Source organism: Ochotona princeps, chromosome 4 (genome assembly GCF_030435755.1).
Source record: "Ochotona princeps isolate mOchPri1 chromosome 4, mOchPri1.hap1, whole genome shotgun sequence".
NCBI classification, from domain to species: domain Eukaryota; kingdom Metazoa; phylum Chordata; class Mammalia; order Lagomorpha; family Ochotonidae; genus Ochotona; species Ochotona princeps.
In genome coordinates, this window is record NC_080835.1 from 55,707,278 (window position 1) to 55,765,314 (window position 58,037).

At 53.2% G+C, this 58,037-nt stretch overlaps 1 protein-coding gene and 1 long non-coding RNA gene across 3 annotated transcripts; both read left to right on the forward strand.

Annotated features, from left to right (window-relative positions):
- Window positions 1-519: 519 nt before the first annotated feature.
- Window positions 520-29,477, forward strand: LOC131480213 (uncharacterized). Its single transcript, XR_009245338.1, has 2 exons — window positions 520-560; window positions 29,117-29,477. It is a non-coding gene; the product is annotated as an uncharacterized LOC131480213 (long non-coding RNA).
- TSKU (tsukushi, small leucine rich proteoglycan) lies at window positions 17,498-28,517 on the forward strand. 2 transcript variants are annotated; one of them, XM_004589866.2, is made up of 2 exons: window positions 17,498-17,552; window positions 27,203-28,517. In XM_004589866.2, the coding sequence occupies exon 2, from the start codon at window positions 27,211-27,213 to the stop codon at window positions 28,267-28,269; it is 1,059 nt and encodes a 352-aa protein (XP_004589923.2). In that variant the 5' UTR covers window positions 17,498-17,552; window positions 27,203-27,210; the 3' UTR covers window positions 28,270-28,517. The 2 variants fall into 2 exon arrangements, with proteins under 2 accessions (XP_004589923.2, XP_058519602.1); XM_058663619.1 differs by lacking the exon at window positions 17,498-17,552 and adding an exon at window positions 18,637-18,778.
- Window positions 29,478-58,037: the final 28,560 nt, after the last annotated feature.

The following is a 58,037-nucleotide window of genomic DNA, read 5'->3' on the forward strand; positions in this document are numbered from 1 at the left end:
TCTATCTGAATTTTCTATTTGGAATCTCAGACTGAGCTTTGCTGAAACTGTGGCACTGTCAGGGTAAAGTGAAAATGAGCAGAGGAGCGAACAGTGGGCTGCATAGGGCCAGGGCCGGAACGAGCTGCACATTCATCCAAGCCAGCCTGCTTGCCATCCACTGGTGAGGTCACTGCTACCCCAGAACTCTTCCATCATGTCTGGGCTTCAAACTCAGGGCTGGGGAATCCCCAGGCCTGAAAGTTCCCGCCAGGCTTATCCCACCCAACTCCACCCCTGCAGGGCTGGTCTTTCCCAGCACAGCTTCTTGGAAGGAGGTGCTGGCTCCTGATCAGAGAGGCTTTGGAATTCACCAGAGGAAGTGACTGAGGAGTGAGGGGAAGGAATTCTGATTAGACAGATAAGAATTCTGGATTCTGAGGTTCCCAGGCAGAGCTGGGTGGCCCTGGCTTAACCCCAGCTCTGCTGTTTAGGAGCTGTCTGGTTTCTTACCTGAAAAGCAGAGCAATAGCTAACACACACACACACACACACACACACACACACACACACACACACACGTGTTTCTCATCTGCTATTTCACTTCTCCAGTGCGCAACAGTCAGGGCTAGGTCAGACTAAAGCCAGAAATCAGGAACTGCATCGGGGTCTCCCTTGTGGGTGCCGGGGACCTAGGCGCTCCAGCCCTCCCCCGCTGCCTTCAGGTGCATATGCAGGGAGCTGGATAGAAAGGTGAAGGCAGGACTCTGGGCACTCTGTTATGGGCAGCCCTTCTGCTGTGATGCAGGGAGCTGTGTGGGTCCTGCCAACTTGCTGTTACCTTACAGAGCCCTGATTTCCTCTTTTCCAGAGGGCATCATAGTATCTGCCCAACAGGGTCTTGGGATTCCTGAGGAGGCAGCAGCACATCATGATTTGAACTCATCACTTGGGGAGCAGCTGCTACTCAAAACCCCTTGTGTGCCACTCCCACCGCGGGACCAGGAATCAAGGAGTTAACATCTCACCCAGCAAGGATCTGCAGGACACTGAACCCTTCTGATGAGTGGTAACTGTGCCCTGTACCAGATAGAGATGAGTAAATGCCCTGTAGGGTACAAGATGCCAGTTAACCCAGACACACAGCTCCCGGTCAGCCCCACTCCAGGACACGAATGTCCACTCTTGCCTCCTGGACCTCTACCTGAAATGGCTCCTGGCCTGGATACCTTCAGCACACCCTTCAAGTGCATCCCTTTGTGCAGCTGCCGCAGGGAGGCACCTGAGCGGCAACCAAGATCCCTCCTAGACCCAGTCGCTCCGCTAGGCGATCATTGTGTCCTTGCTAAGTTCCCAAGCAAGCCCTCCCTTCCCACTACCTCCAGCCTTACACCCCTGGCTTGTCTTTCTCAGTGGCAATGATGGCCCCTCCCACTTCCTTCTCATTAGTGAAGAGAGCTGCCTGCAGCAGGGACACCACCCTGTCCTCACTGGCACCTGTCACAGACAACTGTTATAGCTTGGGTTCAGGCAGAGAATGAAGATAGCAAGGTTGATTGTGGAACAATCCTGAGTACAGCATGGGCTGCACAGTGGCATGCATGGGTCCGTGACCCCAGAAGGCCTCAGCCAGCACCCAGGGGGGCTCGGGACGTGCAGGAACTAGCTTCACACTTTGGACCTTTACAGCCCCCTGGGAACCCATCTCTGGTTATGGGCTGGCCATAGATGGGGAGGTCGTGAGATCTGGGCAGCATACCAGTGCTCCCGACAGCAGGGCTGGGTTCTGGAAGCCCCTCAGGGATGTCAGCTGTGCACTGGGAGGCTCGACTCTCTGCTGCCTCATGTCCTCCCTGGCCTCATGTCTTCCCTGATCCCTGGAGATTCGACTCCAGGCTCCTCATCACCTGCCCCCAAGATCCTCTCTGCAGTGGGGTACTACTGCTAAGACCAGGACCTGAGTGTAGAAACTCATGTGTAGGAAGGCTAGGAGCCCCTGCCAAGGTCACACATAGGAGAAAGAATTTCTCCTCCCCACACCAGAAGACAACTGACCACACTGCCCCGTCCCTGGCTGCTGGAAACTCCTTTCCTAATTGCTACAAATGTACGGTGGGTCTGGCTGGAGCAACCCAGACATCCCAGGAGGGACCTTGGGTGGAGTTAGGGGAGAGCATCAGGAGCCATTTAGGTCTGATCCAGCCAGGCCTTGACTCAGCCATGGTGACTGCATCTGGCTTACAGATCTTGTCTCGCCGCCACTGCCATCTCAAATCAAGCATCCCAAGTCCCAAAGGGAAAAGCCCTACCCAAGGTCATGGTGCCTGTTGGGGCTCCCAGAAGGCCCTGTCCACTGCCAGTCCAGCCACAGCTTAATGTGAGGAAGGCTAGGAGCAGCCCCATCTCCACCCTCACGCTGCATAGCTCCTCCGGCTGCTGTGAGGCCTGCACAGAGGTCTTGGATGACACGCGACACTGGTGACCCCAGGCTCAAGTCCCTACCTGGAGCCCTAGTTTTCCTCGTACATGCGGCCAGAACCGTTTCTGGAGGGGCTCTGGGAAGGGCTGCCAGCAACCCTGGCCATTTCCTCATCACGTGGGTAGCAGGTGAGAGGCTCTGAGCCAGAGGAACCTTCTCTAGGCCCCAAGCAGGCGAAGAGTAGGAGCTGTCTGAAGATCATTCTGCATCCGTGTTTTTGCCACCACTCAGTGGGGGGTAGGGGCTACAGTTGCCCACCCGGCAGGAGTGTTACAGGGACTCAAGAAGACAGAAGAAGCTGGCAGACAGCCACTCAGAGGCCCATCCTGGGTCCAGGAGGCCCCATGTCCTACCTGTCCTGTCCAGTCACAGGTGGGAGACCCTGCAAGGCACCAGGGACTGACCACCGAGAGCCAGAAGCACACGGCTGACTACCCCACAGTTTTCAGCCTTAGGCTTTGTGCAATTGGGACTCATATTCTGGGAGCAATTTTACAATGGAGTGCCACTGTAGACCATAACCAGCCGCCGGGGTCAGTGAACTACCTGGGGCAGCATAGGCTCTCTGAAATGGCCAGCTGTGACCTCAAGCCCTGAATGTCCCAGGAGAGTACCAAGACAGAGAGAGACAAATACAGGGACACTGGCTTGGAAGGGAGAGCGTGCCTACGTGGGAACCCCTGCAGCCCCCTGGCCAACAGCTGAAGCTCCAGGTAGCCCCTGCTCCTGGTGGGTGGGAGGCCTTTGGGAAGTGGTGGCACATTGCTGCCAGCTGAGTTCCTGTCCACCCCAGTGTTCCCTGTTGGGCCCCATTCCATATCCATTTCTCAATCATGCATTCACTGACATCTCAAACAGACTCTGGTGAGCGACGCCCCTGTGTCTTTGCACTGCTGGCCTCTCTCCTGATGGGCTTCCCCTCCCTGGTCTCTCCAGCTTTCTCCCACCTTTCACCTCTCAGCTGTGTCCTCTCAGAAAAGTTTGCCTGGTCCTCTGAAGCAGATGCTACCTGCCCTAGCTTCCCCAGCCCAAGTGCCTCCCCACTCCATGACAGTACAGAAGGTACTATCATGGTGTCTGTCTAGCTCCTGCACAGGGTAGAAGCTTCTGGAAGGCAAAATTGTCCCTGGCTGAGGGCAACATCTCCAAAGGGATGACCACAAAGGATCCTCAGGTTCCCGCCCACCCTTCCAGAAAGACTCCCTGAGCCACCTGTGTGCCAGGTGTGGCTGGGCTGCAGGAGGTAGAGCAGATGACAACACACCACACCTGCTACATGATTGACATACTGCAGGATAAGTGTAATAGAGAGACCATGCTGGAAAATACCATGGCCTGCGTATGTGTGGGTGGCAACAGGTAGTTGCCAAAAACAAGTTCAACCATGTTTGCTGAGCTGGGAGCTGCAGGCAGGAGGGGTCAGACAAGTCCAGGGGACAGGGCCAGGGCTAAGTTCCAGGACCCCTGGTCTGCTACCTTTCCTGTCTGAGAGCTGCCAGGTGCTGGAAGAGGGAGGTAGTTGCAGGCAGCCTTGGGCCCCCTGCAAGTGCCAGACATCTCTCCCACCCACAAGCGCTTCCAAGCTCTCCAGGAATTGGATTCAGCAACCATTACTGAGCTATGAAGCTCTCACAGTAGGTGCCATGTATGGAGGGTCTGAGGCAGCTGTCAGGGTGGAGAGGGCCTCCCCTTCTCCCCAGCCTCTCACTACCTGGTCTCGGTGGCTCACACAGTCCCTGCCTGACCCAGCTGCGACTTGCAGGTTAGGTTTGAGGATGCCCAGCATTCCTGGAAGGAGTGGGAAGCACCTAGGCCTGTGTCTGGAGAGGGCTGAGAAGGGGTCCTTTCACCCCACCAAGCCTCAGTTTACCTGTGTGAAGAGGGTTGTTAAGAGCATCAGATAAGACACATGCTGAGAAAGCACCACCACCCACAAGGCCCAGGCCCTCCAGCCCCAAAACACCCCCAGCCACTCCTCTGCATTTTTCTCTGCGATCCCTGAAACTATGCCAGGATGTTCAACTGCTCATGACAGGCAGAGGCCAAGGTTCCTGTGGACCAGGTTTGCTTGTTGAAGGCTAGGGCAGGGTGGCAATCTGTGGAAAGAGGAGGGAGGGACTGAGGGCCAGGTGTTTCGGGTTCATGCTGAGACAGGATGACTCAGGAATATCAGCTTCCCTGCCTGCCGTTGCCCTGTCCAGGCTGGGACAGGAGGCAAAGGTCATATTTCTTAAGGGCCTACTGTGTGCCTGGTGTTCTCTCGGGCATAATGTCGTTAAACCTGCTGCACAGAAGGCAGAGTGGAAAGCCATTTCTGTGCATCACATGTGTGTATTCGTTAGCCAGAGCTGACATAGCCAAGCCCTGTACACCGAGTATCTTAAATCACAGATACTCTCATTTCTGGAGGCTGGGCATTTGAGCAAAACCACTGTTGGCAATGCTGGCACCCCACATCCGAGCGTCTGGGTTCCAGTTCTCTGCTCCCTTCCTGATCCAGCTTCCTTTTGTGCAAGAACATGGGAGGTCTCTCTCTAGTCCTCCCTGTAAATCCCACTCTGCCTGTAATAACTACTTTTTTTTTTTTAAGACACCAGGATTGGTTTCTTGAAACTTCTCCCTGGCATGTGGACAGTTGTCCTCGTGTTCTCACGTCACCCGGCCTCTGTGTGCCCCTGTGTCCAGATTTCTCAGAAGAGCAACAGACATACTGGATTAGGACCATCCTAACAACATCATTGTAGCCTAGTGACCTCTAGGGAGACCCTGTCTGCAAATACAGTCATATGCTGAGCTACTGGTGTTAGCACTCGAACAGATTAATGGCTGGGAAGGGTGGGTAACTCAACTATAACATACATTGAATTTGGCTTTCTAGCCCAGAAGATCGCATCTCTCTTGCCCTTGAACCCAAGTATTCTCATGGTTTCCATCCCCCTCCCAAGGGACTCTGACATGATCTGAATGTCTCTCCTAGGCCTGGGGCTTCACACTTTAATCTCACTTTGACTGCAACACTGTAGCGTAGGCACCATGAGAAACAGAAGTTTAGAGAGGGGACACAATCCCTGTCCACATGGGAGCCAGGGCTGTGGTCGGGTCATGGCTGGCCATCTGGCTCACCCTGGTAACCCTCTCCTGGAGAAGTCCATGTTAAGCTGGTCAGGCTATGGCAGCATGGCAGTACACCATGGCCAGGTGCATGGTGGCTTTGCCAGGTAGGCACAAGGCTTTCAGGCACTCACACTGAACTGCCAGGGTGCTCAAGCAGAAGGCAGTCAGGAGGTTAAGAACAGCCAGGTAGGGGCCCGGCACGATAGCATAGTGGTTAAGATCCTCGCCTTGAACATGCCAGGATCCCATATGGGCACCGGTTCTAATCCCAGCAGCTCCACTTCCCATCCAGCTCTCTGCTTGTGGCCTGGGAAAGCAGTTGAGGACGTCCCAAAGCCTTGGGACCCTGTACCCGCGTGGGAGACCCGGAGAGAAGTTCCTGACTCCTGGCATCAGATCGGTGCATCACCGACCATTGTGGCCACTTGGAGAGTGAATCATTGGATGGAATGATTCCTCTCTGTCTCTCCTCCTCTCTGTACACCTGCCTTTTCAATAAAATAAATAAATCTTAAAAAAAAAAAAAAAAAAAAAGAACAGCCAGGTAAGAGTGAGACAAAGAGTGAGACAGTACTTGCACAGCCACTAGTGCAGCTCACATGTGTCCTGGCTGGCCCCCACAGCCATCACCAGGTGCCCAGGTAGGCCGTCCAGAAAGCCAGCCGTGAGAACTGCCACAGTCTTCCCCTGGCTTGGAAGGAGGTGCCCACCTTCCTCCACAAACAGAAGCCATGTCTCAGGGTAATAACTTAGAGCAGAGAGTGCTGCGATGGGAAAACTGCACCTTCACACTGTTACACTTACTAAGGCTTAAACGGGGCGGGGGGGGTTCAAGGATTTGCCTGGTTTGTACTGTGAGCCAGCTCAGCCTCTGTGACTCGGCTCACCTGCCCGAGTGCCTTGACCTCTTGCCCTGCACATTGCCTCACCCCATGAGCAGGGGACGTGAGCTCCCAGCCTCTCAGCTCACCAAAATTCTCCCGAGTGCCCCTGGCATGACCTGGGCTGAGCAGAGTGAGGCTGGACACTGTCCTGGAGAGCAAAGGAGGCTTCACCCACCTGCCTGTCCAGGGCCAGGTCAGCTGCCTATGCTGTGCTCCTGACCACAGGTGCCTGCTGCTGAGCCCCAGAGAGTGGAGCACAGGTGCAGATCCCAGTCCTAGCTCCGCCATTCCCCGGCTCTGTGAATCGAACAAGGCCTCTGTGCCTCAGTCCTCCTCTCTGTGAAATGGGATGGCCATAGTAGAACCTTCCACATGGAATTGGGAAGATGAGCTGAGACAAGACCTGTAACTCGCCTGTTGAGAGCCACAGCTATTAACTAAGCCTAGTGACTGGCCCTGGGGACCTACAGCACAGAAGCTAGGCCACACGCCCAGACCTCTTTCTCCCTGTGTAGTCAGGCTGCTCCCTGCCCAACTCTGTGCTTCCAGTTTGTAAGACGGAGCAGAAGCCCTACTTCCCCCGCAGCAAGAATGTGAGGCAGCTCTGAAGGCCTGCTTTCCTCCTGGCCTGCACAGCTGAAACGGCAAGAGGCTGGCATTTCAGGGTCTGGCCTGTGCTGCCCGAGGGAGCTCACTGACCCAGTGGCTGGCCATGGGCGGCAGCAACAATCCATTGTGAAATTGCCCCCAGGATGTGGGTTCTGATGGCACAAAGCCTGCAGCTGATAATTATTTGCCACCTGGCAGGGCCCCTGGGTACATGTCCTTATGTAAGCGAGCCCTGGCCTTGCACCGCTCACCTTCTACTCCCTCCCTCTGCCTTCAGCACCCAGTCTCCCTGCTGCTCTCACAGGCTTGGACCATCTTCCTTCCTCCCCTTCAGACTCTGGGGACAAACTGCAACCTCCAGCTCCTAGACCTCAACTGGAGACATACAGGATCCCACCCTGAGCTCAGATATGTCCCTTGGGGCAGGGCCCACTGTAGGGGATGGTAGAGAATGGTGTCCAGAGTGACCGACCCAACCCTGGGACCCGGCACAGCTGGCCTCTCAGCAGAGGGTGTGAGTGTTCAGGGGTGCACAGGTCTCACAGGCATGCACAAGCCACACAACCTCAGCCAGAGCATTGCCCCTCTCTGAGCATCCACTCACCGTGAGCACTCATGGGGTTGGGGCCGTCCAGGGCCTGGCTCGCGGCAGGAGCTTCCCTGGCCTCCTACTTCAGTCCCAGCTCTGCAAGCAGCTGTGTGAAATGAGCCATTTCCACTATGCTGCATGGTCTGCCGAGTACCTGTCTCCATCATTGTTAAAAAAAATTTTTTTAAATTTATTTTTATTTAAAAGAGTTTTACAGAGAGAAGGAGAGCTAGAGAAGGAAAGATCTTCCATCTGCTGGTTCACTTCCCAAATGTCTTCAATGATTGGAGCTGAGCCAATCAGCAACCAGGAGTTTCTTCTGGGTCTCCCACACAGGTACAGGGTTCCCAGGCTTTGATCCATCCTCTACTGCTTTCCCAGGCCATAAGGGAGCCAAATTAGAAGTGGAGCAGCCAAGACACAAAATAGTGCCCAAATGAGATGCCTGTGCTTGAAGATGAAGAATTAGGCTGTTGAGCCAGGGTCCCGCCCCTATCTCTATCATTTTTACTGTGAGAGATGGTGGTTTCTGAGCATAGTGAGCTCTGAACAGCTAATGTGTGTGGGTGAGAGAAACCACTTTACATTTTAAAGCACAGGCAGTGCCAGGGAGTGTCAGAGCCAGGAATCTAACCCTGGTTTGTGTGGTATGAGAGTTGAGTACCTCCCCATGTTTTCTTCCCATCAGCCTCCCTGAAGCACCTGAGGCCAAGGAGATGCTAGGGCTGGTGGGGTACAACAGGAAGAGTAGGGGCCCCAGGAAGAGGAGGGTGGGGTTCAAGTCCTCACCTCCTTTCCTATGAGCTGAGGGACCTTTAGCGAGCTACCTCCCCATGCCTCAACCCAGGGTCTGATGTGTCTGCCCTTCAGCAAACACAGGGATGCAGGAATTGTTTGATGGACCCAACCTTGCCGTGGTCATGTGAGAAATCATTAGCTAGGACTCTGTGCGGCTGATGGACTTGGAGCGGAACCGACTGGAACCATCTTTTGGACGGATCTTCTCCTCCTTCAATGTTCTCAGGAATCCCAAGCAGTGTGCCTGCTCCAGACCAAAGCACATGTCTCCAGGGAATCCAGGATGAGGGCAGGAGGCATGCAAGGCAGAGCCAGGCTGGGAGCTCAGAGGAGGAGAGTCCAGCTGTGGCTTCATACCAGCAGGCTGTGGAACTCTCTGAGTCCCTCTCAGTTTCTCCCATCTGCCCAGTGCAGGCTTATTTTGGCCTGTCCTGATGGTGGAGAACGCCATTCCCACTCCCCACCCTCCGCTCCAAGGGTTCTTGCCCCTAGTATTGGTTCTAAGACAGGTTGTACACCACACCCCTATCCCTATGGCAGATAGAGCGATGTTTGTGTGCACACAGTCAGCTGCCTCCATTTCATTGCTCGTGACTCCCAGGCTGGGCAGGGAGGGGCCTCTTATCAGCACTTCATAAAAAATAAAACTGGAAAGCAGGGAGTTCCCAGCTGGGACCTCTCTGCCCCCAGACCACTCCACACTGTGAGTGCCCCTGCTGTGTTTCCACATGCCATATACACGGCAATGCTGTCACAGTCAACTTGCTGGACACCCAGTCCCCATGCTATCCCATGCTGCAGTTCCCTCTGCGGTTCTAGCATTCTTTAGGTCCACTCAGCAAGGATCTGCTATGTGCCAGGTCCTGAGCTTCAGGCACGGGTCATGGCAACAGGGTGGGGCGTAGGCACAACTGCCTCCAGGTTCAGAGGGAGCGGCGTATCTGGAGGAAGAGAAGGGGAAGGGAGCCAGTTGGGAGCCAGGGTAAAGAAAAGCACCATGCTCTTTCTGATCATGTTACTGACATTTACAACTAGTGTTCTTCACACACGCCTGATATGGACTTTTGTGATTTTCCCACTTCCAGAGTTTGTATGGTGTGGGGTCAGAGGTAAGCATGCAAGTATTCTTTTGTTTTCTCAGTGTGTGACCAAGTTTGTAAATAGCAAGTTTACAATAGTCAGTGTTTCCCCATTACAATTTTGTTTTATTTAATACAAACTTTTGTTGCATATAAAACTTCTTCCACGTAAAATTTTGATTGCATAAAGTTTTCTTGCTTAATACATTTTTTCTCATTAAATTCCTTTTGTCAAAAAAAAAGAAAAAAAGAAAAGCACCATGAGGGTGCAGGGCATTCCAGCGCCCATGCTCAGTGGGAGGCAGGGCAGGGAGGGGAGGGCTCCTGGATAGCCACCTGCTTAGCCAGAGCTGGAGGAGGCAGTGGACTTTAGCCAGAGTTCTGGTGAGCCAGAACAGTGAAAAGGCCTGGGGGAGGGTCCCTCCTCCAAGGACCTTAGAGCTACTGTGTGTGTCCTGAATGTGCAGGCTCAGGGTGATGTGATGCGGGGAGGTGGGTGCAGACCACTCTGATAATAAAGTGCAGTCTCAAACCAAAAGTCAAAGATTATTGGGGAGATTCTAAACTAGAGACAGGAGCAGAAATGCACTTTATGGCTTTTTTTTTAATGTATATAATTGAGAGGCAAAGAGAAAGGGAGAGACAGAGCCAGTCTGCCAGCCAGATCTTGCGTCTGCTGGTTCACTCACCAGATGCTGTCAACAGTCAGGCTGAGCCAGCCAGGTCCCAGGAGCTAGCAACTTGATCCAGGTCTCACACATGAGTGGCAAGAACCCAAGGACTCCCAGGGTCTGTGCTAGCAGGAAGCTGGGGTCAGGAGCCACAGCTGGGAAGCAAGCCTAGTACTCTGAAGTAACTGCTAGGCCAGAACTCTGTCCCCACCCCACCTGCATTTTAGAAGAAACCCTCTTCTTACTGCACTGAGTTGGATCCAGAAGCAAGGAGACACAGGCAGGGAAGATGCATGGAGTTCCTATCTGTAATGCAGAGGAGGGCGTGCTGGCACCTGAGCTAGGAGGGGTAGGGACTCAGGAAGGAGGACTCAGGAAACTTGGGGATGGATGAACTGACCCTGGTCATGAGGAGTCTTGGGTGAGCCTTGGACTCCTGGTTAATACATAGTGGCGGGTGGTAGCACCTTTCACCGCCAAGAGGACTTGGGAAGGACAGAAGAACCATTTGGGGTGGGAGCGGACTCCAAGTGGAGTGCGAGGTCTGTGGGATGCCCAGGTGGAGATGCTGAGTGGCAGGTGGCCATCCAGGCCACAGCTGGAGATAGTGAGGGTGTGGGGGAAGGGCGGCAGAGAAGACCAGAATAGGCCAGGGACCAAGGAGACCAAGCAGGAGCAGCAGGAGGGTAAGGGTCCCCTGGCACTGGCTGGTGGGGCCATGACTTGGCAGTGGCACAGGCCCAGATATGGTTCCCCGGAGGGATGGATGTGAGGTGAGAACATGGAAACCCCAGCATTGGAACCCAGGAAACACTCAGTTAAATAATTCCTGGTGGAGGTAGGGGGCGGGTGAAGCTGGAGGAGTATTCTTCAGTCCTTTTGCTTTAACCTGAGAGATTAGAACAGAAGCTTTCCAATTCCCATCATAATGTGCTAGTGAGATGTGAGATCAATCTGCAGGGCCCATGACTGCCATCGCTGCTCCTAACAGGGAAGAACAAAGCAGGATGCAATACATGTGACAGAAGCAAGCACAAACTTTGTTTCTGATACTTGGCGATCTTCTGTCCCAGCTGGTGGCATCGCATGCATCTCTCACTATTGGGCTGTCTCAAAAAAAAAAAAAAAATCTGCAAACATTGTGGTAGAACTTGTTTGTGCAAATTTCCTGATGTTTTCTGAGAGTGACCTCCCATCGGGGAAAATTCTGGAGCTCTGTTTGTGCTGGGACAGAAGGTAATAAAGCACACAGCCCTTTGCACACAATAATGCAATAACGCTATAACCTGCTCCAGGACCGATAAAAAGGTTCCCTGAGTTCACTGACCTTCAAAGACATGTGAGACCGGTTAGGAAGCTTTGGGATGATGGTGCACCCATAAGGAAGGTGCTGGAGAGAGAGGCCAGTGACACAGGAGTCAGACTTCCTTAGCTCACAATGGCCGTGTACACTTGTGGTTACACAGGGTGCTCTTGCTGGGGCAGAGAGTCAGGCAGTTGGTAATGAAAGGCATGCCATGTCCAGGGCTCTGGGCATGATGGTTGGGCACAGTCTGATGACTGGCAGGAAGATGGGCTGCAGGTAGAGTAGGGAAGGATCTGGGTGACTGGCGAGGACAGAAAGGCTGAGAGAGAGACATGGGATAGAGAAGGAAATAAGGACATATGGGTATGCGTATTGGAGAGGGCGTAAGACCTTCAGGAAGATACTGTTGGGCTAGCATTGGGGCACAAGCCTCCCTGTGATCCTGCCCTCCTTCACTAGCTGTTCTTCAAGGAGGCTGTCTCAAATAAGACAGCAGGGAGACCATCAGCGGCTACCCAGCACTGGCCTGAACCCTCAGCCTACACACAGAACTTCGTGTGACTGAATTCTCAGACCTTGCACCCCAGACACACTACACTGTCTGCTACTTCACACACTGTCCTCTGGTCTTGGTCATGCCACTCCCTCTGCTTGCAATGCCCTTCTCTGTTTCCCTAAGCCCAGCCCCTACCCCTCCATCTCTGCCCTATACCTGACAAATAGCCCTTGGCTGCAGCCTGCCTCCTCTTTGTCCTCAGGGCTCTGCATGGATTTCTAGCAGGCATCAAAAAACACCTTGGGACTTAAGAGGGGCCCGGGGCTTTGTGCAGTGAGCAGCCAGCAGTGAGCTCTTGCGGCCTAGCATTCGACACACCATGTGTCAGAGGCATGGGTAGATGGATGGGCTGACAGAGTACAGATGGGTGGACAGGCTGGGCAGGGGTGATACAGAGAGAGGTAATACACAGGGGTCAAAAGAGTTCTTGCTTAGGAGATTAGGAGCCTCCTGGCTCACGGGTCTGGGATCTTGGACCACCAACTCCTCTTCTCTGACTTTAGTCTGCCTCCAGGAGAGACTGGCTCAGACAGCTACTCAGAGACTCTCTGCTCTTGGCCTGCTAGCACCACCCCTGACTCAGGACATTTGGAGGCTGAGTCTTAGCAGACCCTTGAGAAGCCAGGACATTTTGCCCAGATTGCCCACCAGAAATGGACGGATGCTCCAGCAGACACAGCCGCCTTCTCCACTGTGTCCTCCCGTAACCAGATGCCAAAGCCACCTTCCTTCTTTTTCCCTTTTGTGCTTTCCAAGTCTCCAGTATTCCATGCTGCCTGTTCCAGGGTCCTACAATCACATTCCTACTTGAGTTTCCCACTCAGTTTTTTGTTGTTCAATTTCATTTTCTATTACGATGAAATATGCATAAGACTTATCAACTTAACTGCTTTGAAGTGTACAATTCAGGGGTAGTAAGTACACTCATAATGTTGTGCAACCGTCACCATTTTCTGTCTTTATAACCCTTTGCATGATGTAAAACAGAACCTCAACAAATTAGATGTGTGTCTGTTACACCTGGTTGGCACATTATGCTGTTCAGACCCTCTATTTTCCTTTGTTACCCTCTGTCTGGTTGCTCTATTCATTGCTACTAGTGTTTTCCTTACTAGTTTTAGTTTGATTATATACTTTTAAAAGGTTTATGTAATTGAAAGTCAGAATTACGTAGGGAGAGAGATCTTCCCTCTATTTGTTTCGCTCTCCAGATGGCCACAACAGCCAAGATTAGGCCAGGTCAAAAGCAGGAACTTCTTCCAGGTCTCCTATATGAGCGCAGGCACCCAAGCACTTGGACTATTTTTTTTTCTTTTCCCAGGTCACTAGCTGAGAGCTGGATCATAAGCAGTAAATGTAGAACTCAAACCAACACCCATATGGGATCCTGGCAGCAGTTTACCTAGCACACAACAATGTCTTCCCTGTTCTACCCATCACTGAGCAAGGAGTATTGAAACTCCCAACTACTATTGTAGAACATGTTTTTCTTTCTTCTATTTTCTCAGCGTTTGTTTCCTGTGCTGTGATGATCTCTTCTTGGATGTGTAACTGTTTACAGTCTATTTTTCTTGTTGCATTGAACCTTGTATCAAAACAGTGACCTTCTGTATTTAAAGTCTATTTTGCAAGACTTCGGCATCACTGCTCTGTTCTCTCACTCTATGCACAAAATACCTTTCTCTTTCCTCACTTTCAATCTATACATATGTTTGGATCTGAATCAGGTGTCTAGTTGAGCATACATAGTTGGGATCATGTATTTTTACCTATTCTGCCAACCTCTGTCTCAACTGAAGAATTTAGCCCATTTATATTTAATTGCTGTAAGGAGGTATTCATCATTGTCATTTTGTTATTAGTTTTCCAAATTCTTTACAGTGTTTTTATTCCTCACTTCTATATTACTGTCTTCTTTAATGTTTAGTTGATTGTTTTCTTTGTAGCAAAACATTTAAATTCCTTTCTCATTTCCTTTTTGTATATATTCTTTAGCTATTTTCTTTGTGGTTACCATGGGAATTACATTTAACATCCTAAAGTTGTAACACTCTAATTTACAGTCATACCAGCTTAACTTCAGTAATATATAGAACCCTATTCTTTCAATAGCTCCGTCCCCACATATTTCAGTTGTTGATATTCCAAAATTACAACGTTGGGGCCTGTGTGGTAGCATAACAAACTAATACTCTTCCTAAAGCACCAGTACGCCACATAGGTGCCAGTTTATGTCCTGGCTACTCCACTTCCCTTCCAACTACCTGTTTGTGGCCTAGGAAAACAGTACAGCGTAGCCCAAAGGCTTTGGAATATCCGGAAGAAGCTTCTGGCTCTCAGCTTTGAATTGGCTGAGCTCCAGCCATTGTGGCCACTTGGGAAGCGAACCAGCAGACAAAAGATCTTTTTCTCTGTCTCTCCTTTTCTCTGCAAATCTTTCAAATAAAAATGCAGTTTAAAAATTACAGCTTTACCTATTGCATGTCCCAACAATAAACGAGGTGCTCTTTTACAAATTCATCCCTTCAACTAAGTGGGAAACAAAAAAGGAACTACACAACCAAGTTACAATCATATTAATTTTTACAATTGCCAGAGTCCTGCCCTTTCCTGAGACCTTTGTTTCACCATAAGGCTTCATGCTGCTGTCTAATGTTCCTTCATTTCATCCTGCAGGGCTCTACAGCAAGCCTGTGCACAGAACCCTGTTGTTCTCTCACTGAGCCACTTGGAAGTGTCAACTGTGAGACTGTGCAGGGTCACTTCTGGTCTCAGTTTCCACATCTGTAAAATGGAGCGGAGAGTCAAGTTCCTAAGAACTCTGCATAAAGGCTTAAAAATGGGAACATGAGTGGGAGGACTTCACCAACCCAAAGGTGTTCTGTCCCGTTGTCCCCCAGTCCTCATACTGGTACCAGAACCTCCAGGGGAAGTATATTATATTATATTATTTCTCATTTTTATTTGAAAGGCAAATTTTTGCAGAGAAGAGACAGAGAGAGATTCCATCCACTGGTTCATTCTCCAAATGCCCACAACAACCAGAGCTGATCTGAACTCAGGAGCTTCTTCTGAGTCTACCTCCTGGGTGCAGACTCCTGTGAACTTGGGCCATCCTCCACTGCTTTCCCAAGCCATTAGCAGGGAGCTGGATAGGAAGTGGAACAGCTGGAACATGAAATGGCACCCAAATGGAGTGCCAGGACCACAGAGCCAAAGATTAGCCTGCTGGGCTACTGCACTGGCCCCAAACACAGTTCTTTTCTTCCTGATCTTTTCTCCCATTATTTCCTCCCATGGTTCTAAGCTCTATTAACTTCATCCCTGCCAGCTTCTGCGAGCTGAGAAGAAGAAAATGTAGCATGAAAAAAACAATTGGGGATCCTGGGAGGGGCATATGGAGATGCGCTGGATTTACAGGGGCTTCAGTCAGCCCTTGGCAGCAACAGTGAGAAAGAAAAGGAAGACGTTACTCAAGCCCTGGTAAGTGAGCAAGTCAGCCAGAGGAACCGATCATGCCTTTTCACTTCCGTTTGGAAGTTGTGCAAGCGAAGGGGTCCTAAGCCAATCTCCCTCAACCATCAGGCACACTGAAGACTCCAGCTCCTGCCACTGACAAGAGTTGGGGATGGCCAGCCTGCAGGTCACCAAAGGGCTGCAGAACCTCTCCCTCTGGCTCTGCCAAGACAATCACAGGTAGGATTTGAAACTCAATATTCCAACCTAAAATAGCTGATTGTACAACTGATACTTGTGTGTGGTCCACGAATGGAATTCTAACTCTCAAAATGGCCCTTGAAAGAAAAAGATCCCCCGCCACTGAGTCTGCATCTGGACTGATTCTTATGATCTTCCCTCTATCCCTGTAAGAGGGAAGGGGGCTTCTTACTGATGCCCACTGCGCAGTTGGGGAAACCGAGGCCCAGGGAGCTGTACAAGGCTATTAGGCAGCCAGGGGCACAGTGAACATCTGTGTGACCCTGGAGGTTCCAGGGCCCTTCACCACACCACATTCTGCCATGGGTATGGATCCTACAGCAACACCCTGGGAACTGGGGCCCAGACTGTCACTTTAGCTCTGAACAGAATGTGCCGTGCAACCCTCCCCCGACCTGCCTAGTGGCTGTGGTCCGGAGTAAATAATGACTATTAGGTACAGCACAGTAGCTTAATGGCTAAAGTCCTTGCCTTGCACAAGCTGGGATCCCATATGAGTACCAGTTCATGTCCCAGAAGCCCCGCTTACCATCCAGCTCCCTGCTTGTGGCCTGGGAAAGCAGTCTAGGACAGCCCAAAACCTTGGGACCCTGCTTCTGCATGGGAGACCTGGAAGAAGATTCTGGCTCCTGGTTTCAGATCAGTGCAGCTCCATTGCGGCCACTTGGGGCGTGAACCAGCAGCAGACAGATCTTTGTTTCTATAGCTCCTTCTCTCTGTATATCTGCCTTTCTAATAGAAATTTAAAATTTTTTAATAAATAAATAAATAATGACTGCTAAAGTATATCACATGGTTCCTGGCATAGCCTGGCAGGGACATGAAAAGAAAGGCAACAATGACAGTGCCTCTCTGTAAGGGGCTTGACATCATCACAGGAGGGAAGACCAATGCGTGTGGAGAGGAGAGAGACAGAAAGGAAGATCTTCCATTTGATGATTCACTCCCCAGGTGACCACAACGGCTGGTGCTGTGCCGATCCAAAGCCAGGAGCCCAGATCGAGGGCTACCTGGAGGAGGCGGCACTATTTCTGTGACTGGAGTACTAGAGCTTATGATAGGTAAAAGCAGGTGGTCAGAACCTGACACCCAAGAGCAGGGAGCGAGGGCATACCACATGGGCCTTGAATGCCAAACCCGGGAGTATGACTTTTGCTGTTGAAAAGTTCTAAGTGCAAAAGTGCAAGCAGGTATGATTCACTACACAGATTTGCAGCTTGGAACACTCACTCCTGCTACCTCCAGCGTGGACGGCGGACAGGTGAGGGGAGCCCAGGTGGGTAATCTACAGGAGACAGTGATGGGGAGGAAATAGAACTGAAAGAAGTTCTCCCCTCTGAGGCCCCTAGAGGCCATCTCCTGGTGAGGACAATAACTGGGCCTGCTCAGGAGCCTTGGGCAGTGAGGGACCTGGCACCTGCAGCCCTGCACTCCTCAGGGGCCGTGAATTTAGCTGTACCTGCTGGGTGCTGAGGCCCACTCCTCCTCCGGCAGGGCAAGGTTACCCAGTAGGAGCAAGTGACAGAGTTCTTCAAGAGTGGCTCTCACCACTGGCCCAAGCTGGCAGAGAGCAGGGTGGGGTGGGGTGGGGTTACCAGGGTTCTGACTCCGCCCTTCTGTGGCCCCAGGTTCAGGTTCTCAGTAGACTAGATTTCAATCCAGTCCATCAGCTTGGCCATACAGGGGGCGCTGGATACAAAGGGCAGGGTGACACCACTTCGAAGGCTGTTTGACGAGGGAGTCGGGGAGCTCACATTGCTCCCACACTCAGGTAGGACAGGTGCTGGCAGAGGACAGTATTCTCAGCCCAGGCAAGTCCCCGGGACCTCACATAGACAGTGCAGGGAGGTCCCACCAGAGTGTGAGGGTACAGCCCCCTGCTTCTCTTCCCTCCCCCAGGGCTTCCAGAGCCCACGGGATGCTTTTTAATGTTGGGGGGAGGGGAAGAAGAGGGAGCAGAGAAATTGGGTGAAACAAATCTGGTGGGTTGGGAGAGGGGCGTGCAGAATTATCCAATCTCTCCACCCAGTGCTCTCTCAACAAAGCGCGTGAGAAGTTTCTGGGAGGTCCACGGGCCCTGCTACCAGATGCTATCAGCTGCCTGGGAAAGTCCCCTTGCCAAGGGAGGCGATGGTCTGGGCTTGTGGATGGGACACACACACTGGCGCTCAGCTGCCTCCTTCTAGAAAGCGCCTCCACTAGGCGGTTTCTGCCCCCAGTCCCCTCCTGAAAACCGTTGTAGATGTCTCCTACCCCTGCAGGCTCAGCCAGGGTGCAGGGGGTGGGAATCACCCAGTCTCTCCACCCAGCGCTCTCTCTCCCAAGTGCCTGAGAAGCCTTAAACTTGCCCGGGATGCACACAGTGGCTTTCCCTGTTGACAACAAGTCCACCGCAAAATGCAGAGATTTCTCTCTGTCCCGCCTAGCTCCTGAGCGGTTCTCGCCGCTCCTCTGTCTTTCTGCCAGTCTTTCCCTGCTCAGAGTCTTGGTCTCTCCCCCTAAAGCCTCTGGACTTCTTTTCATTCTTAAAAAAAAAAAAAGAAGAAAGAAAGAAAGTAGGGGATGCACTCCAGAAAAGGAAATCCTCACCCACCCATCTGCTTTTCACCAACGACTCCTTCTCCCACTCCCCTCTCTCTCTCAGTCCCTCTCCCCCTCTAGCGATCTCCAGATGTTCCCGACCCAGCGGCCATCTGCTGAGCCGCGCCAGGGGTGGAGGCAGGGCTCCGGGATGCAGGAAGCTGGGAGTGCGCGGCCCGGACAGGGCGGGAGCTGCGCCGCGCACTTTTGAGACGCTCCCTTGGTGGACGCCGCGCCGGCCGGGGAGGCGGGCGGAGCGCGCGGCGAGGCGCCGGCACTTTGGCGACACTCCCTACGCCGGGCCGGGCGCCGGGCCGGGGGGAGCCGCGCCGGGGAGCGGGGGGCGGGCCGCGCGGCGCCCAGAAAAGCGGCGTCCCCGGGGGAGCGTGCCGAGGCCGCGGCCGCGCAGCCTACCAGGTGGGTGTCGGGGCGCCCGGGCGGAGCGGGAGCACCTTCAGCCCGGTCCAGCCTGCGGGCGGCGCAGGGGGCGGGGCTGGGGCTCGCCAAGGGCCCCCCTCAACTTTTCCCGGGCCCCCCGGGCCGCGGGACCGAGGGGCTGGAGAGGAGCTGGTTCCCGGAGACAAAGGCTGCGGCTGAGGGGGTCGGCGCCCACACGTGCGCGTCTTTGTGGAGGGTCGCGGTGCGGGACGCGCATCCGCCCATGCCTTTGTGTGTGCGTGGCTGCCGTGGGCGCGCCGCCGCGTGTCCGAGTGCGCGGCCGGTGCTGTCGACGTGTCTGGGCTGGGTGTCCGTGGGCTGCGTGCGCGCCCAGCTGCTCGCCCCCTGCCGTCGGCCCGGCCCCCGACTTGGCGCAAACTTTTCTCCAGGTTCCCTGCGCTCGTGGCAGCCCCGGCGCGCTGGCGGTGGGGGCGCGCGCAGCCCTCCCCTCTCACCTCCTCTAGTCCCGTGGGATTGGGGTGGGGAAGGCGGGTCGGCCGGGCCACGGCTGGGTGGGGTGTGCCGGACACCCGACTGGGAGCGCTGGTCCCCGGCTCAGGCCTGGGCTGGAAGGACGAGCTCACCCGGTTTCTCGGAAGGAGGGTGAATGGGACCGACAGAAAGGGGGCTGCATGAGTGTGGGGGCCGACTCCCCTCTGAGGTCCATAGGCCATCTGCTTGCATCCTGCCCCGGGTCAAGACACTAGCCCGGGATCCAGTAGGTGAGGGAGGAGCCGACCCGGGCTTGCCCGCTGCCCCGAAGGAGCCCGGGCTGGGCCGCGTGGCCAGGGAACCGGGCAACACCACTGGCTTCGAATGGGAAATTTTAGGGGTCCACTCTGGGGCGCAGGGCACATAGCCCAGCGTTGCTGAGTGGCGGCACCCTTGCTGAGTCCACCCGTGGGTTCTCTGGGCTAGAGTGTGCACTTCGGGAGCCCACCCTGCCACCCAGCCTTGACTGGGGAGGAGGTGACTCAGGAGCTAGTCCGGTCCTTCCTTGATGCACGAAGCACGCTTGCCTGTTGAATTTGTCTGCACTTGCCGGGCCTGGGAGGAACTGACCAGAGTGGGGGAACTGACCAGAGTGGGAGGGGTCTGAGCTAGTGGCCAGAGCCTGGTGGGCCATCCTGGTCACAGATAACCCTTCTCCCCCTCCCCATCCCAGCTTTTAACCACTTGCAAGGGGAAGCGACCGAGGTGGGGGCTGCCCCTTCCCTCTCAGGGCCTCAGTTTCCCTTCTGGGAGGAGCAGTGGTGGTGGCAGGCTGATGCTCTTTCTCTCTCCTCTCCTGTCTGGGACTGTTGTGACCCCGGGGCCCCTTGATGTGCAGCATGCATCTCTGTTGGGAACTGAGCATGCCCTGGTCCTGAGGGACTGCCCAGCCACTGGCAGGCTTTCTGCACCATGGGAGAAAGCACAAAAGCCGTGAGTGGCAAGTGGAGGCCTGGGAGAGGATTAGCGGGCTGGCGGGGCGGGGGGGGGGGGGGTGCTTATCTTTTCAATGGCAGGTTATGGGTGGGTGGAGTCCACAGCACTTTTCTTTTTTAGATTTATTAAAAATTAATTTTTTAATTGGAAAAGCAGTTTGAGAGAAGACAGAAAGATCTTCAGTCTGTTGGTCTACCTTCCAAGTGGCCAAACAGCCAGAGTTGAGCCAATCCAAAACCTGGAACTTCTTTTGGGTCTCTCACTTGGGTGCAGGGTCCCAAGGATTGGATCCCAGGCCACAAGCAGGGAGCTGGAAGGGAAGTAGAGCAGCTGGGACATGATCCAGTCCTGATATGGGATCCTGGCACTTGCAAGGTGAGGGTTTTAACTGAGCCATTGCGCTGAGCCCTACAGTTTTCTCCTTGATATGATTTCTGAATCACAGCAGGGGACTCAGAACCCGCTTGTCCTTTCTCAGGGAAAGCTGGCTGTGCTGAGAGGATACTTATTAAAAAGTGTGGGGGAGACAGTGTTGTCAATTCCTTCATCCCATGTGGATACTGGTTCAAGTCCTGGCTGCTCCACTTCCACTCCAGCTCCCCGCCATTGCACCTGGAAAAGCCCCAGTAGATGGCTCAAGCACATGGGTCCCTGCAACCACATGGAAGACCCAGATGAGATCTGGCCCAGCCCTGGCTGGGGCCACTGGGGGAGTGAACCAGCACGTGGAAAATCTCCATTTCTCTTTGTCTCTCTGTAGCTCTGCCCTTCAAATAAAGAAAAGTACATCTTAGGAAAAGAAAAATAAAAGAATGTTAGGACTGTCCTAGAAGAGCCCTGGCCAGAAGACGCCCAGGGAAGCAGGAAGGGGTTCCTGTAGAGGAGCCTATGGAAGACTCCATGTGTTCTGAAACCAGCCCCGAGGCGGTCGAGGAGCACTGTGGACTGGCAGACGACAGGGAGGAGGGGGAAGGCAGGGGCCAAGGCACCCTGGACCACTAGGAGCTGGTGGAAGCTTGGGCAGTGGAGAGCAGCTCAGCCGCCAGGTTCTGATGGGTGCTGCAGGCTGAACGAGCTAGCTTTGAGAGCTCCAGGGTCCTGGGAGTTACTCCCATCACTGTTTTCCAGCTCTTTGCTTGGGCTGAGGAGCCTTACCTCTGATCCTCAGTCCCCTTATCCTGTGAGTGGGTGCTTGTTTGTCGCCGAGCTGTGGAGGTGTGAGTTAGGCTAAGTAGCGACTCTTGAGGTGGGAAGTGGTTTGAGCTACTGGGTGCAGACACCAACTGGGATGCACTGAGTGCGGATGACTGGACCCACATCTGCTCTGGTCCTTGACCTGACTGCAGTACCAGCAATGCCCTAAGCAGCGTGTAAGCGGCAGAGGGGAGCTTTCTAGCCTGGGCCCAGGAGCAGAGGAGGGGCACACAGACTCAAAAACAGCTGTAGACCATGAAGTGGATTGGTACCTTGGCAAGGGGAAAGCCACGGGGAGGGCAGCCTTTGCTGAGTGAGGGGTCGGTTAAACCCAGAGGCTTCAGAGGAGACAGCTTTTGGATCAGGCAAGTGAGAGTTTGGTGGACAGAGGAGAGGGGACCTCTGTGATCATCGGAGGGAACAGCCCGTGCAGAGGCAGCGTGGGACAGGCCTCTGCAAGTTCTGTGTGGTGTGGCTTCTGAACAGGGAACCGTGGTGGAGTCCTGGGCTTCCGGTGGGAGGTACACTCTGGTGCCCAGTGGCTGCCAGTTAGAGGCACAGGCCACAGGCCTCCTGGTCCCAGCCTGGGCAGGTGAGGTGACTGCCCGGCTTGGGGAGGAGGGGGAGAGCAGCAGTGGTCCACCTGCCTGCGAGCAGCGGCTGACAGGGCACCAGCTCCTCCTGCTCCAGCCCTCTCTGTTCCCTGCCACTCTCCAGCCATCCCTCAGCAGCTCCCTGGGAGAGCTGGCCAACACCAGGAAACCCCGCCAGGGCCCCGGGTTCACTGAGTGCCAAGGCCAAGGCTCGGGCTTCATCCCATGTCCCTGCCTTGCCTTGCCACCTGCTGTTGTCACAGCTCATTTTTTCCTTCCCCACTCCCCGAAGTCACCCCTTACGGAGTGGGGACTAACATGGAGTGAGCACTAAGAGGGAGGGCAGGCCTGGGGCTGAGTCCTTGTCACTTTGTGGCATATCATCACAGAGACATCCCCCACCCTGGTGGACACAGCACCATGATTATCACTGAGTCGCGAATGAGCAATCAGACTCAGGCCGCGTGGTGGGCAAGACTCTATGTGGTCGGTGCCCAGCTTGCCTGGCTGCAGGAGCCCTCTATCCACCCCAGGCCACATCCACTTATGCCCACACAAAGGGTGGGAACTTAGAAAAGTGCTAGAGGAGGATGTGTGCAGGGGAGAAGCGGGGTAGCCGTGCTTGTCTCCCGGTACATGATCCTCCTTGGACAGGCTGCTGGCCTTCCCACTGCCCCCCACCAGGGCTGATGTCATGGTGTCAGAGTCTGGGTCCCAAGAACAGTCCTAGTGTCCACCAGGTGTGTGCCTCTGACCAGGACTTCAAAGTGAGTCCAGGCTCTCCCTGCCCCAGGAAGACTGGAGGTAACCCTGTCACTGCACTTGGCACAGAGGTGTCATCCCAGGTTTGGAGCTGAGACGCCTGGGCTGTGAATCCTGCCTCTACTCCTCCCTGGCTCAGTCATGTCCCGCTGCTGGTCTGCTGGCACTGATTGTGGCAACATGACCAAGATGGTGGTGAGGGGCGTGGTAAGCTGCCTCGTTTGTCCAGCCGTGCGAGGTTAGATGTGTGTTAGGAGAGCCGAGGCGCTGGGCCATTCCAAGTGCCTTGTGCTTGTAGAGCAGGAGGCCGGACGTTGATGCAATCCCACCTGGGGATTCCGCTGGCGTCAGTGTGGGTGAGCTCATGGTGGAGGGCGGGAGGTAGCACAGCTGGAGGAGCAGCCAGCCCTGACTCAGGTGGCTGTTAGGGCCCCACGCGGAGTCTGCAACTCGGTTTCCTGCCCAGCTCCCAGGGAGGCAACGGAATGGGGGAAAGGCTTTCTCTTGAAGTTTTGGGAGAAGCTTGGAACTTCTGTGGCCCAGAGATGCTGTGGGGTGGCACCAAGGAGAGGTAGCCAGGACCTGGCGGGGAGGAGGGTCTGTACTGGAACTCCAAGCCCCCAGCAGGTGTCCCTCAGAGGAGGGGAGAGAGTGGAGGCTGGCTTAGTGACCCGCAGGAGCAAAGTGACTGGAGAATGTGGGCACAAGCCAGGCAGCTGGCCCTGCATTGGGAACCTGGGAGGGAAGGACATGAAGAGTGTCATGGTCATGGCCATCCAAAGTCTGGCTAGGTGGTCCCTGTTATTCCGGCACATGCTAAGCACTGTAGCACGACGCCCGAGGCCTGCACTGAGCTGAAAGCTTGACTCCTGGGGAAAGCCCTGTGTCCTGGTCCCTGGAGAGGGGGGGACCTTGAGACTTGCCCAAAGCCTGGCTCTGCCATGTTTAACCAGTTCTTGGTTGGTGCCCCTGCCCGCTCTGCCTGGCTCTGTCCCCAGGCTGCGGAAGGCATGCAGGTGAAGAGAGCAGGGCCTTGTCCCTAAGCTGCCCACACTTGAGGTTGGAGAACCACAGGGAGTTGGGCTTGGGGTGCACAGAATGGGCCTTGTTTTGTGGGCTGGATCTGAGTGGCTCCAGCCACCTTAGGAGGGGCCAGGGCCCAGCTCCTTGGCTGCCCTGCCCAAGCTTCTCTGGGCCTCACTCACCCAGGCCCTGGCCTAGTGAGGCTGTTTGGGAAGTGCAAGCAGAGGCTGGCAGGGAAAGAGCTTGTTCCACTGTGGCCACCAAGGAGAGTTGAAATCCAGATGGGGGCTCAGTTCGGAAAGGGAAGGAGCTGGGGACAGCCTGCGAATGCCTTTGTGCCAGGGACACAAGTTGATTCCTGCATGTTGAAAGCAGAACCTGAGCCACCTTTGGTAAGGGGAATACCAGGCCCAGAGCAGCTTATTGCAGCCCACGGCAGGGCTGGGCTGCTACACTGGCAAGAGCCATCAGGGCTGAGCCATTTGCTCTCCTGTATTCCTAGGCCATCGGCACACTTTCCTTAGGGTCGCCATGAACTTGTCGCTCATAAGCGCAGCACAACGTGGGATGGAGGGAGCAGGGGTCGTTGCTCAAGCCCGTGTGTTCCGCTGTACCCAGTAGATGAGTGAGCTGCAGGCCAGGGCTGGGGAACATGATGAGCCATGACTCAAGCACCTCTTATCTTCCTCAGCCTGCTTTGGTGGTCATCCCACCTCTGTCTGCCATCCTCCCTTGCCCAGGCAGAGGCCCAGGGAGCACTGTTAGTGCAGTTTATGGACAAAAGAGCCAAGGCTCGATGTAGGCAGCCCCCAAGGGGATCCTAGGGTGGCAGGAACAGCATCCTGATCTATTGGGTCCTGGTGTGTAAGTGCTATTGTTGGGTCTTCGCCCACTGCTGGTCTCTGTGCGGAAGGAGCCTGGGAGCCAGCCCTTCCTCCCCAGCACACCGTACCCCCTGCACACCTTCACATGGCTCCGCCAAGTGTTTTGTACACAGCAAAGCCATAGTAAATGCTTTTGTTAATTTTTAAATCCAGAAACTGCAGAGTTGAGTTACCTAAACTGAACTGCTTACCGTGTAGCCAGACAAACTGAGGCTCACAGGGCGGAGGGGATTTGTCCAAAGATGAGAACCGTCTAGGGTAGAGCAGGAGCTAAGACCCAACTCTCGCCCAGCACGGCCCCTCCTGTCCACCCCCTGGAGTGTGAGCAGGGAAGCATGGCCTGACTGCCCTGCCCCACGCGGTTGCCCTGCCCTGGGCTGCATCCTGCAAATAGTCTGGGGGAGGCAGCACCCAAGAGTGCACTGGGCGCAGGGCCCTGGCGGGCATTTTCACGTGTGTTCTCCTGGAGAAGAGGGGTGTAATTTCTGTTTTCTCTGACCTGTGACACCCTCCATGGCACCACTACGTCACTCTTTGGGCCTCTGTTTGCTTTATTGTAAAATGGGGATGAAATTGCCCGCCTCATAGAGTCATAAGAGAACATGTGTCCTGCCTCGGCTCACTGTCATCACATTCTGCTGCTAGTGCCCCACCCTTGGGCATAAGTTTGGAGCCCCTGGAGCAGTGTCCCGCCCTGGGCAGGGCTGAGCAGGGCCTGGTCCTGTGCCCTGGGAGCAGGTCTGAGCAGTCATCTGGGTGGGTCTCCATCCACACTGCTGCTCCTTGCAGTTGCTCTCACTGGTGCTGCCCAGTGGGGCCCACCCCATGTGTGTGCATGGTGCTACAGCATGCAGTGCATTCCCGTGAAGGCCTGTCAGCCTCTGGGAGGAAGGCAGAGGGTCCAAGGCTAAGGCCAAGGCCTGGAGGGGTCTCCTCCACTGTGAGGCAGCACTTGGATGGGGTTTTGCTGTCAGTTACATAAGCGGGTTCACATGAGCCACTTGGCATCTCCAGGACACCTGGGAACCAAAGGGTCACCTCGGCTGTTTGTTTAAGCCCCAGGAGGGGTGGATGGGAGCAGATCAACCCAACAGAGAAGGAGGGGCATGGGGCGGTGATGAACCCTTCTGACCCCGAACCAAGGGAACCTGAACCTCTTAGTTGCAGAGTTTGGAACATTTTGTCCTGTCTCAGCTGGGACTCTGCCGAGGATGCACCTGGGCTGGCTTTAATCCTCAAATTGGCCTCTACAAAAGGAAGGGGTGGGAGAGAAGGGGCCCCTGGGCGGAGTGGAAGTGCAGATCAAGTGACCGCCCCTTTAAAGTTTCATGCCTGCCTGGAAACGCTATCCCGCTGCTCCCTGGCCCATGGGGCACAGGGCCTGCCCAATGAGGAGACCTGCTGGGAAGAAGCTTAGCACCTCCTCCTGCCCCTAGCCCCAGTGGACATTGTGCTGGCCAGGGTAGCCTCAGAATGCCCGGGCTGCCCCTTTAGGAGCCTTTGCTGCTTAACCCTTTGCCTGCTTGCACTAGTGCCCCTGGGTGCCAGCACCATTTCATAGTGGAGGCAGACAAGGCTTTGAGGTCCACCTGGGTGCCTGTTAGATGGGGTAGCCGGTGTGGAGTGCCTGGGCAGCTGTGGTAGCCACAGGTGTCTTTGAACAAAGAAGGGAGCTAAGCTCCAGGCCCAGTACCTGCCCAAGGGAAGAGCTGGCTCTGATCCCTCTCCAACACCTCTCCCTGCCAGGCCTGCTCGAAGTAATGGGTGTGAACACAGGGGTTGAGTTCTAATCCTTCTGGGTATCAGGTCCTCTCACCACCTGAGCCTGTTCATTCTGCCTGCCCAAGATTAAAGGAAGGTGTGCAAGTAACAGCTCTGTCAGCTGGAGAAGGGGTCAGGGCAATGGGGCCACGAGCTGGGATAGATGTCCTCAAAACCCATCTGGGAGTCTTGATGAGGGGTCCCCGGGGGAGGGGATTCTGGACTGGAGGATAGGCTGAGGAGATGGGGCAAGTTAGGGTGAGGTAGGGAGAGCCACGTAGGGTCCCCTGGTCTGGAAGGCTGGGGTGCTTCAGCCACTGCCAAGCCACCAAAGTTGTGCTCCTTTTAGGTGTGCCCTGTCTAGAGCTACTTCATGTAATCATGTGGTTCTAAGCTTGTTTCCTTTTTAATTTAAGATTTGTTTACTTGTTTATTACAAGTGGAGGGGAATGAGCCCCTGCCTACTCGGTGAACTCCTCCCAGTGGGGCTGAGGTCTAGCCCATGACCTTAACCTGCTGGAGCTGGAGAAACCAGCCTGAGAAACCGTGCAGGGGTTTCACTTGGAGTTTCTGGCTGCCTTCTGGTAGAGACAGGGAGTGGGCAGGGATGGGCCTGCTTCAGCCGCAGCAGTCCCACTGCCAATCTGGTACGAAGTGGGTCTGCTGGCAGCCACCCCTGCGTCCATCAGCTCACCCCTTACAAGGTGCAGTCAGGCCTGTGCGCTGCAGTCAGCCCCTGCCTCTGGTTCTCTTTCCAGCTCCCACCATGCTACTGCCCGTGTTGCTGCTGGCTCTGGCCACGAGTGGAACCCAGGCGACCCGGCCGTGCTTCCCCGGGTGCCAGTGTGACGTGGAGACCTTTGGGCTCTTTGACAGCTTCAGCCTGACACGAGTAGACTGCAGCAGCCTGGGCCCCCACATCATGCCTGTGCCCATCCCCCTGGACACGGCCCACCTGGACCTGTCCTCCAACCGACTAGAGACAGTGAACGAGTCAGTGCTGGCAGGCCCTGGCTACACCACGCTGGCTGGCCTGGACCTCAGCCACAACCTACTCACCAGCCTCCCACCCACCGCCTTCTCCCGTCTGCGCTACCTGGAGTCACTGGACCTCAGTCACAACGGCCTGGCTGCCCTGCCGGCCGGCATCTTCACTAGCTCCCCTCTGAGCGACGTGAACCTCAGCTACAACCAGCTGCGGGAGGTCTCCCTTCGGGCCTTCACCACGCCCAGCCAGGGCCACACACAACACATCGACCTCACCCACAATCTACTGCCCCACCCAGTCCGGGCCACCCTGCCCACGCCCACCATCCAGAGCCTCAACCTGGCCTGGAACCGACTCCGCGCTGTGCCCGACCTCCACCAGCTACCCTTGCGTTACCTGAACCTGGACGGGAACCCTCTGGCCACCATTGGCTCGGGGGCCTTCGCGGGGCTGGCAGGCCTGACCCACCTGTCGCTAGCCAGCCTGCAAGGTGTCCCCCAGCTGGAGCCCTATGGTTTCCAGGAACTGGCGGGTCTGCAGATCCTGGATCTGTCAGGCAACCCCAGGCTCCAGTGGACAGGCGCTGAGGTCTTCTCAGGCCTGGGCTCGCTGCAGGAGCTGGACCTGTCGGGGACGGGCCTGGTGCCCCTGCCTGAGCTGCTGTTGCATCACCTGCCCGCCCTGCAGAGTGTCAACGTGGGCAAGGATGTGCACTGCCGGCGCCTGGTGCGGAAGGGGGCCTACCCACGGCAGCCTGGCTCCAGCCCCGAGGTGGCCCTGCACTGTGGGGACATGCAGGAGGCTGTTGCTGCTGCCAGAGGCCCTGACATCTTGTGACAAACAGTGTGGCCTGGGGCCACATGACAGAACTTTACCCTGGGCTTGCTCAGGTCCAGAGTGCCATTGCCCTGGGGGAGGCCGTGGGTGTCCCCACTGAGGACCAGGGAGAGGCTCTGCTGCTCATACCTGGGCCCAGCACTGATGGGCGGAGGCGGCTACTTTGTCTCCCTCAGATCATGAGCAGGAGGGACTTTGATTCCAGACCAGACTCCATCTCCTCCTGCTGCCCTCCCCCACTTGTCCTCCCAAGTGCCTTCCCTCGTGCCCAGCCCTAGCTGACCCTGACAGGAGGAGGGTGGGCATGAGTCAGTGCCGCAGGACAGGCCCCAGGGTCGAGGGTTCCCTTGGACCCGTCTGCGGCACCATCTTAGGAGCCAAAGTTTAGCCCCTTGTTGTTTGTGTCCTTTCTCCCGCAGCCCTGGATAGCACCTAAATTGGGGGGTCCTGAAAACGACACAGCAGGTCCACCCTTGACCTGAGACACAATGGCAACCTCCAGTGGGCAGAGGCACTGCCCCAGGCTGTCTGTTTGCGGTCCCTGGCAGAGTCGTGTCTCACAGCCCAGGGGCCAGCTGTGAGGTGCTATGGGGCAAAGTTAGTTCTTTTAGAACCCCTAGAAGCTTGGGACCCACTCATCCCAGCCCTGCAAGTTCTTTGCTCTGGACTGGGGTTCCCCAACCTCAGGATGGGAATCAGCCCTAATGCTCCACCTCTAGAAATTCCCCTAAAGAGCTGGTATGGTCTTGGGGCCCCATCTGTGAGCTTCCATAGCCTCCTGGACACAGGTACCCTGAGGACACACACTCTCTTACACACACACACACACACACACATATACACACAGGCTCCTGGGGCACCATCTCAGTTCCAGGCCCTGGGCCTGTTCCTCCCTCTGTCTTCATTTTATAAACACTGTTGCGTTTTTAACAGAATGTCCCTTTCATCCTTACTCCCCTCCTCTGCTGGCAAGGGGATGGGAACCTGTCTTTTGTAAAAGGAGAAGAGTTGTATCTATTCACTTTTGTAATAGTGGGTGTTGGGCACATGTGGGGGTGCCAAGCAGAAGCCAGCTTTCTGCAGCCACAGGAGTGTCGGGGCTGGTCCCATGAGATGCCCACAAGGCTGTGAGTGCTCTGTGGTCCTCCACCGGCCCAACCTAGCCATCTGACAGGTCCTTGGTTTAATAAACACTATATAAATATCAAGAGTTCTTTCCATCACCCAGTCGTCATTCACCCCACTGTTGTGGCCGGTTAGGCTGGTAACATGGCACGAAGAAGGATCTGGGGAAGAGGCACCGACAGGGAGACCAGAGATGGTGGAAATGTCTCTCCCTGGCCTCTCTCGATATTAGATACAGCTGAGTTCCATTAGACCAGGTGCTTTCAGCCCCAAGCCCATTGCCTGTAGTGCTCAGTTTAGCGAGTGCTAACCAACTCCTTAGCCCACAACACCCCACCCCCAGACTAAGTTGAGGGGAAGGGAACACAAGAATGGTTCCAGGGATGCCCTTGTTAGTCCTGTAAAGCCCCAGATCTGTCAGGCCCCTGGGACTGAGGGCAGGGATGTAGAGTGGCTTTGGTGGCGGCCTGCTTCCTGGCTACCTGTTCTGTCACCCTCTCGCTGCTGCCCTGACTTCCCCAACTTCTCCCACCATCCAGCCACACCCATGAACTTGACAGACCTTTTCTTGCCTCAGCTGTGACTCGGGCTGTTTCTGTGAACCCTGAGCCCTGCTGGGAGATTGCCTTGTTGGTACACATGGGGTGACTGACGGGCTCTCACAGTTCATGCGCACGCCTTTGCTGGCTGACTGGCCAGCGGCTACAGGCCTGGCCCTCAGCAACACTGCTGAGTGCTCCCTGCTGTCCCTGTGCTGGGCAGGAAAGAGACAGGTGTGAGACTCCAGGTGGGTGACCCTGGTGTGTTGGGAGCCCCATGACAGAAGCAGGAAAGTTTGCACACAGCCCTGAACAAGGGGCTGCCCTGTGGGAGGGATGGTGAGTAAGGGTCAGCAGAACAGTCCAGACCTTTTGGCCCTGGACACTGGCGGGGGCTTGCCGGCCAGTCAGCGTCCTGAAGGATGCCCACTGATCAGTGCAGACAACAGTTGAGGTGTGGCATGGGGTAGGTGTCCAGGGAGACCTCAGCCCCTCAATGTCCCAGACACATCCCCTGAAACCCTAGTAGCTTCAAATACAGGGGTGGGGGAAGGATGATGGATGCCTAATGCCCAAGGGGTCTTGAAGACAAAGTCAAGAAGGTTGAGGGCAGCTTGTTCAGGAACCACAGCCCTCGCCGGGAGCTTCGCTTTCAGCAGCCAGAAGGGCAGGGATGCAGTTCTGGAAAGAAGGAGCTCCCAGTGCACTCAACAGGCTCATCCTTCCCTGCCAGGGGGTGTTGCTCACAGGTCCAGCCCCTCCCCTGCAAGGGACCCTACTGAACCAGAGCACAGGCCCATCCCAGGGCCGTTCTGGCCCACAGCTCCCTCTGGTGGTCACCAGGGCCAAGCTGGTACCCCAGGAGAGATGCCCAGTTGCTGGCCAGTTCTCACTCCCTAACAGCCAGACCACTTTCATCCTGCATGTCCACCCTCCAAGAGTTCTGGTACCAAGGATGAGGGCATTCAAACCTCATTGAATCTCAGAGGGTAGTGCTAAGGTGCTATCCTGGGATTCACAGCAAACATTTAAAATCCCGAGCCCCATCATAAAACAATTGATTGTGTGACCTGGGTTAAGTCACTTGATTTCTCTGAGCCTGGAAAGTGGAGACAAAAATGTCCCCCTGAAGAGAATGGCATGGCTTGGAGGGAAGCACTGCCGAGTACCCTGAGTACTCTCCAGGCTCGGTGGCCGACCACAGGGAAAGTTACAGAGCTGGCTCCTCTCAGAATCCTGTTTTGGTAACTTCCTCAGAACTGAAGAGCTTTGTCCACTCATAGGATTACAGACTCACAGAGCAGTATTCTTACGTATTTGAAATGGAGAAAGTAGTCCTCGCCTTGAACGCACTGGGATCCCATATGGGCACCGGTTCTAATCCCGGCAGCTCCACCTCCCATCCAGCTCCCTGCTTGTGGCCTGGGAAAGCAGTCGAGGACAACCCAAAGCTTTGGGGCCCTGCACCCACGCGAGAGACCAGGAAGAGGTCCTGGCTGCTAGCTTCGAATGGGCTCAGCTCCAGCCATTGCGGCCACTTGGGGGGTGAATCATTGGACAGAAGATCTTCCTCTCTGTCTCTCCTCTCTATGTATCTGACTTTGCAATAAAAATGAAATTTAAAAAAATGGAAAGTTAATTGGCAGAAAGGGAGAGACAGAGATTTTCACCTGCTGATTCTCTAACTGTAACTTCCAGGGCTGGGCTACACTGAAATCAGGATCCAGAAACTTTGCCCAAATTTCCCATGTGGGTGCAGGGACCCTAGTATTTGGGCCATCCTCTGCTGCTTTCCCAGGAGCATTGGTGGGGAGCTAGATTGGAAGTGGAGCAGCTGGGACTTGAACTGGTGCCCATTTGGGATGCCAGCATCACAGATGATGGCTTCACACAATATGCCACTGCACCAGCCAGTACTGCCTGGAGCAGTGCTCTTGGGTCCATGGGATCTTGGTCTGTGTGAGTACAGCTTTAGAGATAAGAGAAATGGAGGTAACATATACTGACACAGCCAGGTAGGGCCACTGACCAGTTAGGGCCACTGGCCATATAGCTGCCAGGTCCTGGGCCTATGTATCTCCCAATTGCCATCATCTCTCACAGAGGTGCCAGCTCCTTTTGTCAGTCAGGGTCTGGCTTCATCTGTCAGGAATTCTCTGCATCTCGCCTGCCCCACAGGGCTCAGCCTGGCAGTACAGCCCCTACATCCCGGGAAAGAGGAGTTCTGAGAAACTCAACAGCCCTGGGATTCCATTTATGTTTCTGTTGCAGATCAGTTGTGGGGAGCTGTGTGGCTGTGAGTCACCAGTCAGGCCATCAGCCCCGGATCTGAGAGTGTAAAATGTCACGGGCCAGAGAACAGGCCCTTCTCTCTTGGTTCCCGCCCTTCTTTTCAGGGAATTGGGGGAGCAGCCCAAGGTCTCCAGGGCAGGTGGCCAGGACGTTGTGCTTCAGAGTTGTGGCATTTGTGAAATCTTTGGGGGAAATGAAAATGAGAGATTTCTCACCTGAAAAGAATGGAGAATTTCAAGGAGGGAAGAAGGCAGCATTTTAAGAGGCATTCAAGGCAGCACAAAGGGCTGCCCAGGTACCTCTGGCCGGGCAGTGGGCAGCGTGCTGGAGGAGAGTACGAGTCTGCATGATCCAGCCCCTCTAGTTCTGGGAGCTGGTGGGACTCTTCCAAAGGCAGGCATTTCCCTCGTCCTGGTTTTCCTAAGCAGCCAGGGTCTAGGGCTTTTCAGAATGAAAGGGCAAGTGGAAGGGCAGGTATTGTTGCCTGAGTACCCCCAGACCAGCTCACACATGGGACATTTTTCAGTACAAGACCACCAGGGGTATGAGGGACAGAAGCCTGCCCTCTGCTCACTTGATATGCTCACAGAATCAACAGTCCACCAGCGCTGTAGCCCACGCCTACTGGATGTCCACCAACAGCAGTGTGCATGACAATCGATGTCCCCACAGGCTTCATGTGACCTTGCCCCACGATGTCCAGTGTTCCTTGGGGGCTCTTGTTCACCAGGGTGCAAATGCCTGCTGGTACCTAATGTCATCTGCATGACAGCTTCCACTCATGGACACTCTCCACAGAGGGAATGTCCCGTGGCAGCCGTGGCTGCCATATGCCAGCACCGGTGTCCACATTGCCAATTGGGATCACAATTGCTGTGCTGATTGGCTTCCCATAACGACCATGAGATGTCTGAGGAAGCTAAATTATGAATGAAAGGGCAGGCATCTCCCCCCAAGCTCTCATTGGGTGTCTGGTGACGTAATGACAGAGATCCCATAAGCAGCCAGGAAGCAGAGAGACCAGCTGTGCCCAATTTGGCTTGTAGATTACCCTCTGTCTCTCCTCTGCCCCTACCTCGGAAGTCCCCCATAACCCAGGGACCTCCTATTAGGCCTGTCTCTTAAACACTGGAAGTAGATGAAGCTTCACCCTATCAGGAACATGAATTTAGGCCTTTGGGGTTGAGTTCAGGAGCCACATTCCAGTCAAGCTCTAGCCTGCTCTGTGCCCCAGTGTCAGTCCACAGCTCAACAGCTGGCAGCAACATGTGTCCAGTCACAGCCCTGGGTTTATTCTTCTCCTACTTATTTGTCATCTTTTATTTATTTAAGTACTAGTGGTTGTGTTGATGGGATTATTGTTTATTGAACTTGGAGGGAAATTCTTCCTATGTTTATTCTTTAGCTTCCAAAGCTATTGAGCATTTAACTTTGCATCCTCATTAGACAGTCAGCATGTTTGGGATCAGGAGTAGAAGCAGTCACACATGCACATGTCATATGCTGTAATCATTGCAAACAGAACACAGGCAGACGTGGAGAGAGACAAACTGCCCTGACAGCTAGCACCGTCCAGCTAGGAGCAGCTTTCCACAGCTGATCTTTAGAAGCGGCAACTTTCTTTTTTTTTTTTTTTTTTAAACTATTTTATTGTATTGTTGTTGACAATCTTTACATAGTTAATTACAGTTAAAGAAAAAAAAAGGCTAAGGGGGTATAGGGAAGTGGGTAATACTATTATGTCCATATTGTTTCCGTCATGTATCTGAGGTAAAGGGGGATATTGAGGGAGAAGCTCCACCCGGTTTCCCGCCCACCCCAAGTCCCGGATGTGGGGCATGCTCTGAGATATTTGCTCAAGTGGTTTTAATAGTTCTCCAGTTATGAATCGCTGCCAGTTTCGCTCGATGAGGTCGCCCACTGATTGATATGGTCCATCATAAAGTCTCTGTTTGCCCCATATTTTGCTGCCAACATATAGCTGAGATGAATGATTGATCTGTTCTGTCTTCTGTCTTTTCTTGGTTAGAGTTCTGAGTCCAGCAGTTCGATTGGGGAGATCTCCAAAGAAACTTTGAGGTATTTCCAGACTAGTTTCTTATATGTTCTAGCAAGCACAGGGCCCGGCACAGTCCATCACCCCGATCAGCTGGTGGTTTCAATTGCTGGGTTGGTTCTGTTTTCGGTCCCGAGTTGCACTGGAACCAATGGGTGTTGCAGTCCAGTCTGGTTCGGCCCTTACATCAATCAGTGGGAGCTGCAGCCTAGTCGGGGCGACCCACAATAACCACCACCAGGCCCGCCCCCTACCCTGGTTTGCCAGTATGTGTAGCAGAAGACCAGTCTGTCCCCCATCCCATTTGGCTCTTGTACTTGTCAATGGGTATTAAAGCTTAGTTCTATCTAACCAACTCAACCATCCAGCCCTCGCGGATGTTGTTGAGTGCCTCTCTATCTAGCCATCCCAGCTCCCGTCCTAGTTTTCATGCCCTCCCACGGGAATAGTGACCCAAGAAGGGGGAACCCACTTTTTCCCTCCCAGGTCTCTCTCAGTCCCGGTTTATGCACTCTTTAGGTGGTTCTGTGATTTGACTTGACAGAATTAGTCCCCACTGCCAGCTTTTGCCAGCTGATGCTGCGGTATGCCCAAACATCCCTCACCCACTCTAATTTATGCTTGCACCCGCAGGAATAATCAGCCCAGCCTGGTTTTTCCCTGATCTAGTCCACATGCAGCGCACAGGTGTTGTAGCCTTGCTTAGTCTGGTCTGTCTCTATCCCAGCCCACGCTCTCCAGTGGGAGTAGCTGTCCGGCGAGGGGACCAGCCCCTTAATCCCCCTGCCAGTTCTGTCCCTCCCTTCCTGGATCTCACGTGTGCTGGTTGGGTGCTGCATTCATATCCAGTACAGGCAACCACGCCCTGGCATTCCATAATGTGTACTTGTTTTGTCGCGACCAAACCCGGCTCATCCCACACTCTGTTCTGGTGATCAGATTTGCCAGTGGATGACATGAACTGATTCAGCCTGGTCTGCTCCTGACCCATGCTGAATGTGTGCCTGTGGGAGACTTTCCACGGCCTATTCTGGACTGTTTCCTATCATGAGAAGCGGCAACTTTCAAAGTCAAGGAATGAGTTAAGCACCAGCCCTCCCACTGGGAAGTAGCACGAAGTACTAACCCCTGCCAGATGTCACTGGGAGGTTCAGGTGCTGCTGTGAGGGGATGCCTGAGTAGTGGCCAAGCTCCCAAGGGTTGGGCTAGGCCTGGGTTTGGAGCCCAGCTCTGCTGCCTATGGCTCAGTGTCCTGGGGAGGGCCACTCACCCTCGCTTCCAGGCTTTGTCCATGTCTGTGAGACGGAGCTGCAGTACCAGTCATGGGAACGCTGTGGGGAACTCAGCAAGTCTGTGCACATAAACCAGTGTGGAGCCTGAATATAACAAGCGCCAGACATGAAATATCTTCATCTTGAAGATTCTTTGGCTAAACGTCGTAGGCTGTTGTGGCTGGCAGTGTTCTCAGCCAAGGTTTCTGCAGCTGGCGTCAGCTCCCAAGGGTGCTAGCATCTATACTGCTGTGTTTCAAAGTTCCACCCTCTGTCCCAGTACATTTCAGAGTCATCCAGCCACGCCACTTCCTTCTGACTCCTTGCTCTTAAAGACACAGCACAGAGGAAATGACCCCAGAGACCGTTGTCCTGAGGCTACCATCTTACCCCACACTGGGAGGGAGGCTTCCACATGGAGTGGCTGACCTGCCATAACTTGAAAAATGAGCAAAAAGCCTTCCTCTCTTTGCTCCTCAGTAGCCTCAGCACCTGCCCCAAGGCCTACCATGGGCCTTTGGCTTGCATGACCGTAGTCTGATGTCCTTGCTGAATAGGCAAGGACTCAGAGTGCTAACAGAGTGATTGGGGCTGGGCATGGAGTAGGGTATTCCCTAGCCCAGGGGGAGCAAAGGCCACCAGAACATGCTGTCCAAAAGGGTCTTGCCCCCAGAAACATGTTCTGGTTGGTATGATGAGGCCACCATTGCTAGACCATGATGCTAGGGTGAGACCCATGAGGAAGGCAGATAGAGGGCAGGGTCCTCTATAGAGATAGGCCACTTTCTCCATGGACCCACAGAACTTGGTCTTCCATTAGTGGCCCCAGTGGACCTGGCCTTTGGGAATTCATACTTTGGTGTTTACAATGCTCTTGAATTGGGCTGGGGCCAGGACTATACTAAGTACAATGTCTTATTTCTAGGAAGATTATTTCTTTGAAAGGCAGCATGATAGGGAGAGAAAGATAGAGAGCTTGCACCCACTGCTTCACTCCCCAAATGGGCTGCAGCAGCTAGGAACAGGCGCTTCATTTGCGTCTCCCATAAAGGTGGCTCGGGCTCGTACCCTTAGAGTTCTGTGGCGTGGCCCCTCCTTGTAGCCTGGCATGCTCTTCCCCACCCCCAGCCCCAGACTGGCCCACCCATCACCCTGGGACTTGCCGTGATGTCACACAACCCCATGCTGAAGTCGTCATCCTGTGAAGGTGCTTTGCCCTGGCTCTGGTCTTTGCCCCAGTCCCAGGGACTCCTGGGAGGGTGGTACCTGGGCAGGGGCAGGTGAGAGGGGCTCAGAGACAAGGAGTGCAGTGGCCTCTGGGGCAAGTGCTTCCCATAGACTTTAAATTCTCTTCCCTGCTCCCCCACACAGGACACAGATGTGGTAATTCTCGCACCTCGCCATACCCAAGGGTGAAACCCTGGCAGACACCTGGGGCTGTGCTGGGGCAGGGCACAAGTAGGCCTCTCAGGATGGCTGCCACACTTCTCTTCACCAACATTTCCTAAAGGAAGGAAAAGATCGTCATGCCCACCAGTCTCAGCTTCCATACTACCTCCTCTGGGAAGCCTTCCCTAACGACCACCCACTTCTACCCAAATGAGGTTGGAGGCTCCCCGTTCATGCCAGCACAGTACCTGACATTCTCTCGTCACATTTATTTTGTGTTTGTTTTTGTTCTACATGGAGTGTGGAACCTGGGTTTCCCAAAGGGTCCCTGGCACCCTAACTGGTGCTTGACACAGAGTTAGTTGTCGATGTCTATCTTTGGGATTATAATATACCTATTATATCCGTTTTACTGATGGTTCAGTGGGAGGTCCAGAGAGGTGAATTGAGCTCCCCGAGGCTGCATATCAGAGCCTACGTGCTGGGACTTGGCTTGCTCTTCTCCTGGTGAGGGCTGGGTGGGGTGCAGCGACCCACAGACAGCAGGTATGCGCATGGAAAGGCCTCAGCCGAGGTGGGACAGGCACCTGTGAGCGCCACTGCTGCCTGTCCAGCCCTCTGGCCAGGATCTGCTCTGCCGACTGGCTGGGGATGGGTGAGCGGCACTATTCAGAGGCTAGCTCCAGCTCTGAGGGCCGTAGACCCTGGGCTGTGGACCTGGCCTCATATTCTGCACCTGTAGCTCATTTTCTCTTCCCAAGAATCTTGTGGGGGAGAAACAGCAGGATTCGTCGCTAGCCCTTTACATAAATGGGAGGAAATAATACCTGTAGAACAAGTGGCACCACTCTGGGCCTGCACCCAAAGGCCCTGTCATCTTCCTTCCAACTCTGTGCCAAGTGACTCAGGTGGAAACGACACAAAGAGAAAAAAGCAAAAAGGAAAAATGGGAGATGAATGGGACTCATTGGCTGGCCGAGCTGGCAGGGCTGACATATGTGGGGAGTGACGCCAGGAAGGACAAAGACAGCAGGACGCCTAGCCACTCAAAGGATTTGGGCAGCCCACGACAGGGGAAGTTCCCAGGGCTCAACGTGCAAGCTCCATCTCCACATGCACTTCAAAGTAGTGCACTTGGCAGCGACCCCACAGGACATCCAGAGGCCAAACCCAGGCCTGATCTGGGCAGCTCCCCGTCCCCAGGGGGAGAAGACCAGAGAACTTGCAAATCTAGTGAGCCAATGACAGAGTCTGAACAAGGCTCTGGCTTTCTTAGCTGTCAGGCTGGGGGTGCCCAGGGACTCCAGGTCTCAGAGTGTGGCTGAGTTAAGTCCACCAGAGGGCGCTGTCTCCACTCCTTTGCTCCTCTTTTTCCCTGTTCCCCAGAAGTGACTCAAGACCAAGCCTGGGGCTGCGGTGGGTGAATGGGGCTGGGATGAGCTCGGCTTCTCAGCTGAAAACTTAGGAGAAAATCAAAAGTGCCAAGTCTGAAGAACCAGAATGGCAAAGACACAGCTGTCTTCCCATCTTCCCTTCTGGTAGTGTGATCTCCAATCTTTGTGCTTCACAGAACTTACAAATAGGTGTGAGTACCTCCCAGGAGCAGGTGCTGTGGAAAGGACAGTGATCCCCCAACAAGGTCTCTGCCTCCTGGACACTGCCAGAAGGGGAGGGTTTCATAAGAATGAAGGGAAGAGGAGTTATGCCATGGTGTAGTAGCTTAAGTCTCTACCTGCAGTGCTGGCATCTGCTTTGGGTACCAGTTTGAGTCCTGGCCACTCCACTTCCAGTCAAGCTGCTAATGTTTCTGGGAAACAGTGAAAGATGGCCCAATTCCTGGGGCCTCTGTATCCACATTGGAGCCCCAGAAGAAGCTCCAGGCTTCTAGTCTCTGACCAGCCCAGCTCTAGTCATAGGGGCCATTTGAGGAATGAGCCAGTGGGTGGATTTTCTCTCTCTAAAAATAGATCTACCTTTCAAATAAAAATTTAAAAATAATTTTTTGAAAGAGTGAAGGGTGGTGATGTGCTGGGGAGAGAGCAGAGACCAGCTGGAGGTGATGAGGATGACGGTGCCAACAAGGGTGACTTGGGTGTATGTCACACTTGGCCTGAGGTCACATGGCCAGGACAGGGGATCCCAAGGGTCACAGGGGAATGAGGAGAGAGGCCTGCTCAAGAAAAGCGTGGCTGAGGCTGATGGAGAGGGTGGGAGGGGGCAGGGAAGTCAGTGAAGCTGGTCCAAGAGGCCACCGAAAGGGGCATAGAGCATACCCAAGGTGCAGTGGGAGGCCAGTCAGAGAAAGGTCGAGCTTCCATAGACATGTCACGAAGATCCCATGGCTCCCAACACCAGGGTGCCCACAGACAGGTAGGGAAGCTGCCATGGTTGGGTGGGACATGGCTTCTGGTGGTGAATTCGTAGTGAATTGTAACATTTATTTATTCATGTTCATCTGGAAAGCTGGGGCAGAATGGAGCCAGACACACAGAGAACGTGACCTTCAGTCAGCTAGTCTGCTCCTCCAACACCTAAGGCAGCCAGGGTTGGGCTAGCGTGGAGCTAGGAGCCAGGAATTCCACCCTGGTCTCTCACGTGAATGACAGGAGCCCAAACACTTGAGGTCTCATCTTCCTCCTCCCAGGATGCATGAGCAGGGAGTTGGACCAGAAACAGGATCGTCAGGACTGTGAACCAGCACTTGGATATAAGATGCAGGCATCTCAGGTGATGGCTTGGTGTGCTGCACGCCAGGGACCTCCCCAGGGCGGTCAGGGGGCAGCTTGGTAGCAGGCCTAGAAGTCACTGTGGTGTGCCCTCTGAAGCAGATCTTGTAGGGGTTTGGGCACGGAAGCCAAGCTGGGCCCGGCTGCTCTGGGCTTCACTGTACAACCCTTCAGCCACACGTACGCTGTCATGACCGCCTTGAGGCTCCTGCAGGTGGCGGAGCCTGTGGAGCCTGGAGGGCCTCAGACTATGGATCTCCAAAACCATGGTCGGAAGTCAGTCTTTCCATGAAGTCAGCTGCTTTCAGGTATGTGGTAATGAGAAGCCAACTGAAACAGAATTTTGCTCTGCCGTAGACAGGAAGGATGCTGGTGAATTATGGGTGCAGCAGAAATAGAAACAGAGCTGAGGGTGGGCCAGGCTGTACCCAGGAACCCGGCACTCTCAGTTATTCTTCCACTGCTTGCTCAGGTGCATCAACAGAAGTGGAACAGCCGGGACTTGAACCAGCACTCCGATGTAGTGCCACACACTGGCTGCAGGGCCTGGATTTTAAAAACAATCCTGTCCGACTCCAGAGCTCATCAGCATACTATCAAAAGCATAAGATGGGAAGCAGAGTGTTAGCCCTACCAAGGCGGGTAGTAGGTCAACCTGGAGCACTGGCCTCTTTGGCTTTTAAATTCATAGAAGCCACAACTTGGACTGCTGGATAGGAGGTTCTAGATGTCCTGCTGGTCAGCTGTGGCCATTCCACTCCTGCTTCCTTCTGAATTCCATCCCAGTCCAGCCCAGCCTATGGCCAGGATCAGTGGGGAGCCATGGGCAAGGGCAGCGGGGTCCAGTCTTCCTTGTTGCCCTCCTTGGCTAATCTGCTTGTGGCCACCAGTTGTGTCAAATTTGGGTTCCCTGTGCTTCCTGCCCAGGCCTCCTCCCCGCCCAGCACAAGGGAAGGCCAAGACCATCTCATGGACTGCTGCTGTTCTTGACAGTTGAGGGCCTGGCCTTCCCCTTCCTGAATCCTTGGCTTTTACAGGATCCTCAGGCCTTTAGCTAAAAACATGAGGATATGTGGAGACTCTTGGTCCACTGCAGGGTTGGAGGACACCTCAAATTGCAGCTGTTTTCTGCTGTGTCGCTTAGCACTGTTGACCACACACAGACCAGGAGCCCACAGCCTCCTATAAAGAGCCGTCAGGATAACCAGATAGTGCCCCCAAGTCCCACAGGGCCCAGCCTGCGGGGGCTCCCTCCTTCGCTTTTTGTGGGGATCAGGGAGGGCATCCCAGGTCAGATCTGGTTGACATCCTTAACTTCCTTCTTCTGGGCCTGGCGGTGTGGCCTAGCAGCTAAAGCCCTCACCTTGAACACCCCGGGATCTCATATGGATGCCAGTTCTCCCTGCAGCTCCACTTCCCATCCAGCTCCCTGCTTGTGGCCTGGGAAAGCAGTCGAGGATGGCCCAAGGACTTGGGACCCTACACCCACGTGGGAGACCTGGAAGGAAGTTCCTGGCTCCCTGCTTTGGATCGGTGCAGTACCGGCCGTTGTGCTCACTTGGGGAGTGAATCATCGGATGGAAGATCTTCCTCTCTGTCTCTCCTCCTTTCTGTATATCTGACTTTGTAATAAAAATAAATAAATCTTAAAAAAAAAAAAAAAGCTTCCTTCTGCCCTCAACAGGTCAGCTCTAATCTGTACCCTGCGTGGGATTGGGTGCTTATTTCCTCGACACTCAGCAGGGGGCGCTGGCAAAACAAACACCATGAATGTAGGGTAGCCAGAAATCACCCAGGAAAGGAGCTGAAAACAGTCACAAAACTGGCAGGGCCTGCAGCACCTAAACCACAGGCCACACCTCCGGGCAGGTGCATGCCTGCAGCGTCTCAATCCACACAAAACCTTGGGGGAGGCCTCCCTTTCAACAGCCTCTACAAATGAGGACAGTGGTGGTCCGAAGGGAGGGGTGGGCTTTGTCCAGTGAGGAGCAGAGAGCAGAGCCCTGCCCCCTGCCCCCTGGCTCAGCTGAGAATGGGGAAGGGGGAGGAAAGGAGGAGTGAGGAGCATAGATGGGCATTGGAAATCAATATTCCTCCCCGGGTGGCCCCCTGCTTGCCTTTAGTGATGGAAGGAATGCGATGCTGTTTGCCTGGTTTGGGTTTTATTTTTGGAGGGTGGACCCTCGCTTGGAGGAAGCAGTGAGGAAGGTCACCCAGTGCCTGTGCAGCTTGAGAGAACCTGGGCACAAAACCTGCTGAAGCACGGTGCAGCAAACAAACCCGACACTCTAAAAATGGTCGCAGGAATCCCATTTCTAAAATGATCTTTAGGGACAAAACAAAAATATAGCCATAACGGTATCTTTGCTGTTATTTATAACAGCAAAAATAATTGACAGTCAGGGCACATATAAGGACAGAACATTGGCCAACCATTAAACATTAAGCTGCGCTTAAGCAAAGATAAAAAAGAAAAATAAAAACCCTCCCAAACTCCCTGATCCAGGCATCACAGTTTATGCAAAAATTAATCCCAAATAAATCACTGATTTAAATGTAAAACACAAAACTACAATTTTCAGGGGGAAAATAAGAAAAAAATTAAGATCAAAGACTAGATAAAGAGACTTCATATTTAAAGCATAACCACTAAAGAAAAAATTGACAAATTATGCCTCATAAAAATGAGAAGCCAGCTATGTTAAAGACCTTCTAGGGAGAATTAAACACATAGGGTATATCGGGCTTGTGTTGCAGTGCAGTGAGTTAAGCTGCCAGCTATAAAGCCAATATGCCACATTGGCATGCCAGTTCAGGTCTCAACTGCTGCACTTCTGGTCCAGCTCCCTGCTAATGCACCTGGGAAAGAAGATGGCTCAAGTCCTTGGGCCCCTGCCAGCCACCTGCAGGCCTGGGACAGAGATCCAGGGTGCCGGCTTCTGCCTGGTCCAATGGCTGCCAGCATTTGAAGAATGAGCCATTGGATGGAAGCTCTATCTCTGTCTCAATCTCTCTGCTTTCCAACTAAAATAAAAATAGGCTTAAAATGTTTTAAATAGTGACAACACTATTGGTGTGTTTGTACAGAAACTGGATCACTCATGCCTTACTTGTGGGGATTCAAAAGGGCAGGGCCACTGTGGGAAAGACCTGGGATTTGTTACAAAGCTCAGTTGCCTCTCTGAGGATGCTTGTAAGTGTTCGGCAGTTGGGATTTGTTACAAAGCTCAGTTGCCTCTCTGAGGATGCTTGTAAGTGTTCGGCAGTTTCCAGGAAGACGCAGGGACCCGGCTTCTAACCTGCTGCCATGGGGCTCACTCTCAGCCTAGCCATGGCATCCCACCTTGGAGGCTGCAGACCAAACCAGAGATTGCTTGGGTCCAACAGCATCCTCCGGAAGTAGACGCCCATCTTCTGGATCACTGGTGTTAGATTCTTTTTTATCTTTGGCATTTAAGGTGAGCTGAGCATGAGGAATTATTTTTCACTTTTAAAGGCAGAGGACACCGATGTCCTCCGCATGCTCACTGGCGGGGACACCGTTGCCAGCATTGTGTGCACCAGCGGCTGCTTGGTACCCTGCTGAGATGCATGGTGGCTAAAGCCTGGAGCAGTGCTTCTGGTTCTCATTGCTTTGATCGAACTGGTTGCTGACATCATAGGATTTGCCTTCAGATGTGAGATTATGAACAGTTATAAGAAGGCTTTTAAGCACTCTAAGTCTACTGAAGATTATAGAAGCAACACAGGAGATAAGAACAAAGCGTGTTACATCGTTGTGATGTCACTGATTATAGAGGTAGAAAAGGTACAGATTATTACTCCAAGTTGCTGCCAACTTGAAGACACTTCTCCATGGTGAGTCGCAGATAAAGTAGACAGGGAGAGTTGTTTTGTAAAGGCAATGGCCATTAGTGAGTCGGAAACGAGCTGTCACAGGAGTTTCTTGTGGAGTTGTTTGCTTCCAGCTGATTGGCCTCCTCCTAGCCTATGTTGCAATTGCACCCACACACATGACCAGTATGAGGTGGTGTAGCCTGCTTACTGTGTTAGAAAGCTTACTCCTTGCCAGCACCAAAGATAGTTCATTTCCTCCATGAACTACACAAATGCCTGGGTGGAACCTGCAGACACTTCTAACAGACTTGGAAGGCTGCCTGATAGCCAAGGCCCTATAAAGAGCCCTGAAACACTGGAAGAGTTCATACATGGTGAATGGAAAAAGTGAAATAAAACTCGGTGATAACACTCACCGCATGGCCCAACAATTGCACTTGGGCCTTTATCCAACAGAAATGAAGATCTGTATTCACACAAGACCTATCTATAAATATTCATCATAGTAAGTTATAAATAGTAAAAACACAGAAACAATTCAACAGATTAATGGATATGCAAACAGCAGTATCCACCTATGATGGAATACTACACAGCACCAAAAAGGAAAATGTAACCAATAACTCAGATGGATTTCAAAGTCATTATGAGAGCTAGCCTGTCTTTAAATGGCAATGTTGTATGCATTAACACAGGCCACATTTTAACAATGGCTCTCTCTGGATGCTGGAGTAATGCAGAATTCAGAATTTCCTCCTTTGGTCTCATCTGTGCTGTGTGAGCAATATGTAGGAGGAGCACTGAAGAGTTGCTTCATGTGCTAATCATTTATATTTGCATCACAACAGTATTCTATATAACCATGTTCTCAGAAAGACCAGCAGGACATGGATTGACCATTCCAATTTCAGGTTGGGAAAATGTGGGCCAGGGAGGGAGGCACCTTATCTAAAGTGTCACCATATCAGGTATATAAAGGAGCAAAGAGATGAGTTCCCAGCTACATCCCAAGCTTTCACTGCCACAGGCAAAACACCATGGCAGGCACAGCAGTAGCTACAGCCAGACCCATGGCAGGCACAACAGTAGCTACAGCCAGACCCATGGCAGGCACAGCAGTAGCTACAGCCAGACCCATGGCAGGCACAGCAGTAGCTACAGCCAGACCCATGGCAGGCACAGCAGTAACTACAGTCAAAGCTCCCATGAACTGAACCTCCCCTATATATTTCAGTCAACTCCCGCCATCCTCTACATCATCCCCCGATGGCTACCTACCCCCTGTCTGCATACCTCTGCGGCCCAAGACAGCCCCTGGCACCCCAGAGCTGCTCCAGCTTTCAGCAAATCACTCAGCATCCCCATTCACCAGACCTACATGTTCTCCTCTGCCTCCCTTGGCCCTCTTCATCCCACTCCTTGGACTGTGCACACAGGTGCAGCAGTCCTGCAGAATTTCAGAGACATAGGGCATATTCCTGGGGCTGGGACTCCAAGATCCAGAAAGTTCAGTCACTTACTGAAGATTATGCAGCAACTTCAGAGTCGATTTCACTAGCAGATTATGGGGTTTCTGCCTTGACACAGTACTCCAGAGTACATGTCCAGTAACATGGCCAGAGTTACCTGGACACTGGGGGAACACAGGGGTGCTTTCAGAAGCAGCAGGAAAGGAAGCATGGGAGATGTCAGATCAGCTGTGGGGGGACCCTAGGGGAACCAGGGTCATCTCCCTAGGGCTCACACAGGGAGCCTGTGTATCTACCGTCCACATACCTAACCATCCAGGCACCTCTGCCAGGCCTCTCAAATTTTTCAGGTGCCACAGGAACCCCAGTTTCGCTCTTGCAGCCCACAGGAAAATGAATGAGTGGCAGGAGCCGAAGAAGAGAATACCAGGAGAGCCCAGCACGATAGCGTAGTGGTTAAAGTCCTCGCCTTGCACGCACCTGGATCCTATATGGTCACCGGTTCTAATCCCAGCAGCCCTGCTTCCCATCCAGCTCCCTGCTTGTGGTCTGGGAAAGCAGTCGAGGATGGCCTAAAGCCTTGGAACCCTGCACCCACATAGAAGACCTGGAAGAGCTCCTGACTCCTGGCTTTGGATTGGCTCAGCTCCAGCCGTTGTGGTCGCTTGGGGAGTGAACCATCGGACAGAAGATCTTCCTCTCTGTCTCTCCTGCTCTCGGTATATCCACCTTTCCAATAAAAATGAATAAATCTTAAAGAGAGAGAGAGAGAGAGAGAGAGAGAGACAGAGAGAATACCAGGAAGGAAAGAGACAGTTCCAGGTCTCCCACAGTAGTTCTGAGGTGACCTTGTGCAAGGCACCACTCTGCTAGTGGCCCCAGCTTCTGCGTTTGCCAGTCAGAATGAGGCTGTCCCAGAAAAGCATGCAGGGCCATCGCAAAGGTCCAGAGAAGTGGGGGAGAGCAAACGGCTGAGAAAAACCCAGGGACCTGGTCAGACAGCTGAAGGCTCCCTTCCTGCTTTCCCATCTCGTTCATTCTGTCACATGTGGGTGCCTCCTCTCCTGGCCTCATCCTGGGGCTGCTCCTGGGTTGGACAGAGGGGTTGGTCAGGGCACTGCTCTCAGGGGTGAGTGTCCATGGGCCTACAGAACACTGGGGAGGCACAGAATCAACCTAGCCTGCAGGAGGCGAGGAGCTGGCTGGGGCCTGGCAGACAACATAATTTTCTCTGACAGCCAAGATGAGGAAGGACGTGGTGTAAGCTAGGCCTTCCCTGGTGGTGCGCCAGGCAGCCCAAGAAAGCATTCCCGAGCTCCCCAAAAGGAAGTGCTCAGGAAGGATTGGGCTTTGTTTAGAGTGCTCTGGGAGGTGGGTACAGAGAGGCCTCTGAGGTCCTGATTAGAAAGAAAACATAAGGTCACTTTCCTTCTGCAACCAAGAGGCCATGTCATGTCTTGGGACTGGAGGATCCCAAGCCAGAGTCTTACACAACTCCCCAGTGGGATTTGTAGGTTGTGGCAGGCAACCCCAGACAAGCACAGCCCTTCCTGCCAGGCGCCCAAGGGTTTTTGTCTTCCCAGAATTCAGCTCTCAGCATCCCAGCCTGGGCTTCTCCAGGGAGGGCCTGGGCCCCAAGCAACCTCCTGAGCGACGGCCCTATTACAGAATGTGTACACTGATGGCTGCTGGCCAGGTCTGAGCTTCCAGGGGCAGGCCAGTATAGCCGGCACTCAGACCTCAGGGTCCTGCAGAGATTCTTTCTCATCCTGTTACTTATTGACCAGCTTCCCTAGTGCTCTGACACCTGTTCCCTTAAAACGCAGGCACAACCATCCCCAGGAGGCGTCTCTCCCTGCCTCTCCTCCCCTCTCTGTCCTCAAGGGCACCAGGTGGGTTAAGATAACTTAAAATAGAGGAGGAGGTGGAGGAGGAGCAGGAATCGGGAGAGCCAGTCCTTCATGGTGGTGCAGAGGGAGCAGGGAGTCTGAGTCTGGGGCTGATGGTCTGGAGAGGAAGAAAGGCCTCAAGCTTCGGTGATTGACTGATTGTGGGGTGAGTCAGGCCAGGCTCCGGGCAGACTCCAAAGCTCTGGCCTGGCTGGTGCACAGGTATTGTAAGCAGAAGGGGGAAAACCCAGAGGCAAGGCAGACTTAAAAATGAGTTAGCAGGAAATGCCCACCATTGCTTTCTAAGAGATTTACCTCTTGTGTCATTGGGGAAAAATGTAAATAATTGAGAGACTCGGTCACAGCAGTACGTTTAACAGACTGCTACATTCACAGCAGCGCTTGGAAACATGACGTGGAGAAATAGCTAAACTAACTCTCATTTGCAAGTGAGTCATACAGAAGGCTGGCAAGATAATTCTATTTTTGTAAGAGAGGTATGTGTATAAGATTTTTTTTATGTGTAGAAGATTTTTCTTTTATTAAAAACAGAATAATGAACACCCAAAGGCTTAAAGGTAGTTCTCTCTGGGTGCATCACAGGGCATGTTATCTTCTCTGTGTGTCTTTTTCATTCTTTTCTAAGTTACAGCAACAAACGTCACTTTTCTGGACCCTGTGCTATGAAGATGCACAGAGTGCAACAACAGCCCCAAGGCAGTGACGCAATCTGAAGGCACCTCTGCCCCATGTGCGTGTTCCACCCAGTGTGTTCTGTCACAGGATGGAGCAGCCCTGGGGGCTCAGCAACAGCTGAGTTCTGTGTCCCTGGGTTCTGGGTGGCACAACCTTTTCTTCTTGTAAAGGTTATTTATTTGTCTTTGAAAGGCAGATGTACAGAGAGAAGAACAGAGGGAGATCATCTATCTGCGGGTTCACTTCCCAAATGGTCCCAATGGCCAGAGCTAAGCTGATCCGAAGCCTCTAGATCTCTCATTTGGGACAGGGGTCCAAAGACTTCAGCTATCCCCTGCTGCTTTCCCAGGCCATAAGCAGGGAGCTGGATTGCAAGAGGAGCAGCCAGAACACAAACTAGTGTCCATATGGGATGCTGGTGCTTGTAGGCAGAGGATTGGCCTGCTGAGCCACCGTGCAGGCCCTGGCACAATCCCTTCTGATTCTTGGGTCCTAGTCCAGAGGGGACAGAGGCCACCAACAAATGGCATTGGGACCTGTGGCCCAGGTGGACTCAGGGAACTCAATTCCAGAAGGGGAAGATGACCTGCCAAAGCCCAGAGTCTGGGAGAGGAAAAGAACAAGGGTACGGTGATGTTAAGCTAGGCCAAGAGCACGTGGAAGATGACTAAAAAACACACACCAAAAAGAAACAGTGAATAGCTCAGTTCACAAAGGGAGAGATCAAGTTTGTGACGGTTTCAGCTACATCAGGAGTTCTTCTCACAAATGATGAATGAATTAAACAGAGTGATTGAGAAAGTGGAACCAAGCGGTAGCTGGTGCATCTCAGCAGCCCACCACAGATGGTAGAGTTTGGTATTAGTGAGACTCCGTGGGCAGCGACAGCGCTGGCTCTACAGGTGCTCTGCCCTCCCCTGTGTCAGGGGCCGGAGGATGGGGCAGCTGGCTGGACGCAGGGGCCTCACTGACTGTGGCTGGCTACCCCTCTCTCACGCTTCCCCTGGGAAGGCCTGTGCACACGCGGGCTGTCCTAGGACACATGACCAAAGCTGGCAAAAGGCCCCGGGCCTTCTAAGAATGCTATTCATGCGCTCTGATTCCAGAATGATAGATCATTGCTTCCCCTCACCCCCATTCGTTTCTGGACATCTATTAATGCTAGGAGCATCTAGGGGATTTCAAAGTTAGTGAGGGCCTTGACAGCTTCTCCTGCTGCTCTGCCTTGGGCGTTCAGTGGGATTTAATGGGCCCCTGTGAGCCTCCTGAGAAACTCCATGCTGTTGAATGAGACCACTTCCCATCGTATCGCTCTGATGGCTCCTGCATAGACATCCTGCTGCTGTTTGCTGGCAATGAGCCTGCATCTGGTCTGGCTCTGCCATGCAGCACTGTGGTTTCCGCCCCAGCCTTGGCAGGAGTCTAACACACTGATTCACAGAGGGTCAGAGGCCAGTCAGGACTTGAGGGGTCCCGGGCAAGTGCCAAGTCCAGTCTCCTCCTTGGAAAGTTCTTTTCTGTTCTCTTTTCCCATCTTTGTTGATCCGTTCTTCCTGGCCCAGGCCCTGGGCCGAGCTCTGCGTTTTCAGCAACCGTTGAGGAATCTGCTCACAGCCTGGAAGCCAGAAGTAGAAGCCACCAGGAGTGCTGTTTAAAGTCTGGGAATGGGGAACATGGCACAGGGGAGGCAGAGACCAATGGAACAGAGAAGGTAATGTTTGAGTTGTCCCTTCAGGATCATGGTCAGGGGGTTGCCAGGGAGATGAGGAAGTAACAGACATTTCCAACAAAGATGGGATGACGTAGTGGTGTGGTTCTTGGGTTCCGCAGCTGAGCTGGCTGGGTTGGGCTCAACCTCTAAGGGTCGCCGTAGGACCCTGGCTTGCAGCCATCTCTCAGCTTGGGCTCCTTGTCTGAAGATTCCCAGCCACCTAGAGGCAGGGCTGCCACACACATGGTATTGCAAGCTCCACTTGAGGTCATGTCCTCACCACAGAGCATTTCTGCACTCCTTGCCAGTTTTCCAACAGGTGGAAGTAAAGTGCCTGTTTTCTCAAGATAGTATGATGACTGGTGGCAGTGGGGTCAAGAATCCCAATGATGGGTGACTTTACCTTGTCTGGAAAGAGGTGCCGAGCGGGCTGCCAGGAGGCTAGCCCCTGGGTCTTTCCCTCATTCTCCTTTCAAAAATGAAACTGTCTTCAAGGCAAGGGTCAGCAGAGGGTCTGTCTTCTTGCCTCTCTCGCACTGCCCATCCAGAAGCTTTGGGGACCACTTGCAGACACCGGCCACTGGGTTGCAGCTCCCCGCAGGGGACCTGGGCTATAGCTCCCTCGGTGGACTGGTGACCACCGTTCTCTGCAAAAGCCTCGAAGAGACCAGAAGGAACAAGGACCTTCCCCCCCACTGCTCAGGCAGTAGGTCCCACTGGCTGTGAATGAGCGTTTCTTCCCAGGAGACTAGGACCACCATGGGGTCACCTGCCGGGCCCAGGGGAGGTCAAGGAAGGGTCACACTGTTTTGAAATCTCCCAGCTACAAAAGGTAAAACCTGGGGGAATAGCCACAAGGGAGTAGGTTCCCCCAGAATGCCCAATTTCTAAGTTTCCTTTTTGGGCTCTGAGATTCACATCTTTCTCCAAAAGCAGGAGGCCCCCTTCTTGCCATCAGCCTCTATCCTGGTCTCCCAGAAATGCAGTCCCCACCTGGGGCTGGACATTCCCAGCAGATGCCTGGACTCTTTCACCACCCCCTCATCACCCTGTGCCCCACTTGTTGGGAACACTGCCTGCCCACCACAGTGGCTCCTCCTGGTTGTCACCTGGGGCTGAGTATTCCCTCTCTGGACCCTTTGGCCTCCCCCTCATCACCTGTGCCTCACTTGGGAGCAGCACCTGCCTGCCACAGTGACCCCTCCTGGCTGCTACCAGGTGTCCCAGCCCATTTGAGGTGCTGTAACTAAATGTCACAGACTGAGCAATTTAGGAATTTAGGAATAAGTTCACTTCTCACCATCACAGCTGCTGGGAAGTCCAAGGTCAGGGTGCCAGCAGGAATGGTGCCTGCTCGAGGTCTAGCTGTTATTTCTGAAATGGTGCTTAGTTGCTGTGCCCCTGTATGTGTGGGGGAAGCACTGGACCTCCCACAGTGGTAAGAGGGGCAGAAGGGCTGCAGGGGCCTGGCCAGCTCCTTCTGCCTTTGATCAGTCGCTGATCCTGTCCCCAGGAGTGCAGTCCTCATGCTCTGATGACCCCTTGAAGGTATGGCATCTGGAGGAGCACAGGCATTCAAGCCACAGCTGGTAGAATCACGCTGCAGTACATGGCAGTCCTTAACTGGCTGGGCTTTGTCAAAGTCATTTCCCTGAGAACAGCCAGGGAAGAAGGAGCTCAGAAACGCAAGGCCTGAGCGCAGGTTCCCACAATTATCAATGTCTCTGAAGGGTAAGCCCTGGGAAGGGTTTCCTTCCGGTTGGCCATTTGTCTTCAACCACGGAATTTTCTGGATTGAGCACCATAGATCAAAAAGGAGCACTAGCTGTCTGCACACTTGCTAGAGGCAGTGGCTCTTGTTTTAGAACAGGTCCGGGGGGTGGGGGTTGGCTACAACCTGTCCCTTGCAGGTATCTGGGGAATGAACCAGTGGATAGGAGAGACTTCTGTTCTTCTGCCTCTCAGTTTTAAAAAAATACAAATAAAAACAATGCTGTTGTGATTTTGACAGGGACTGCATTGGATCTGAAGATCAATTTGGGTTTGCGGAAATGTTAACATAGAATGTCTTCTCGTTTGCATCTTTAATTTCTTTGATCATTATTCTTTTTAATGTTATAGCAAATGACTTCTTGTAATTTCCTTTTCAGATAATTTGCTGTTGATACATGTGACTTTAAAAATCGTTGTTGTTAATGCTGCTGTTTTCTGGTTGGAGTCATGCCAAAACCACCAGAGCTCCCCGCCTTTCCCCTCAGCTCCTCCTCGTGTCAACCTCCTCATCCCGGAGGGACAGAGCTCTTAGGGTGTGCTAAACATGCAAGCAGTCCCCAATCTAGCATTCCAGTTCTCCTGTTCTTTATCATTGCCCTAATCTCTTTCCTATATCCCCACAACTCATGATAACAAAGTGTAAGACAAGTATGTATTCATGTTCAAACATTATCATGGAAAAAGGGAAGGAAAAGGGTCATTTCAGTGTCACAGACGGCAAAATTTGCCAGTCAGTTCTAGGATGTTCCCTAATATGAAAAAGCAAATTGGTATACATTACATGCAGTTGCATTCTTTGTAACACAATCTCCAGTATATTATAATCCAAATATTCAAGTGTTAGTGTGTACGCATAAAATCAGGGAGGCTAGGTGTGATTGTGGTGCATGTTTATTTTCCTAGTAAAAAAAAAAATTATGTTAAAAAAAAGAACCGAGCAAGAGGGAGCAAAGGCTCAATCCCAATGTTTTAAGATTTATTTTTATTTGAAAGGCAGAGCTACAGAGAGATGGAGAGACACACAGAGAGAAAAATCTTCCATCCCCTGGTTCATGCCCCAGATGACTGCAACGGCCAGAGTTGAACTGATCTAAAGCCAAGAGCCAGGAGCTTCTGGGCCTTCCATGTAGGTGCAGGCGCCCTAGGACTTGTATCCTCTGTTGCTTTCCCAGGCAGGAAATCTAAGCAGGGAGCTGCAACATCCCAATCTTCCTGAAGAAAGGGTTGGTGTTTTTCCTGTGGTCTAGGGGCCCCTCAGAATAACAGAGACATTGTCACCCTCTGTGCATGTCTGTTCAGACTGGGGGAGGGTCTCTGGTCCCTGCATCAGCACCACTGCGGTGCTGGCTCAAAGGCCTGATCCTCATCCCATACTGCTGGACCAGAGGCCTGCGAAAGGTCAGAAGCCGGAACTGTTTGTAGTGCCCCAGGGTATAGGATGAGGTTTGAAAGATTTGGCCTCCTGGTTCTCCCTGAATGAAGGAGGGACTGACTGAGTCAGCCAGCAGGGATCTTGTTCAGTCCATCTGCTCTCCTGCCATTGAGTCTGTGCCTGGTTGGTGTGTAGGTGTGGGCAGGGTGTGTGGGTATGTGTTTAGGTATGGTGTACTCTGTGTATGTGGTTGGGAGGGTGTGGTGTGTGTGTTGGAAGGGCTGTGGACAGGCAGGTCAGAGTGGTGTGCACCACATTCCAAAATCGTAAACATGTTTAATCTCTGGTAGGATTGAAATAATATTTTTTTTCTTTTGCCTTATCTACTATTTCCCAATGCAGAGCACATAAGACAATAAAAGACATTTCACAGGGCAGCCCACCCTATCCTATTGTCTTCTGCCTTGAATCTCTTTGTCCCAGCAGTGCCCAGTACCCAGCCTGATGTGTTTGTGGGAAAGGGCTCCTGGACTAGGGGACCTCCTGGAGACACAAGCCCCACCCTGTTCTGTCACCCAGGACCTACTCGGAGTCTTGGGAGGGTATTTGATTCCAGGGATCCAGGCAGTGTTGGAGCTGGATCCTGGTCAGGGTTGGGGAAACAGGTGCAGGGCCTGCTATACAGAGAGGTCTGAGGAGAGGCAGGGTGGCCACAACAGAGTGGGACCATCCAAGTCAGCCGCTGCAGCTCCTCACCCCACGACGCACATTGTTCTGCTGTCTTGTAAAAATGGGGCATGTCCGGTGATTGTCATTACAGAAATGAGGTTTCTAGTTTTCCTCCAAAGAGGCAGATTAAAACTACAAGTTAGGCTTTTGGCACCATTGTCAGAGTGCCTCGGTTCAAGTCTAGGCTCTGCTTCTGCTTCCTGCTAATGTACACCGTGGAAAGCAGTAGCAGACGGCTCAGAGCCATTGGGTCCCTGTCATCCATGTGGGAAACTAAATTGAGCTCTGGGCTCCTAGCTTCAGAAGGACCCAGTCTCAGTTGTCATATAGGCATTTGGGGACTGAACCAGAGGATGGGAGATCTCGTCACTCTGTGTCTCTCTGCCTTTCAAAAAAAATCGTTTAAAAACTTTAAATTTTCACATGGAATAGAACCCAACACCTGTTCCATAGAAAATGCCAGAGAACGTGGAAATGGGAAAATTCCATCCCTTTGTAGGAGCCACCTGCTCCCCCACTCTGGTGCTTGCTTTGGGAGCTCCCTTGGGCATGATGAGCCTGGCACGGTGCCCCTGAGCCCAGCCATCCCTGAACAGGTTGACACCAGCCGCCACCAAATATGCACAGCTAATGAGCAGCCCTGGGGACCCCAAAGAAATTTGATAACTTATGAGCCCAGACTGAGGGGACTGGCACTTCTTATTGCTTTCACACCGAGCCCTCACCTCCACCTCCCATCATCTCTCCAGATGCAGCTCCTGTGACGGAAGCTATACCTGGTCCTGGGTCCTTCCCAAGGGCTCCTCCATCCATGCCGTGTGGGACTTGCTGCCCAGGGCAGGATTTGTTGCTGCTGGAGTGAGGGAGGCCCCCAGTGCTGCCAGGGACGTGATTCATTCCAGATGTGGAGGATTTCAGCACAAGAAAATCAACAATATTGAACAGCTGACCATGCAGTGTCCAAAGGGGCGTGATAATTGGCTCAGTGGTCTCTGGAGGACTTCCGCCTCCCTATTCTCTAGCTCCTGTTGTTACCCCGCTGCCACCCCTATTAGTCACAGGTGGACAGGTGGGCAGGAGGAGAGGCAAGGGGTCAGCAGGGTCTGACTTGAATGCAGCTCTACCCTGGCACTGCAGCTTTCTTCAGGGTCATTCTGCCAATTCTGGCTGGAAGCTGTGCTGCTTTCCTCAGCCCAGTTCCTGTCCCCCCCTCCGATAGGCCAGCTGCCCTTCTAGGAGGTCCTGTTGAGCTGTAATCCTCCTCATCCATCTTCTTGCCATGGGGCCACATCCAGGCCATAGAGAGACCCAGTCACCCCAGCAAGCCTGAATCTAGGCCTGTCTCAACTCACCCCATTTCATGACTCAGTCACCTGTGGCTGCTCCCACTGTGACACTTGTGGGCTGGGAGGAGTCTCATAGCCAAGGTCAAGGTACATAGGTCACATTGTCTGGAAGGCTCCTGTCAGGTGGCATAAGGAAGGAGGAACTTCCCTTCTGGGGTCAGGATGGGGTGCAGGTGGGCAGAGGTGGGTGACACTGGCTGCTCTCCAGTGTGGACCCCGCCCTGCCCACACACAGCCCTGGCTCGCCCGCAGGACTCCCAGCCTCTGCATCTGCATGGTGGTGAGGGGAGGAGGAGCGTCCTCTCTCAGCATGGCCCCTGCACCCTCCCCTGCCCTCAGGTCTCTGGTACTTCCAGGGCCAAACAGGTCGCATGCACAAGGAGTCAGTGGGAGGTGGATTTACTTCAGCAGCCCCATGACCTTGAGCACATAGGCAAATTTCTCTCCAGGGAACTGCGAAGGGACCACACACATGTACCCTCTCAGGACCGCTGTCTAGCTGGGGAGTCTCCCTCGGGACATAGGTGTTAGCTTGGCATTCGGGGGCGGAGGCATGGTGGGTAGGAAACCACCGGCCTCACTTCTCATCCTGGCCAGGTTCCTGTCCCATCCCTGGCTTCTTTACAAGGTGTCTCTGGCTCTCTCGCAGTGCCGCACCCTCCCTTAAGAAGGAAAGCAACATCAACCTCTCTCAGAAATAAGCCTGGCCTGGCCCCACCAGCGCATGGGGAGACCACATGGCTGGGGTCTGGCGCAGGACTGGTGGCCCTGGACTCTCAGGAGTGAGTGTGAGAGAGGTGGTATTGCCCACAAGGGTGATATCTGCCAACTGCATATCTTACACTGTTATTACAGCTGAAAAAAACTGAGCCAGGGTCTACTGCAAAGGGACGTGGCACACAGGTTAAGCTCTCACCTGCAACACTGGCATCCTGAGTGTTCAAGTCCTAGGCTGCTCCACTTTCTTTCTTTCTTTTTTTTTTTTTTTAAGAATCATTTGTATTGAAAAAGCATATATACAGAGAGGAAGAGAGAGAGAGAGGAAAATCTTCCATCCATTGATTCACTCCCCAAGTGGCCACCATGGTCGGAGCTACACCAATCCAAAGCCAGGAGCCTCTTCCTGGTCTCCCATGCGGGTGCAGTGTCCCAATGCATTGGGCCGTCCTCGACTGCTTTCCCAGGCCACAAGCAGGGAGCTGGATGGGAAGTGGAGCTGCCAGGATTAGAACTGATGCTCACATGCGATCCCAGTGCATGCAAGGTAAAGACCTTAACCCCTAGGCTACCACACCAGGCCCGGTTGCTCCACTTTCAATACAGCTCCTTGATAAAGTGGTAGAAGATGGCTCCAATGTTTGTGACTTTGCACCCACATGGGAGACCTGGATGGAATTCCTAGCTCCTGGCTACTGCTTGACCCAGCCCTGGCTGTTGTGACCTTTTAGGGGATGAATCAGCAAATGGAAGCGCTCTCTCTCGCTCACTTGCTCTCTCTTTCTCTCTTCATCCTGTGGTGGGAGATAGCTGGATAACGGTATTCAAGGCAGTGGGAAGATGTGACACCATTTTGGTTTTTTGACTAGGTTTCAAGTGTGGGTAACCCCAGCTATCAGCTTTGTAATCATGCTAGTTAGTTGATTGGGCTAAGGTGTAAGTTGGTTGGATAATGTGCTGTTTGAGTTGATTGCTTGATTTATAATGTGCACCACTTGAGTTGATTTGAAAATCCCTGGCTGTTGTGCACCAACGGGAGCTTAAAAACCCTTGTCTTTGGCCATGCAGTGCGGTGGTTCCTGGGTTGTAGCAGGACCTGCCGACGCCAAGCTTAGCTAATAGACTTAGCTAATAGACTCCTCCTTACATCTTAATTGTGTCCGGTGTACAATCTCTCGCTCTCTGCAACACTCCTTCTCTGTTCAAATGAATATATCTGCAAAAAGAAGAAGCTGTTGAAATGTTGTCTTTCACAGGAATAGCTCTTGTAGGGTTGGTAACAAGGGACATGGTGTCCCTAGATGGAATGTGGAAGTTGGGTTGATTCATATGCAGCATTTCCCAGTTTGTTCTTGGTTTGAAAGCATCAGGAACCAGCTTTCTCTCTATTAAAAGGAAGCCAGGGGCACAAGGAGTGTCCAGATTTAATCCCCAGTTCTGGCTTCTAAGCCCAGCTTCTTCCTAATGCTGACCCTGGGGAACAGCAATAATGGCTCAAGGGATTGGGCCCCTGACTGCCATCCACATGGGAGACCTGGATGGAGTTCCTATCTCCCTGCTTTGGCTTATCTCAGACTGAGCTGCTACAGGCTTTGGGAGTGAAACAGCACACAGGAGTGTTCTCTCTCTCAAATAAATGAACATTTATTAATTAAAGGACACCATGGCATTTTAAGAAGCCATTATAAAAACTATGAGAACCTTGCTATGAACAGCTTTAGCTTGTGGAGTGGTGGCTGATTTGGTAGCTTGGAAAACCACTACTCTTTCCATTATGTCAGATTCTCCGGGGAAGTGGGGAGTGCGGATAAGAGATGTGGACATACTTCCCCTTGCATTTCAGAAAAACATGTTTTTCCACAAGTCTAAGCCTTGAATCAGATTTCTCATTTTGATGAGTCCAGTCTCTTGCACAGTTGTAATATGCCTTAATGGTCCGCTGTTTCTAACAGGAAGAAAAAGACCACAGTTTTCAATCTGACAATGATGCTGCAGGTACTGATGGTGATTTGGCCCCACTGCTGTTCCTTGGGGACTGTATTTGTTGGTGTTTTGCTGACAAACAGTGGATTTTATGTAGTCTGTGCCAAACCTACTGGGGAGATGGGAGTCACAAGAGAAGTGTTGTTAATTTTTACAGGATTTTTCCTTCCAAAATATTTTGTTTTGCACTATTTGAGGGTCATTCACATGGAGTTGTGGACAATTGTCAGCATCCCATGAGCCAATCCAAATCATCCCAACATCCCAGGAACAGAGCTAGTATTTTTAGGATAGTTCACTACTTCTCAACCATAGATTTTTCTAGGTTTGGTAGAAGCCCATGTCACGAACACAGAATACCACTGAACTCGCACTGTAGCCTAGCACACTAAGCTGCTGCCTGTAATGCCAGCATCCCATTTGGACATCAGTTTGAGTCCTGGATGCTCCTGTTTCTATCCAACTTCCTGATAATGTGCCTGTGAAAGCAGTGTAAGAAGATCCAAGCTCTTGGGTCCCTGCCATCCAATGTGGGAGACCCAGATGAAGCTCCCAGCTGCTAGTTTCAACCTGGACTCTAAGCCATTGCTGCTACTTAGTGAGTGAACCAGCAAATGGAAGATCTTTCTTTCTGTCTTTCCTTTCTTTGTGTAACTCAGCCTTTCAAATAAATCCTATTTTAAAAAATGATGTCACCTATCTACAGCCTTCTTCCAGGTTGAGTACAGGGCTTCCTATACTTCCCTCTGTCTTAATCTCAGCTCAGGTTACAACATGGCCGGTGTTACAGTCAGATCCTATGCCAAGCTTAGTCTCCCAGGCCTTCAGGGATCCAGGGCCCACTACAA

What these genes read in the sequence shown, in the direction of transcription:
- TSKU (XM_004589866.2), top strand. Translation starts at nt 27,211, where the DNA reads ATGCTACTGCCCGTGTTGCTGCTGGCTCTGGCCACGAGTGGAACCCAG.